Source organism: Thalia democratica, chromosome 2 (assembly GCF_965202585.1).
Source record: "Thalia democratica chromosome 2, ktThaDemo2.hap1.1, whole genome shotgun sequence".
NCBI classification, from domain to species: Eukaryota; Metazoa; Chordata; class Thaliacea; order Salpida; family Salpidae; genus Thalia; species Thalia democratica.
Window position 1 is genome coordinate 54577939 of NC_139166.1, and position 72089 is coordinate 54650027.

A 72089-nucleotide genomic window follows, 5' to 3' on the forward strand; every position below is an offset into this window, starting at 1 on the left:
GAAGAACTCAATGCCATTGTAGACAATGCAAGAAAGGCGCAAAAAGTGGTCGAAAAGGCAAAAAATGAGTTTGAAAATTATATAACATTTTTCGGAACTAAAAAAGAACGTAGAGATGATAGAAAGAAAGAGTTGGAGAGATTAAACCAAAAGGGTGATGTAAAGGACAACAATTATTTTTCATCAGGTGAATTAAAACAAGCAAGCGGCGCATTCCAAACGAAATTCAGAGCAAAAATGATGTTGAGTAAGTTTAGTGAAGCTTTTACGCAGGCATTTTCAAATCCAATCAATCCGGTAGTTGGACAAGAAGCTAATGAAGGACAATCGTAAAGGAGAGCGAAGCCTATCTCAAATCAGCGTGAAACAAAGCTGAAAATGTTTAAAATTTTGAAATTAATTAAACAAAAGCTGTAAATTTTTATAAAATAAATCACATGTGTATTTAAAAGCGTGTTTATTTTTAGATAGTAGAATGTTTCAGTAAGTAAGTGATTCAGTATTTTAGATTTGAACTGTTTAAATTCAAGTTTTAAACTGTAGCACAATGTTTCTGACTTTTCCTAAACTTTAAAAATTAGTAAAATATTTATTTAAGTACAAAAATAGTATTCAAGTTAACAACATTTCAGACAAAGAGTAAACATTTGAAATCATATTATAGATATAAAGCATAGCTATTTGATAATATAATAAGCATTGTTATAACTATAGTTGATAGATGAATTTTAATATGAAAAGTTTCAAACTAGCTTGACATATTCAGAAGCATCATTTTATTTACAGTGAAAAAAAAAACATATATTAGATTATTTTTCTGATAAAAAATAGTTCAAATAATAAATAAAAACTTTGTTGAAAACAATTAAATAACTTATACATGCACAAACATCGCAACTTAAAGCAACTTACAATAAACGAAAAAAAAACTCTAATAATAAAAAAATGTTTTAGTGATATGTCAGAGAAAAACTTAAAAAATAATTATTTCTTAGCGAAATGTATACTTTAATTAAAATTTTTATTCGATTAAACTTATATAAGCAAAAGTTATACTGAAACACTTAAAACCAAAGCTACCTTGAAGCATATACAAATTTAGTTTAAATTGAACATAAGCTTAGATCAGGGTTACCGAAAGTGGGCCATCTTGGCAATTCAGGGGATAGGATGCTAAAAAGATGTCAGGGGGAGAACCGTGACTAGTGAAGGGGCGATAAGACTTACTGAGATACGTTTTACGGGAGATTTGAAACTTACATTATTTTTGGAAATCATTAAAAAATTTTTTTTGGGTTAAAATAAAAGGGGTGGTCATTTTAAATTTTCTGAAAAAGGGACGTTTGTGAAAACAAGTTTGAAAAACCAAGGTTTAGATCAATGCATTATACCGTAAGATAATAAAGAAAATACAAGTAAGGAAACTTGAAAAAGTGGTAGATTTTAACTAAAAAACACGTTTATTTTAAATCTTTATAATGTTTTGGAAAAAATTGTTTTTTTATGGATATTTTTATTCATAGTCAAAAATATAACTATATCAAATTAAAACTGAAAAAGAGAGAAGCTATCTAAAATTGAAACAACTTACTTCATCTTGATACGCTATTAAATTACTTTTTTACTGATTATAAGCAATAGCTTTAATAACTAAAACCTACTATATAAACAACAGTACTTTTTTTCATTACATGATAATGAAATGTAGTTTTATTTCGAAAATGTTTGTGTAAAACAAAACTGATAACAAAAAGAAATAATTAATTCAAATTTATACATTTCATAATGCAACTGGTTTCTTCTGAGTTTTATGTTTTTTTTTTCACTAACTACCATTTGTTCACTTTTTGCCGGAGTTTCCATTCATGCCTTCTTTTTTACCAAAAAGATTTTCAAGATCCAAAACACTGTTAACTGCGAAAACCATACTGTTCTCATTTTCACTATGATAGTGGTTTCTACCACGTTTCCAAAAAAACACTTACTTGGTTACTTGTCTTTTTTTTTTGCATGATCGAGAAGTTCTCTACCAATGGTGTGAGACATATCAAAATATTTACCAATATCGCTGCATTATTTTACTGATTATTTTCTTTTCTTGCTTAGTTTCAACCTTTTGATTATTATAAAAATTTATCGAAATTTGGTTATAAACCTTTTTGGAAGTATTTCTATTTAGCTTCTTTCAACATAAGTCAACTAGTTTACCGCTTACATTACAATTTTTTTCAGTATCTTCAGCTTTCTAATTTTTTTAGGGGTATACTATGTTTTTTTTTTAGATTTGACAATATTTGAAAGTTCTCCATTCCGTTAACTTTCAAAAACTTTTCCCTTTCGTTCTTTTGCAGTTTAACTAGCATTGAATAACAATCAACTGTTTGCTTTCATCGCTGTTTTAAATTTTCTGCTGTCGTTTCTTCTGTTTTATTTTTGTCGCAGAAAGTCGATTTTATTTTATCAAGTTTCTTCGTTAAGTTTGGAGTTTCTTTCCATCGCTTACATTTCCTTAGTATTGATTTTTATATCTGAGTTCTGTTTAGAAATTATTTTATTCATTTGACTCTTAGTTTTTTCTTTAATTCTTTCAAGGGGTTTGACATCAGTTGCATTTTTAGTTTATTTATATAAAACATTCTTCAACATTAGTAAAAGTGTAGAATAGTAACAAATAATTGAAAACTGTATGCTAACCTTAAGTTCGAAAATTTATCGTTTAGTATCTTACATTGTTAGTGTTTTTATTATTAAGAAAAGTATTAAACTTTTGTGCATATAACATACTTCAATAACCGGTTAGAGTGAAATTACTACAAAATTCATTTTGACCAACATTTTCTTGTTTGTTTTCAGTAGCAAAACTATTTCTTAAAATACTATTCATGTTTATTTTTTTATGGTATAAAATACTAGCCTTAAAGTTTACTGCTGTCTTTATTTAGTTAAAAAACGCCTAATGACTTGAGTTGACTAAACATTACTTTTCGTGAATTGAAAATTCATTCGATTTGCTAGTTTCGAAAACTGTTTTGTATAAAATATTGATCTATAAACGTATATTGTATAACCTACAAGCATAAATAAACTACAAAGAAGATTTGCTTTTTAAAGTTTTCTTCATCCTTAGAAAAAACAAAAAAATTAAGGTGTCACATAAGTGGGTGGTTGTCAGAATGACACAGCGACAAAATGACACGGTGCGTCACTTTGGCACGGTGCGTCACTTTGACACGGAGGGTCACTTTGGCACGGCGACAAAATGACACGGTGCGTCACTTTGGCACAGCGACAAAATGACACGGTGGGTTACTCTGGCACGGTGCGTCACTTTGGCACGGAGGGTCACTTTGGCACGGCGACAAAATGACACGGTGCGTCACTTTGGCACAGCGACAAAACGACACGGTGCGTCACTTTGGCACAGAGGGTCATTTTGGCACAGCGACAAAACGACACGGTGCGTCACTTTGGCACGAAGGGTCACTTTGGCATAGCGACAAAATGACACGGTGCGTCACTAAAGCATGAATTAACAAACTTATAAGCAAAACTAAACTTCTTTAGTAATATACTATTGTAAAATTTTGATAGTAATTAGTTAAACAAAAGATATATTATATTTTTCCAAACTATAGTAGCTTGATACATTTCAAACTATATATAATACAATGCTTTAAAATTTAAGTCATAGTATAAAAACAAAAATGTTCCTAAGTTTTACTTTTTACGTTTCACGACTTTTATTTTTATGTAATGAATAAAATTTAGTACTTTTTGTCAAACGTTTAATTAATTATTATCAGAAATTGTTATAAAAAATAACTAAGATTTTATTTAATACAGAGTTATTTCGTTGTAAGAATAATTCATGCGTGTTTTAACTCTAGTTTTAAAAATACAGAGTTAAGCTGCTTTTGTAGTAACTAGCCAGTTATATTAAATATGTTTAGTTATTTAACCTAGTAGTTCGTTTAAAAATAAAGTTTTTTATTACTGTTTTTTTAAACGACAAAAGGTTATCGCTCGAAAAGTTATACCAAAGAACATTTCAGTTATTGAGTCGTAAATCACATGCTTTAACAATCTATAACGAGCAGTTAAAAATTTTTTTTTTTAATGTTAAGTCCTAAATTTCCGAAAGCATACAAAAAAACATTCAACAAAATTTAATAAGTTAAGATGTTTACTTAAAACTGTGTATTGAAAATGTATAATAAACTTGTCTAAAAGCAAATAATTAAAATAAACGGTCCTGGAGCTTAAATTTAAAAAAACTATAAATAGTATTATTAACAGTTGAGAGAAAATTTAAAGTCTGATGCAACCATTCATGCGCATTTATATATTTATCACTTTTAAGAAAATTAAGCCTTAGAGGTTATACAACTTGAGTCCTAATAAATCAAAATTAGTTGTTCTTAAAAATAGTGTATTAAATGTTAAGTTTATCGTCAATTTAATTAATTCTATTAAAGTTAATACTCTTAAGTCTTTTTTATTTTTATCAAACTTTGTAGCCTGAAATATAAAGAATTAAACTTAGAGTATGACAGATATTATAGTACTTTATTGCATATAAGGAAATAAATAGCATTTATACCATTAGTTTTAGTATTATAATAGTAAGAAAAATTGTATTTTGTTAAAGCAAGTCTACAATTGTATTACAAGTGTGTAGTTGTGGTTTATTGAGATTTATTTAAAGAGATGCTTGATGTAGGGAATGTTTTGCTAAAAAAACTAATTTATTTGCGGTTATTTGTACTTATACTTTTATCTATGCATTTTTAGTGCTTAGGTGCACAATTTTATTTGCGAAAGAGCATTATATTTCTACTTCTAAGTGCACGATATATGTTGCAACTAACATAAGTCGCATAGAGGCGCAAAATTTCGATCTTTTAAGTCAAGTGCATAATAATTTTTTGAAGATGTTGCTAGTAAATCGTCAGGGAACGCAGTATCTTAGTTCAAAATTGCAACCTATTAAGTCGCCAAAAGAGCGCAAGTATTACTTTTTTTATGCATAAAAACGTAAAATAATAACCGCATTAGAATTACAACAGCAGAAAAGTTGTGTTTGATAACGTCTGAGTTTTAGTTTATAAAACTAATTTTCCTCTGTGTTTACATCTACTAGTTTATTGTTTTGATGTGCTGAATGATTGATCTAAAATGTAGATTGTATTTTTTAAATCAGAATGTTGCTGAAGTTTAAAAAATATGTTCATATTAGTTTTTATTTTCTAGTCGTAAAATGGCAAGTCATTTTCTAGTTTTTATCACTCGTTTCAAGTTCTAGTACAAAATTGTGTTTAAGTTTTTCCATTCGAAAGAAATCAAAAATAAATTCCCTTTAATTTTGGCAATCGTATTTTGTTAAAAAAGTTGCTGCTTTTGCATTTTTTCTGAACGTTGTTTGATACAAATAATTATTTGTCGTTTATTAAGCACACCTTACACCTTGCTACAGCTTAAAAATGAGTATGCTGTTTATAAGTACGACGATGGACAATAGAAGGTATAAACCTTACGTGTTATTTATTTTATGAAGTCACAATCAAAAATTCCTGCGGTTTTTGTTTTTAAAGTTAGTCAATGTGATTGTTGCTGATTCTACAAAACCGGTTAGAAGACAGGAAACCGAAAAGTTTCCTAGAAAAATAAGATCGCTGTGCATACCAATGAAGATTGAAGTTTCACAACAAATTGTTCCCTCCCTTATTAACCACCGTGTCATTTTTTCGCTGTGCTAAAGTGACCCCCGTGTCATTTTGTCGCTGCTGCAAAGTGACCCTCCGTGCTAAAGTGACGCACCGTGTCGTTTTGTCGTTGTGCCAAAATGACCCTCCGTGCCAAAGTGACGCACCGTGTCGTTTTGTCGCTGTGCCAAAGTGACGCACCGTGTCGTTTTGTCACTGTGCCAAAGTGACGCACCGTGTCGTTGTGCCAAAGTGACCCTCCGTGCCAAAGTGACGCACTGTGTCGTTTTGTCGTTGTGCCAAAGTAACCCTCCGTGTCAAAGTGACGCACCGTGCCAAGGTGACGCACCGTGTCATTTTGTCGGCGTGCCAAAGTGACCCTCTGTGCCAAAGTGACGCACCGTGCCAAAGTGACCCACCGTGTCATTTTGTCGCTGTGCCAAAGTGATGCACCGTGTCATTTTGTCGCCGTGCCAAAGTGACCCTCCGTGTCAAAGTGACGCACCGTGCCAAAGTGACGGACCGTGTCATTTTGTCGCTGTGCCAAAGTGACGCACCGTGTCTACTTGACGACCGTGTCATTTTGTCGCTGTGTCATTCTGACGCGCTCCCCACATAAGTATATTAAACTTAATAAAACCACCTCAAAAATTCATGGTTCAAAACATGATATGTTTGTAGTGACAAAATTTCAGTACAAATAAAACAACCTCAACGTTTAAATAAATTAAAACACTGGTTCATGCTGATTTAACGCAAAGTTTCCAAAACTCATTTCATAAACACTCCCTTGGCAGAAACTTTTGTTTTGTATCGCCCCGTTACTAGTTAATTCCCTATCTGTTTTTCGCCGTCTTACTAACTAACGCACCATGAAGGCCAAAATTCTAAACTAAATAAGCGGTAGAGCCCTCTTTGGAAAACCCTAATGGTTGTCTGAATTGTATAGAAATTTTTCAATCAACATTTTCTTACAGTTTTTTTTCGATCTTTCAGGTGTAGAAATAAACCTAGTAAAACTGTATGCTTCTTCAATAAATACTTAAAAGTACTATTCGATCTTGCTTGATATGCTTAAAGCCATAACTGTTAATCAGTTTAGTTACTTGAACTTTAAAACCATGTTGTCATGCACTCGCAAAAGTTTTAAAACGTGTGGTTTGCACAGTTGAGTACCAAAAAAACGTTTAATGCACACTAGACATTTTGCTATATACACACTGGGGTTCAACTGTTGCCCCGACCTTAGAATTTCGCAAAGTTAATTTTTTGTTGGTGGAAAATCACATAAATAGACAGCACAAAATAAAACTTTCTAGTTATAATCCTGTTAGAGCTAAACCCTTTTGAAAATTTTGCTTTATATTGGTATATTTAAAAAGCAAAAAAAAAAAATCACTAAAAATCTATTTTCTTCTACGTTTTTTGAGATAATTACCTCAAACTTTTAGGAAATGATTTTTGTCATATTTAGGAAATTCTGTAATAACAAATTCTAAAAAAAAAACTTAAACAAATTATAAATAAAACTGATTTTTTTTCTTTTTTTTTTTGCATAAAACTTTAATTTTTTTGAATTTTATTGCCACAGAATTTTCTAAATATGGAACGAAACATTTCTTAAAAGTTTAAGGTAATTATCTCAAAATACTTAGCAGAAGATAGATTTTTAGTGAAATGGTCTTTTTTTGCCTTTTTAAATATACCAATATAAAGCAAAATTTTTAAAAGTGTTTAGCTCTAACAGGCTTATAGCTAGGAAGTAAATTTTTTTGTTCTGTATTTTTATGTGATTTACCACCAAAAAAAAAAGTTAACTTTGTGAAACTCCAAAATTTTCATTTTTCATGGGCAACATATGCACCCTAATACACAATTAATGCTAATACTAGGCTCATTATGGTTTAAACTAGGGTTCCCTAAAAAAGCTAGTTACAACATAAGTTAGCGGATTTTTGAAGATACTTTTAGTCTAGCGTGCACAGTACGTTGCTAGAAAACAAAATATGTGCACAAATTTTGAAAGGTTTGAAGTTCTAACTTTTAACAAAATTTATAGATAGTTAAAAATTAATTCAGAACGACAGACAAATTGCTAACAATAAAACACAGTAATCAAGCAAAGGATTGTTAAATGTTGTGAAACAACAAAAATTTTAAACTAAAAAATAAGGATTAAAAATGTGTGGTTGTGAAAATTTATCGTTCAAAAAATTAACACCATTTAAAAGTTTCAAACTTTAACAGCTTATGATAAAATTTATGATTTTTTAAGTTAAAAATACAATTAAAGTAAAAATTTTGATAACTTGCGTTTAACTTATTAGCTACTTGAAATATACGACCAAATAACTAATTTATAAAAATGTTGGCCGTTTTATTTTAAAAAGAGTGCTTAGATTATAACAAAACCTGGTAACATTTTTTAACAGCATATTTTTTAACATTTCTATTAAACAGAAATGACTAAAATTTGTATCGCTTTGAGAATATATATGAAACATCACAGTTTTCTTTGAAATCACAGTTAAATTTCTAAAAACAATCCGATTCTTAAAACAGTTATACTAAAACGTATTTGCTTGTGAAATATAAACCTTTTTTTTTAATTTTAATGCAAAATACTTAATAAAAACTTAAAAACGACTCATCTTCAAGGGGAAATCCTCAACCGGCAGTTGTTCTTTTTTACCCAATCAGGAATGCCGCTGACTTTCTTCGACCAATCAGAGCTTTTTCTCGCTTTTTTCGACCAACCGGAGCCCTTGCTTGGAGATTTTTTACGCGGGAAGTCGGGCGATAAGCTCAGCTTTTTGTCCCACGGTTTTTTCGTCCGCTTGGTGACGGCGGGGAGGCCGAACCTTTCGTTCTTTCCGATGTCGACGGCCGGCAGAAAGTTCCTGTCGAAACTGTGGCTGGTTTTTGTCTTGCCGAAGGTGGCGGGAACGATTTCGCCGTGTCCCGAGTAAAAGCCGCCGTCTGATTGGCTGCCTCCTTGGTTCAGTGGCGTGAACTTGGATCGCGTCGGAAAGCTGCGAATTATTCAAAAAATATTCTTTTGAGTTTTTAATTTGTTTTGGTAGCTTTAAATCATAGTTAGCTTTAAAATATCAAACTTTTTTCTAACAACATGTTTTTTGAAACTAAGAAATATTAAAAATGTTCATAAAATGCTTATCAAAAATACTTTAACGCTGCAAAAGGCAGTCTGAAAAATAAGACTCTTTAAAGATCAAAAAAACGTAACCATCTGGTTTTAGTTGCGACGCAAAAATCAACTGTTTACCTCAAAACGAACTAAAAACTTTACCTGATCACCTTTTTTGAATAATAAAAGCAATTAAAGCATTCGTTAAACTTTCATCGGGTAATTTTCCATTCTAAACTTCACAATTTGCAACTAACTTGTTCTGTTGATTGTTGAACACTGATATCGGGTTGAAGTTGGTTTTGGTCGGCTGCAGCAGAAACCCCTTCCTCGCATTTCTCCCTTGTGACGTGACTTTAGCCAGGTTCTTGTTCCGCCTGACAAAGTCCTGCTTGCCGGTCGTCGGAGTGAAAACTATCGCGGAGATTTTTTTGGAGCTGCTTTGGGGATTTTTTTTGCTCCGCGTCGAATTGGAGCTGCCCGCCGAGGAGTCGTTCGCAGCGTCGCCATTGGCTGATTTTCTCGTCACGGGGCTTCTGCTGGGCGTTTTCCTGCTCGGCGGGCTGCGATTGGTTATTTTTCTAGTTACGGTTGGATGATTTTTGCTTTCAGCGTGGCTGGAGTACGACCACCTTCAAAATTTTTATAGACAACTTTATTAAGTTAATTGGAACCCTTACAAAAGCTTTAACGTTTTTAGACATGTTTGAGCTGTTCAAAATAAGGGCACAACTGTTTTAAATCAAGTTACTTAAATGACATATTTATCTTTAATGTTAGGTTTATTAAATAAACATGGTAACTTTTCTACGTGTTTTTAACTATATGTAAAATCTGAAAGAAAAACAAAGTATTGTTAAAAAAATAAATCTGTAGAAAGGACTTTTTTAATGTAAGGATATTAAAAGTACGCCGAACTTCTTAGTGTATGCAAAATGTAATGAGAAAAATCAAGTAAAATTTAGATAAATCACTAACAGTTTAAAGTAGCTTATAACATTGTCCAAAGTAGTTAAACTTATAAACTAATACTAAAAATTTAAGTTTTACCTACAAAATCACGATAAAACACAACTAGCGTAACTTTAGCGGTGGCTGAAATATTGTTTAAACTAAAAAAAATGTTTTAAATAATTTTACATCCAAGAAAAAAAGCTTTCAAGAGTATAAGCTTAAATGTTTAAAACTAACAAAAATAAACTATATTTAGTGGCAAACCATTTGAAAAAATAAATAGTAAGATTTTAACATTGAAGCAAACAAACTTGGGTTTGTTATTTGCATCTACAGGTTCGCTTTTATCAATGCTTATTTTCGACCATTTCCTACTCGTTGACTTTTTACCAAAAGACGTATTGCTTCGCGAGTTTTGTATTTGCCTGCAAGTCACTTTTTTTTTAAACATCTTAAATACCTGGAAACTTCTTTAAAATTGCAGTTAAATTAACAAAATATACTATTGAAATAAAAAAATATATTTCAATAAAATAAACAAAAATAACTTCAGCACAGAAAGCCTCAAGGTGTCCATGGTGTTAAATTCCGAATGTTGTACATTCGAGTTAGGGTTTTCCCCGGCCATATCCAGCGCTGCAACCGCCAGCGCCTTACCGACGCCCTGCCACGTGACGGGGGAGTACCTGGGGGGAAACTGGACAGGTTCGTGGTTGCCGGGCAACGAGTTTATGGTGATTCCCGTGTTGTAGTTGCATTCCAATGTGTACGAATGCACTATACCGGTTGCCTGGGTGTTTATTTTGTTAACTTTAAGTTCACATAGATTTTAACAACTCATCAAACTAAAAATATTTTAGTACTTATTAATATTTTTTGTAAAAAAAAAATATAATGTGAAAATTGTTTTGTACATTAAATTGGAAATTATAATTAAAGGTCAGTCTGGTTTGCAAACTTGCTGAGTCTGCAACTTTTTTCAAACCAATTTTTGAATATATTCTTATTTATACCCTTATCCCTAATTTATACACATTAAAAATTAATAAAAAACAACAATTTAAAATAAAAGTATCATGAAATAAAACTATTTTTGCTGACTTAGCAAATGTGCAAATTCAAACAAAAAAAAACCTTGTAAATGGCGACCCTCCCACTGCCGTCTTTGCACATTCCGTCTCTCTTGTCGCGCATGTACATGTTCTTGGTGGTGAAGTTGCACGCGTTGTAGTCGAAATGAGCCGAGTTGAGCGACACCAGTTTCGCGTACAACTGGTTGTCTACCTACAAGTTATTAGTTGGTTGTCTACCTACAAGTTATTAGTTGGTTGTCTACCTACAAGTTATTAGTTGGTTGTCTACCTACAATTTATTAGTTGGTTGTCTACCTACAAGTTATTAGTTGGTTGTCTACTTACAAGTTATTAGTTGGTTGTCTACCTACAAGTTATTAGTTGGTTGTCTACCTACAAGTTATTAGTTGGTTGTCTACCTACAAGTTATTAGTTGGTTGTCTACCTACAAGTTATTAGTTGGTTGTCTACCTACAATTTATTAGTTGGTTGTCTACCTACAAGTTATTAGTTGGTTGTCTACCTACAAGTTATTAGTTGGTTGTCTACCTACAAGTTATTAGTTGGTTGTCTACTTACAAGTTATTAGTTGGTTGTCTACCTGCAAGTTATTAGTTGGTTGTCTACTTACAAGTTATTAGTTGGTTGTCTACCTACAAGTTATTAGTTGGTTGTCTACCTACAAGTTATTAGTTGGTTGTCTACCTACAAGTTATTAGTTGGTTGTCTACCTACAAGTTATTAGTTGGTTGTCTACCTACAAGTTATTAGTTGGTTGTCTACCTACAAGTTATTAGTTGGTTGTCTACCTACAAGTTATTAGTTGGTTGTCTACCTACAAGTTATTAGTTGGTTGTCTACCTGCAAGTTATTAGTTGGTTGTCTACCTACAAGTTATTAGTTGGTTGTCTACCTACAAGTTATTAGTTGGTTGTCTACCTACAAGTTATTAGTTGGTTGTCTACCTACAAGTTGTTAGTTGGTTGTCTACCTACAATTTATTAGTTGGTTGTCTACCTACAAGTTGTTAGTTGGTTGTCTACCTACAAGTTATTAGTTGGTTGTCTACCTACAAGTTATTAGTTGGTTGTCTACCTACAAGTTATTAGTTGGTTGTCTACCTACAAGTTATTAGTTGGTTGTTTACCTACAAGTTATTAGTTGGTTGTCTACCTACAAGTTATTAGTTGGTTGTCTACCTACAAGTTATTAGTTGGTTGTCTACCTACAAGTTATTAGTTGGTTGTCTACCTACAAGTTATTAGTTGGTTGTCTACCTACAAGTTGTTAGTTGGTTGTCTACCTACAAGTTATTAGTTAGTTGTCTACCTACAAGTTATTAGTTGGTTGTCTACCTACAAGTTATTAGTTGGTTGTTTACCTACAAGTTATTAGTTGGTTGTTTACCTACAAGTTATTAGTTGGTTGTCTACCTACAAGTTATTAGTTGGTTGTCTACCTACAAGTTATTAGTTGGTTGTCTACCTACAAGTTATTAGTTGGTTGTCTACCTACAAGTTATTAGTTGGTTGTCTACCTACAAGTTATTAGTTGGTTGTCTACCTACAAGTTATTAGTTGGTTGTCTACCTACAAGTTATTAGTTGGTTGTCTACTTACAAGTTATTAGTTGGTTGTCTACCTGCAAGTTATTAGTTGGTTGTCTACTTACAAGTTATTAGTTGGTTGTCTACCTACAAGTTGTTAGTTGGTTGTCTACCTACAAGTTATTAGTTGGTTGTCTACCTACAAGTTATTAGTTGGTTGTCTACCTACAAGTTATTAGTTGGTTGTCTACCTACAAGTTATTAGTTGGTTGTCTACCTACAAGTTATTAGTTGGTTGTCTACCTACAAGTTATTAGTTGGTTGTCTACCTACAAGTTATTAGTTGGTTGTCTACCTACAAGTTATTAGTTGGTTGTCTACCTACAAGTTATTAGTTGGTTGTCTACCTGCAAGTTATTAGTTGGTTGTCTACCTACAAGTTATTAGTTGGTTGTCTACCTACAAGTTATTAGTTGGTTGTCTACCTACAAGTTATTAGTTGGTTGTCTACCTACAAGTTGTTAGTTGGTTGTCTACCTACAATTTATTAGTTGGTTGTCTACCTACAAGTTGTTAGTTGGTTGTCTACCTACAAGTTATTAGTTGGTTGTTTACCTACAAGTTATTAGTTGGTTGTCTACCTACAAGTTATTAGTTGGTTGTCTACCTACAAGTTATTAGTTGGTTGTCTACCTACAAGTTATTAGTTGGTTGTCTACCTACAAGTTATTAGTTGGTTGTCTACCTACAAGTTGTTAGTTGGTTGTCTACCTACAAGTTATTAGTTGGTTGTCTACCTACAAGTTATTAGTTGGTTGTCTACCTACAAGTTATTAGTTGGTTGTTTACCTACAAGTTATTAGTTGGTTGTTTACCTACAAGTTATTAGTTGGTTGTCTACCTACAAGTTATTAGTTGGTTGTCTACCTACAAGTTATTAGTTGGTTGTCTACCTACAAGTTATTAGTTGGTTGTCTACCTACAAGTTATTAGTTGGTTGTCTACCTACAAGTTATTAGTTGGTTGTCTACCTACAAGTTATTAGTTGGTTGTCTACCTACAAGTTATTAAATGGTTGTCTACCTACAAGTTATTAGTTGGTTGTCTACCTACAAGTTATTAGTTGGTTGTCTACCTACAAGTTATTAGTTGGTTGTCTACCTACAAGTTGTTAGTTGGTTGTCTACCTACAAGTTATTAGTTGGTTGTCTACCTACAATTTATTAGTTGGTTGTCTACCTACAAGTTATTAGTTGGTTGTCTACCTACAATTTATTAGTTGGTTGTCTACCTACAAGTTATTAGTTGGTTGTCTACCTACAAGTTATTAGTTGGTTGTCTACCTACAAGTTATTAGTTGGTTGTCTACCTACAAGTTATTAGTTGGTTGTCTACCTACAAGTTATTAGTTGGTTGTCTACCTACAAGTTATTAGTTGGTTGTCTACCTACAAGTTATTAGTTGGTTGTCTACCTACAAGTTATTAGTTGGTTGTCTACCTACAAGTTATTAGTTGGTTGTCTACCTACAAGTTATTAGTTGGTTGTCTACCTACAAGTTATTAGTTGGTTGTCTACCTACAAGTTATTAGTTGGTTGTCTACCTACAAGTTATTAGTTGGTTGTCTGCCTACAAGTTATTAGTTGGTTGTCTACCTACAAGTTATTAGTTGGTTGTCTACCTACAAGTTATTAGTTGGTTGTCTACCTACAAGTTATTAGTTGGTTGTCTACCTACAAGTTATTAGTTGGTTGTCTACCTACAAGTTGTTAGTTGGTTGTCTACCTACAAGTTATTAGTTGGTTGTCTACCTACAATTTATTAGTTGGTTGTCTACCTACAAGTTATTAGTTGGTTGTTTACCTACAATTTATTAGTTGGTTGTCTACCTACAAGTTATTAGTTGGTTGTTTACCTACAAGTTATTAGTTGGTTGTCTACCTACAAGTTATTAGTTGGTTGTCTACCTACAAGTTATTAGTTGGTTGTCTACCTACAAGTTATTAGTTGGTTGTCTACCTACAAGTTGTTAGTTGGTTGTCTACCTACAAGTTATTAGTTGGTTGTCTACCTACAAGTTGTTAGTTGGTTGTCTACCTACAAGTTATTAGTTGGTTGTCTACCTACAAGTTATTAGTTGGTTGTCTACCTACAAGTTATTAGTTGGTTGTTTACCTACAAGTTATTAGTTGGTTGTTTACCTACAAGTTATTAGTTGGTTGTCTACCTACAAGTTATTAGTTGGTTGTCTACCTACAAGTTATTAGTTGGTTGTCTACCTACAAGTTATTAGTTGGTTGTCTACCTACAAGTTATTAGTTGGTTGTCTACCTACAAGTTATTAGTTGGTTGTCTACCTACAAGTTATTAGTTGGTTGTCTACCTACAAGTTATTAGTTGGTTGTCTACCTACAAGTTATTAGTTGGTTGTTTACCTACAAGTTATTAGTTGGTTGTCTACCTACAAGTTATTAGTTGGTTGTTTACCTACAAGTTATTAGTTGGTTGTCTACCTACAAGTTATTAGTTGGTTGTTTACCTACAAGTTATTAGTTGGTTGTCTACCTACAAGTTATTAGTTGGTTGTCTACCTACAAGTTATTAGTTGGTTGTCTACCTACAAGTTATTAGTTGGTTGTCTACCTACAAGTTATTAGTTGGTTGTCTACCTACAAGTTATTAGTTGGTTGTCTACCTACAAGTTATTAGTTGGTTGTCTACCTACAAGTTATTAGTTGGTTGTCTACCTACAAGTTATTAGTTGGTTGTCTACCTACAAGTTATTAGTTGGTTGTCTACCTACAAGTTATTAGTTGGTTGTCTACCTACAAGTTATTAGTTGGTTGTTTACCTACAAGTTATTAGTTGGTTGTCTACCTACAAGTTATTAGTTGGTTGTCTACCTACAAGTTATTAGTTGGTTGTCTACCTACAAGTTATTAGTTGGTTGTCTACCTACAAGTTATTAGTTGGTTGTCTACCTACAAGTTATTAGTTGGTTGTCTACCTACAAGTTATTAGTTGGTTGTCTACCTACAAGTTATTAGTTGGTTGTCTACCTACAAGTTATTAGTTGGTTGTCTACCTACAAGTTATTAGTTGGTTGTTTACCTACAAGTTATTAGTTGGTTGTCTACCTACAAGTTATTAGTTGGTTGTCTACCTACAAGTTATTAGTTGGTTGTCTACCTACAAGTTATTAGTTGGTTGTCTACATACAAGTTATTAGTTGGTTGTCTACCTACAAGTTATTAGTTGGTTGTCTACCTACAAGTTATTAGTTGGTTGTCTACCCCTGAGTTATGCTGGATTATAAATACTTATTGTTGAAGGTGAAATTAAACAAGAATTATGCTGTGGTTACCTCGTTTTATCAAAGCCAACTATAGGTAAAAATTAAAGTTCTGAAATAATGATTAAACTGTCTAGTATTACACAATAGTAAAATGGAGTAGGTAATATTCCTTTCAATACAAAAAATAACAAAATAAATCCGGGTCAAAACTCAACATCATCGAAAAAAACTAAAAATCACACAGTCGTACATTACTTTAAAAAAAACCAAGATTTTAAAACCTGGTCTTCAGTTTTATCGAGGTGGTTTCCGTATATGACCACGTAAATCTGCGGGTACCTTATTTTACCGAAGTTGATTATACGTAAACAAAATTAAGTTCGCTACAAAGATTAAATCATCCAGTACAACAGAGGAAAAATAATAGTAAAAGGAAAAGGTAAATGTGGTACTAATATAAAAGATTAACTCAAATCAAAACTCAACCTGATCGAAAACAAATTAAAAACCAAATGAATCTAGTTTACAAATGACCCCACAACATCAAACCTGATCGTCGATTTTATCCAAGTGGTTGCCGTATATGAAGCAGCCCCTCTTGCTCGCGTGACCGTGCAAGTCTATGTAGTAGCTGACACCGCTGTCCCTGGACGGCAGCAGAGAGTACTCCATGTTGTACCAGCTCGTCCGGCTCGCCTCTCTCGTTGAAGGGGGAGTTACCTAATGCAGGAAGATAAGTTGATTGGGTAGTTTATTTTTTTAATTTGAATGTTTTATCAAAAAAAAGTTATACTAAAGTCTTTTGAAAATAACTTTTAAATTGGCAACGCTTTTCAAAGTTTAAAACGTAATTTAAAGAAATAATTTTGTAAAGTACATGCATTTGGCAATATTTGTAACAACTAAAAGTAGCTCGTTTGGTGTTTACCGTTAGTTTTTTTTTGTAAATGACATTGAAACGGCGTTTTTAAAACAACAAAACAAACCTTGTCTTGTTTCTTCATGTAAATGATGACATCGGCCATCTGATTGGTCATGATTTCTTGTTCGGAAGACGTGATTGGAAGGTCGTCTTGTTTGGGATCGTGTTTGAACAACTTTATCCAATCTTTGCCACCGGTGATTTCGTGAACCTGTAGTTAGTAAGAACTTCAAAACTGTATTTTGTGTTAGCTTAAAATAAACTTGTGTTTTATTTCCGAGTCTTTGAATTGTTCGATTTTATGATAGCTGAAATAATATACTCTAACGCGTTAGTGGATTTACCTGCCAAACAGTTTGTTCATAACTATGAAAAAAATACATATTACAGCCTCCGCATTTCAGAGGCAGCGAAACAAAATTGAGCGAATAAAGCACTTTCGTACAAAAGCAGTCGTTACGCTTTAACAATCATCCACTACAAAACTTCAAACCACTCTTACATGCTAGTATAAACGACTGTCGAGTGCTTGAACTCAACGCATTTCCACTAAAGACCAACCTGATCAGCGTTGCTCGCGTAGTAGAGGTGGTAGAAGAGCATGAGGGCTTTCGAGGCGAATATGGTCGGGTGGTTTCGTTTGTGGGGGTTCTTGTACACCCTGTTCAGGTTGCAGCCCAGGTTGTCGGTCCTGTAGTGGCCCCGGGACACGCCGTCCGGATTAAGCATCGGGATCAGCTTGAACACGTATCTGGTTTGAATAAACAAGGGTTTATAAATAATAAAAAAATCTTTGAAAAAAAAATTGTCAATGAAACATAAAAAGAAAGTGGTAATTGCCGTTCATAAGTAAATAAGCTAACAACAAAACGTGTTTATTTATCATTGAGTTCCGCTTAAAAATACTAAAACCTATTTTTGAATCAAACTTTAGTTGCAAACAAATCTGAGTTATATCATTTATTTAAAATCTTTTGTGTTTTATCAATTAAAGTGTTGGTAACAAAACAAAAAACAAGTGATAATTGCTTTTAATAAGTAAATAAGCTGAATGTGTTAGATTTTTTTTACAGTGTACAAAAATTGGATTCAGTCCGTTGTGGAAGGGAAATGGAAATAATGACTTTTGGTGCAAAGTCAATGTTTCTAATGTTTACAAAAATTAAATTCTATTGTAGCCCAAAATTATACCTGTTGATTTTAAAAAATTAAATAGTAACTAATATATTTTAAATATATAAATAGTAGATTAGTTTAATAGAAAAAAAATCTAAATCAGGAATAATGACATGCAGATTGTGCTTAAAAGATGCTTTATAAATACTTGAATCTGGTACAAGTCGCATCAACAAAAGAACGGAATTAATGAACTCATGCAGACACAGAAACAAATGTTAATTAATAAACTGGAAAGCAGACAAAACTTTAACCAGATTATAATAATAGTACAAAATAGTTTTTTTTTGACTTTTTCATTCAGTTTTTGTTGATATTTGGTTTAAGTTAAAACTTTTTAGATAGTTCTTAATTCAACTAAGATAAGTTTTTAGAATTTTTCTTAGATAGCTCTTAAATCCTTTTAATTTTGACTGTTACAATTTAACACATATAAGACTTTGAAATTTTCAGCAAATTTGAGTTTTATTAATGTTTTGTTGACTCTTGGCTTAAAATCACAATTTTAGATAGTTTTTAATTCCATTTAGATAAATTTCAAGTTATAAATGTCTTTAAACTTTAAACTTAAAAAAAGCTCTTAATTCAGTTTTTTTTTTGTTTGATTCATTATATTATATTAATTAAATTCAATTCGTTTTAAAAACTAGTACCATTTTTATCTAATTATTCTCTGACATGCTTGAATTTTCGAATATGTAAAGGTCGTAATTTTTTGCCACCGAAACCGGTCGTGAATAAAGTATTTAATTTGCACACCTCTATTTAAAATTAAGTAGTAAAAAAATCAGAACAAGAGCTTACAGACTTAAAGTAGTAGCTTTAAAACATGTAATTACTTACACGTTTTTTATAAAAATAGTTTTATTTAAACTTAAAATAGGCAAGTAAAACTCACATTTTAATTATTTTTTGATGTAACAGCTCTGGCTGTTTAGTAAATTATGTTCATAAAGTAAATTATGTCAGTGTCTAAAAAAACATGATAACTAATTTTAAGATTAAATTAACTAAAAGGTTTAAATTCCGTCACATTGGATAAAACTGTATATAAAAAATAAAGTCTTGTTAAAAACAAAATAATGCTTAATAGGGATTACTTTATAGCAATAAAATAATAATGTACAAAATTAAGATAAGGTGATTTGATATATAAACACAAAAGTGTACTTTAAATGCTCAACATTGGTAAATTTTTCGAAAAATGCAACAACAGAAAAAGTTGTTTTAATTGTGAAAAAAAATATTCATTCAACTATTACTCGAACTCATTAAAGAATACTTTAAAATATATTTATGAAACTAAGAAAAGACAAACTAAATATATTTTAATTTAAATTAATATCTAAATAGATTTATCTTCAGCGTTGATTATTTAATTCTAAAAAACCACAATAAAACATTCAAAAAAAACTTATCAACGCGCCAAATTGGAGCAAACCGGCATATCTTTAGTTGTAGAAGGTTTTTGAATTATTTTTAGAGCTCTAAACGACTTAGAACCTTAGCTTTTGGCTGGTGATTAAAAAAATCAAAATAGTTCTTATTTCTATTTGCGGATCCACATGCCAAATAAACTCAAACAATTTTAAAGTGTTTAACTACACAAGACGTCATACAGAACAAATTCACAAGTGAACAAACTTGCTTCTTAGCAGTTTCGCCCTCTCATCTTCATCATCAAGTATGAACTGAATGAAGCCGTTAAACACGTGACTTGCAGGGGTTTCCCCGGGATGAACACGTGACGAGAGGAAAAACACTTTCTTGTTGTTGAACCTGTTGAAAAATTAACAACAGTTATAAAATCTATATTCTGTTAAAACTAATAAAGCATTTGTTTAAGAATGAACTATTTAACATTGCTGTATGATATTACAAAGATTAAGTAAAGTACCTTTTTACAGCTGAAAAATTATCCATTAAATCGCACATGTTATGGTTTTACAGAACTTTTACATATAATTTTTAACTTTTTCAAAAAAATTATCTATAAAAAACTGTTTAAAGTAAATACTTGTTTGTTTTTATTTATAGCCATATATTTTTTTACTTGTAAGTTAAATTAAAAAAAAACTAATTACCTATGAAGGTATTGCCATGTATTTTTTTCAAACATTTTTGAACTGCTTTATAAAATTCAAGTAAATCTGATTTGTTTGAATAATATGAGTTAAACTTATACAAAGTCATTTAAAGTAATCTGATTTTTTTTTCTAAAAAAAATTATTTAAACCATCTATTTAATAAAAATTTATAAAAAACAAAATTTAATTTAACAAAAAATTTAAGCTTTGTGAGAAAAACCATACATGAAAAGTAAGAACACCTAATACTAAGGCATAGTTTTGAATCTTACTTTTAAGCTATTTACGAAACCTTCTATAAACACTTAAAGACTACATCATAAACAATTTTTTTTTTGATAACTTTGAGCAAAAGAAATAACAATAGTTATAATAATAAAGCAAAATTAAACCTACCTTTAGCAAAAGTTTTTATTTAAAAAATCATGTTAAACAATACTTAATTTACTTATTAAAGGGTTACAACTGTATTTTAAAATATGTCTGAGTTAAAAAAAAAATACTAAGTATTTTTAAAGTAAAGTTGAGCAAAGAGGTTTAAGTAACTGCTAAACTTTTTTCCAGCTGATTAAATTTAAAAGTTGCAGTCACTTTGTTAGTAAAATCTGGTTTCCTAAACTACTGGATATTACTTATAACTCATTGAAACCTGAAAGATAGTTCCGAAGCTAAATTTTAAAATACTTCTAAATTCTGATCAGTTTTAAGTTCTATACCAGTCTAACGTGCTAACAGATTGTACAACGAAAATTATACGTTGCTAAACAACTTTTAGGTTTTAAAACCTAAAAACTTTTTTTTCAACCTGAATACTAATGTTAAACTATAATTTAAAATTTCAGATTTTTTTACACTTTTTAAAAGTATCAAAGTTAGCTTAGCAACAAATTTTCATATAAGAAGTTTAATGTAAGATTAGATGCTACAAAATACCAGAATGAAGACCCAGTACAATACTACCCTAGACAATACTTCACAAAACTCTATAAGATCCCAGTAAAGTTTCAGCCTGTCGTTCTAACATATTAGTTATTAGATTATTAGTGTTGGTAACTTCTTAAACGATAAAAACAGCTAAGTTATAACTAAACTTTTAAAATTATTTTTTTTTTTAATTGAAATTTTATTATTTTAAAAAACACAATTACACTGTTTCACCGCAAAACGGATTTTCGAATTGAAAGAGTTTATACAAAAGACGAAACTGTAAAAGTGTGAACAACTTATTTACAACAGTACTAGATAGCTTATTTTAAATATTTTCTCCTGTTGGACCAGAAATTAAACTAGCTTAACTCCAAAGAAAAAATTCTTATGTGTTGGAGAATAAAGTTCTTGAGTATATTTTAGAGTTAAGTTTTAAAAAATGGCTAACAAATATTCAAAGAAAACGATAAAAACTTTCTATAAGTTGAAAAAAGAAAAAAATTGCTTATTGTTTAAAACCACTTATATATTAACAGTGGGATTGATCAGTTTGTTCACTTAGTGCTGATTTCACAGTCACTTTGTCTTTAAAAAAGCTTGCATTTACTTAAATAGCTTACACTTTCATCTTTTAACAAAAGTTGTAAACATTAAACAAATACTTTGAAAATAAATCCTGCGTACATAAACATAAAAAAATCAAACCAAACGAACTTGAAACTTATTTTAAAATTAAAAAACTAACACCTTTAGTTTATATTTTAACCTTTAAAATACTTTCAATCCTCAATAGTTTTTTAGTATACGGTTAAACACACCATCTGAAAAGTCCACCAAAAACAAAGTTAATTTCTGTTTTTTTTTTCAAGTATTCCAAGGGTTTTTGTGGTGATGGAACAATGTTATTAGGAATGAAAAGAAATACAGTTTTATAACTGTACCAATTTGTTTTATTAATAATTTATGTTTTATTAAATTTGTAATAAAAACATTCAAAACAACATACTTATGGGGTCTTGGCCTGCTTTCATCGGGGAACAACCCGCAAATTCTGGGCTCCCTCTCACCAGTCAAGCCGTTGTGGTCGGTGATGGTTATGACGTCACAATTCCTACCGTCTATCGTAAAGCACGCCACCTCGCGGTAGTAATAAATGGAAGATTTGCGTGGCGTTTGCTGAACATTTGCTAAAAAATAACATTTTTAAGGAAAGTTTTTCTACAAAAATTAATAAAGAAAATATTGTATTTGATTTGCTAATTAACCAAAAGTTAAACAAAACTATTTTTTATTTGAAATAAAAAAAACTTGTTGGCGGATCAATTTCAGTAGATTCTTTCTGAATTTCAGTTGAGCTTTCATCTATATTGTTGGCATGCAAGTTATCAATACTAATACTTTGACTGTCACTAATTTGGTTTGACTCCGTTTCGTTTGTAATAGTTACATCAGGCTTTTTTATTTCCTCAATTACTTTTTTGAACCTCAAATCGAGGACCTAATAATTGAAAACAGCAAAATTAACCTAGTAGAAATTCAACATACAAAATTAATAAGAATCTAGACAAAACACTTATAAAAATAAACTTTAATCAGTTTTGTTTATTCAGTGACCGGCGTAAAACACTTGTCGATTGTTGCAAAAAGCTTTAAAAAAACTTTGCTTTGTGTGTGAAAGCTTTGCTAATTCAACTTTTTTTTATTGCGGTTTAACGACTTCATTAACAAAACTTTTTTTGTTTAAATCCTAAAATTTATTAATTGCTTCAAAATAAATCAAGTATGTGCATTTAAAGTGTGAGCTCATAAGCAGTTTATTTTTTTTTTAAACTACAGCCGTAACATTGATGAGGTTTTATTCTGCCAAATGCTAAAGTACTTCTTAAATTTGATTGGCTAAAATTTGATTTCCGTTTATTTTAAGCTTATTTAACTTTTTATTATTTAACTGAATGATCAAAAACATTTGTTATATGTATGTATAAGGTGGGCTACTGATATAGACTTACTTTTATGGGTAAAATAGGCTAGAAATAGAAGTTTAAATGTAGTATACTTTTGTATAAATTTAACAAACAAAAAGTTTGCAGCCTAAGCATATGCAGTTTTATTTTTGTAAAATTTAAAAAAAAATTCTGATAAAAACCAACAGCGAGAGCGTTCTGCTGCTCAGTGTAGGAGTAAGGGTAGCAGAAGGCGAAGTAGGTTGACCGTCCCTCCGTGAACCGGTGGCAGAAGGACAGCCTGAACTGGCCGTCCACCGTCTCGCACTTCGGCCTGTCCCGCACCCTGGCCCACTTGGACCTGTGCGGCGGCTGGCGCACCATCGGCGCCATACCCTGGCTGTACAGCTTGCCCTGTGAACATATTGTGTGTAATTAACATAACAAGTTGAAAAACAGGTTGAGTTTATTTAAGTCTTGCTAATTAAAATTATTCAGGTAAAAATTAAATTAAGGCCCATTCATCATTTGAACCTGGATATTAAAAATATAAATGTTTTTAAAACAGATAAGTTTATGATAAATAAAGTCTTGATCGCTACAATAACTAAGGTAAACTGTAAGCCGAAGTATTGATAAAAAATAGCAGAAGATTATTTAGTGAGTATAGCATTAAGTTTTTATCATAGTTAACAAAATATTAAAAACTTAAAAAAAATTAACAACAATTTAATTTGAAATTGAATAGTTCTGCGCAGCCAATAAAAAACAACAAATATACAAAACTATAGAAGCAATTAAGTATTAGAGTAAATTTTTATACAGAATTTGTGTCTATAAGCCTGAACATATAAAAGTACAGACACTGTAATACGTTTTAATTCTCTATTTTAAGATGAAGAAACACGTCATAAACAGAATCAAAACCAATAATTACAAATTAACAAGAAGGTTAAGTCTATCTTAAACTTTAAGTCAAGTTTATTGAGGTTATTAAGCAATGAGTAAGAGAAATAACAACACTTTTTTATACACACAAATTTTAAATTATTACTTTTTAAGTGTTTGTACGTAGCACACCTGTAAAGACTCAAAAAAGAGTACCGGGTTCGAATAGTTTCACACAGAACAGTTTTGAATTAAAAACAAACAAATCAGTAGGAACCTGTCTGTTCATGTTGGTGATGTTTATCCTGATGAGCTTCCCGCTCTGATAGCCCCGGATTCCAAAGTAGAACCAGCTCCTGTTGCCGTTCTCGTGCTCGGTTCCCGCGCAATCCGGCTTCGTCTGCACGTTGAACTCGTAATCTGGCGGCACCTGGAAGCCCGCTCCCTCGTTCTCCTCATCTTCCGACTTCTCCACCTGCCAAACGGAAGTTTTGCATGAAACGTTCGTGAGTATAAGAAACATATTAGCATGTTGAAAACAAAATTCCTGGCTCGTCTGTTTTTCTTTGATTTATGGGGAAACTAAGTAATTAAAGCTTAAAAGACTTATTTTGTAAAAATATTTTGCGGCTTGTTGAAAAAAAGTTGCACTTTAAAGCAGGGCTTCCCAAACTCCTGTTCAACAGAGGTTCGAGTTACATGAAATGATCGTGAACAAAATTCACATGCAACATGCGTGTTTTTTCGGTCATGGAGAATTGAAAAGCCTGGTTATTTTTACTTGTACCTCTTATGGTAAAAGTGTTTTTTGTTTTAAAAAAAACCACGCTGTTGTCGAATTATCTTTAATTGCTTGTTTTTATGCTAATAGCTCGGGTATTGAATTTTTTTTTAAACTTTAAGAGGTGTTGTTTAATGAAAGAGTTTCAACTTTATAACTTTTTTTCAAATGTAAACAGTTTCTATTATATTTTTGTCTCTAAATGCCATTTTGTTTTAAACACTTACTTACCAGTGGTGTATAATTCTGATTTTTGCTACTAAGTTTAAAAGTTCAAAGTTTTTTTTTAGCTTTACAAAGATTTTTAAAGTTATAGTAAAATTTGAAATCTAACATTCATTTATTAACATGTAATTATAGAGATGAAAACATTTCCTTCCTTATAAAAAGTCAGTTTTCAAGTGTACAGGGTTGCCACTTGTTTTTTCAAAAATTTTTGCAGGTTTTCCAAATTTCTTCCAGGTTTTTAAAAGTACACATTTTGGGTTTATTTTTAGTTAAAAATTAAGTTTAAGGTAAGAAACTGTGTTAAATAGTAAAAAAACATCAAAAAGATACTGTAAAGGTACTTTAAATACGTTTTTTAATAAAAATAATTTTTGATGATGACTAAAATTTTTAATTATATGATAGATTTTTAGAGTCAAATCAAAACTTTTTGATTTTACATGTTGAAAATTCCAGATTTTTTTTACCTAAATTGCCAAATTCCAGATTTTTCAAGGTTTTTCCAGGTTTCCAGGTAAAGTGGCAACCCTGAGTGTATTATAACTATTTTTTCAACATTTTATGTGGAATAAAGCATTAGATAAAAGTTTATTATTTGTCTAATAGCTAGCCAAAAATTTTTTTTTTACTTTAAAATCAGTGAATTTATCAAATTTATTGCTAGCTTATAATATTTAACAAATAATTGATTTTCAACATTTTTTCTAAATAAAATTTTTGATGAATTAAAATTTACTAAAACATTATAACATCTTAATCAATAATTTAACTTTTAATCATAAAGTTTCCGAGAAAATAATTAATAATAAAAATTCATCATAGTTAAATATGACTTTTCCGTTAAAAATTTATAAAAAATTTATGAAGAATATAATTATCTTAGACAAGTATCAATTTTATGGTAAATTATTTATAGTTTTTCACGTTTAATCAGGTGTTTTTAATCTACAGTACCATCAGCTAATTTAAGTTCATTTTTTACATACAAAAGGTAAATATGGTTTATAAAAAATTCATAAATTAAAACTTCCTATTAATTTCGGTGAACGTATTATAGTTGTATACAAAAGCAAAGCAATTTAAGGTTAGATGAATAGTTTTCAAAAAGTTCAAAACAAATTGCTTGCCAGTTTTTTATTTAGCAAAATGTTTAATAACAATTTTTTAAGTTTAACAAAAAAGAAAGCAAGGAAATGTTAATAAAAAAGCAAAACTGCAAAAAAACTGTAAACTTTTAAAGATAAACAATTTAATCATTCCACACAGACTAGAATAATTTTTGTATCTTTAAACATTGAACTATAAGTTATAGTAAAAACAGTTTTAATTACTTAAATTTACTTAAACAAATTCACTTTTAAATGCTTTTAATTTTACTTTAAAGATTAGTTGTTAAAAGCATAGGGAAGGGAGATAGGAAAAATTTTTACATTTTGACATGTTTTTAGTGTTTAACTTAGCTAAAAGTTATTTTTTTACTGTTTATAAGAAATTTAATAAGTTTATTAGATATAAGGGTACAAAGTAGGTTCAATAGATTCTTCATAGTGCCCAGTTTAAAAGAATATTTAATTAAAATTTTTATTTCATCTAAGTTTTTTAAGCAACCGGTCTCAAATTTTTTTACTCTACTCTTAACTTAATAACAAAAAGCTGTATGGTAGAAAACTTTTTTTTCGTTTTTAGTTATAAAATATTTATTTGTTTTTAAATAGAAATTTTATAGTGCAAGGAAGATTTCATGAAAAACTGAAATCAGTTGCTTAACAAATGATGAGGACAATACATTTTTATTAAATCTTAATTTAAATATTTTCTACATGAAACAAATTATAACTTTATTCATTACATTTTTGCTTATACTTACTAAAGTTTAACACAGACTTACCTTTTCAACCGAACCTAAGTTTCCAGAGTCAAAATTTGAAAAGAAAAGGAGACCACCACACTTGATTTCCATTATTACGTCACAATTCAATTACATTTTTGTATAATTCTGGAATAGTTTTTAAATCATTTACTAGATTAAAACATAAAATTCTGCATACCAAATAAAAGAATGAAACAAACTCTGAACAACATGAAAACTATGTAATGAGATATATAATCACAAAAAAACTATGTATAGTAAAAAACTTATTTATAGGTTTTTTTTTGATATTTCTGTTAAGTACACAGCAATTTCTTTTTGATTTTAATTCCATAACATTTATTTGTTTCTTAACCTGTTTAGTTTCTATTAACAAATTATAAAAACATTTAATTTTCGCGTGAACTAATAAAATCAAATGTTATAATAATTTTTAAATTATCCGAATAAATAAGAAGAAAAATGTAAAAAAAACAGCAAAAGCATACAAAGCAACAATATGTTTAGTCATGAAAAATTTAAATAAAAACAATTAAAATACTGCATGTATCAACTTTTCTTAAAGCATTGTTAAACAACAAAAATTTAAAAATATAACTTTCTTCATAGTTTACTACCGAAAATTAAGCGAATCATAGAAATAATTGTCAGGCAAAAAGTTTGTTATATTAATCAAAATATAATAATTTAATAAAAGTGAAAACTATAAAATGGTGTAGTGTAGGTAATACATAATAGGAATAAAACTAACTGTGTGGGTGTAAAAACTCATTATAACAAGAAACCGTTTGTTGTATAAAACATAAGAAACAGCTTTTATACTTTTAAAGTCATAACTTTAAAAGGTTTTAAAAGTGATGATTGAGTCTTAGCTAAAAAAATCAAAAGTTAACTTCTAAAAGCATCTTAAAACATTAACCAAAGTAAAAAAACAAAAGAAATTACTCAGTTTTTTTCTTACAACTTACGACATCGTCATCCAACAAAGACTTCGCCACAAAGTAGCAAAACAAGGTGAACAAGTACCAGTTGAGCCACTTTGCAACGAAACCCTTCATTTCACCGTTCAAAAAGCCATCCCTTTTCTCACCCTCCTCTTCAACCACTTCAGGTTCGTTTTCAGAAAGCCCATCCGAAGTTCCGTTGTGAGGCTCGACGTCGAAGTAAAAGTAGGAGTCGTCGGCGGAGAGGTCGATCCTCCGCACGCTGCCGAAGAAGTCGCTGATGGGGGTCTTGCTTGGATCCCGTTTGAACAAGCGGGTGGAGTGGCCGGGAGTGGAAATGCAGACTTCCTTGGGGCAGATCTTGAACATGTCGGACAGGTGGGAGCCCTTGTTGAGCGAAGTGGGTTTGGTGGGTTGCTTTTCCAAGAACTCAAGCAGGTGGAAGGTGAAACTGTTTGTTGAAAATCGAATTGAAAATATTTACAATATGATATGGCTAAAAATCATAAGTTAATTTTTTAATTGATACAATCTAGTATTAGTTTAGTATGTCAAACAAGTTGATTAGTAAGATTTGGTTTACTTGCCTCATCAAATAAATTTTTGTTTTACAAAAAAAGTGGATTTTTTAATGAATTTAAAGAACTATACACTATTGGTTTGCTTGTTTTAACAGTTTGACTGCAAAGTAAACTAGTAATTTTAACTTAATCCGTGTATATGATTTAGGCTTTTGATTTCATTTGTATACATATATGCATAAACTTTAACAGTTTTTAAATGTAGTCAGCTATCTATAGAAAAAATTACTATATAACCTATGAAAAAACTTTAAAAAAAGTAAATTTAAAAAAACATAAACCGGTCAATGATGAAAACGCCAACTTCCTCATCCACGTGATGAGACAGAGAGTCTTCGTCGGCTTGGCTGCTCGCCATTGAAACGATGTTGGGCGAGTAAAACTTGGTGTACATGGAAACGGCGTGGCAAGTGTCAATGACAAACATGAGCTCGTTGTACCGCTTCTTCTCGTGCATTTGGGCGAAAGTGTCGGCTAGTTCGATGCTTGATATCTCTTTTGAGTCCTGAAAAACATTTCAATTGTAATGATTAGCATAAAGATTGAAGACAATAAAAAATATAATTTGCTTATTATTTATCATTACTACTTTGCTTTTAGTGAATTTGTTACTTTGCTCTACTTAAGTAAAATTTAAAAGAACTTTAACTTTTTAGTTTTAATGAATTTAAGTTTCTAAGAACTTTTAGAGCTATCTTTTTTAAATAATAAGCAAGGTTAAATTGAAAATAACAGTTCTAAAACCTCTCAGAATCTTAAGTCTTATAAACTTGTTACACTGATTTTCTAATTAGTATTTTTACTATAAGTTACTGTAACATTATTTAACTTAATTAATTTCCGAGTTAAAATAATAAAAATATTACCGAACTTTTATACTTCGTAAAATTGAAAACATACAAAGAAAATAGACTTTTGTTAAATCATAAAAAGTTAATTAATTAAAAAAAAAGATAAGATTAAGATAAAGATTTATAGCATACTAGTATAAACAATTAAATAGCTGTTCTAACCAAAAATTTAAGAAAGTCTTCACCACCATGGCCAGTCATATAAACGAGAACATTCGACCTGTCATCAGTCATCAATCTCTTGGATCTGGGAGTGTCTTCACTCTGTCTTCCCGTCATCACTCTAATGAAGTTTTCGACTGTCACCTATGATTTTAAGCCATATTAATTTTTTTGATGATATTTGAAATAGTTAAACTACAGTTGCATAAACTTTATGAAATTAATAACTTTGACAATAAGACCAGCTATGTAAACATATAGCAAATATTTTAAGTTTATTTTAAAAGCTAGTATCAAGAACCATAAAAGTCAAAATATTTAATCCAAACAATACTGTCAAAGTTTATTTTAAATAAGCTGTTTTTTTTATTGATAAAGCAGTGACAGAACGACAACGGCTTTGAAAATAATGTTTGGATTATTTCAAATGACCATAGTATTCTTTGAAGCTATGATAAGCATTTGTTACAATAAATTTATTTTTTAAACTACTTTATTATCAAAATTTACAAAACTTATTAGATTTATTTTTTAATAAACGAGTTTTTCAGCTTTTCGGTTATAATTAAAAATATAAACAAAATACTTTAAGGCTATAAAAAAATTATAAAAGCAATATAAATTAAATTAGCCACTGTTTATTATTATTATTACAGTAATATTGAATTTAATAAAATATAGTTAAAAGCTAGATGTATGTAACTTTTTTAATTTCATAAGCAAAAGTATACAACAGATTCAAAAATAGAGCTTTTTGTTTTATAAAAACTAAAAAAAGTAACAACAATATTTTCTTTTGTACAATGAGTTCATATTTTATTTGTGCATAGAAAGTAAAATGTTTGAAAGTTAAATATACATGGTAAATATGAAGTCATTGGGACAAACTTTTATCTTTTGAAATAAAGTAGCATTAAGTATTGAAATTTATAAAAACTAGCAAAAGAGAGATAATAATTTAATTTAATTTAGATATTGTTAAGCTATAAAGATGACTAAATCCACAGTATACAATGTTGTAAACAGATTAATTGAGCTTTGTACACCTGAAGACTGTCTAAGAAGTTCAAGACCACGCACATACTGATTTTAGATGGTGATAAAGTTGTCTGATAAAATTAAGCAGGAGTCTACATATATCTACAAGACAAAAAGCTAAGGACATCAATTTAAGTGAAAATGTTAAAACATAAATGATAATTTTCTACAATGTCTTACACATAAAAATAGAGAGAGAGTACCTCACACCAAGATATTTGTAGAACAGCAAAGAAGCTGGAAAAATCAAGGCTGCCACAAAATTGTTTTATTACTGATAAAGAACTCTTCAAATTTGAGGTAAGAAATCAGAACAGCTTTCTGCAAACAAAAATCTTGTTGTCTCATATGTAGGCTACAGACTCAAAATAATTGAAAAATCACCTCTCATTTTTGTGGAGCAAGGGTTAAGATCAACACAGATTATTACATTAACAGTATTTTGGTTCCAGAATGTGAAGAGATGAATAACCACTTCAAAGATCAGCATTTTGCTTCCAAACAAGTAGAAAAACCATCACAAACCTCAAAAATAAAGACTTTTAAAAATATAATTCCAAAAATTATGTAAATTTGGCTTTATGCATGGCCTAGTTTGAACAAAATAATATTTTATTAAAAATAAGGTCTGTTATATAGCTCAGTGCTTCTGAAATGGGGTTCCGCGGAACCCTAGGGTTCCGCAAAGCCTTTAGAAATTTAAAAAAGAAATTTGAAAGAAAAAAAAAACATAAATCATAAACTTCAAAAAAAAAATGGAACACATAAAATGGAAAACATATATAATTATAGCATCCATTGATCTGCTTAGTGTGTATCTAGGGGTAGGACTTTTAATGGGTATTCAATGGGTATTTAATGGGTAATTAATGGATAAAACTTGGCAACAAAACATATTCCTTCTTGTTTACAAGAAATTCTCACAGCGTCGATTAAAACTTTTAAACTTATAAAGAAAAGTGACACAAAGGCCAGATGTTTTAAAGACCTATGTTAAAGTTTAGATTCTGACCACCTGCGACTTCTTTAAATGAAGTTTGCTGGCTGTCGAAGGGGCGGACACTAGTTCGTCTTGATGAATTAAAGAAGATAAAGGCTCAGAATTAGTGAAGTTCTTTGAAGATGATGTTTTTTTGGCCAGGCTAGCTTATCTCACCGATATTTTCGAAGAATTGAACGCTTTGAACTTAAGCATGCAAGGGAAGCAAAATTCCATTTTTGTCATGACAAACAAGATTGAGGCGTTTAAAAATAGAATTACATTTTGGAAGGAAAAGGTTAGCAATGGTAATTTTGCGATGTTTCACCGGTTTTATGAGGCCCATGAAAAAAGCATAGAATTCAAATTCTCTGACGAATTATACAACCACCTTGATCTTTTGTCTATAAAGTTTCAACATTATTTTCCTGAAGATGTTCGCATTGGAAGTTTATGGATTTTGAATCCTTTTATGTGTGATATTGCTTCAGAAGAAGTGAATCTTCCTACAGATACAGAAAACAAATTGCTGCAACTATCTGAAAATAGCAATTTAAAATTGATTTTCAAAGGGAAGGAGATTTTAGATTTTTGAATATGTGCAATTTCACAGTACCCCGTCTTAGCAAAGCGTGCAGTAAAGTTTCTTTCACCATTCACCACCACTTATCTTTGCGAGTCCGGCTTTTCGCATGTAACAAACATTAAAACGAAGTAAAGGAACTGTATGCTGACTCCAACCTTTTCTGCCTGTCTCCGTCTCAGTCTATCAAAAATCAAACCGCGCATTGACATGCATGTTGCTAAAAGACAAGTTCAAGTTTTGTACTACATGTTTTTTATTTATTTTTCGTTAGGCATTTTACCCGTTTATTACAGTAATCTGTGAATTCGATTAGGTTCATGCTCATTTCGTTATTGTTTGTAGCTCTCATTTTGTTTTTATTATGCAAGGAAAGATTTTTTTGACATTACAATCAATCATGTTTGTTTTCGTTTATTTATATATATAAAATACCTATTGCCTCTGGCGCACTTTGAGTTTGACTTGACTTAATACTATTACAATTGGTATGATTTCTAACAATGATATAGTTTTGCTAAAAAATTTGTTTTTTACTGAAATTATTTTGTTTTTTGCAGGAAATATTATATTTAACATTTTATGTAAAATTAAATTAGGGGTTCCGCAGAAAAGTTGAACTTTTGAAAAGGGTTCTGCCATTAGAAAAAGGTTCAGAAGCACTGATATAGCTCATTTAAGTAATGATATTTTAAAAACAACCATTCTAAGTTAATGGGCTAAGAATCTCAGTAAAAGAATTAAAACTTCAATTTAAAGATGGGAAATTACATTAAAAAACATAATTTAGATTTATTCTTGGCCTCTTAAATTATAATTTTTCTTCATATTCGTTAATTTTTTTTTGTTTTTTAATAATAAGCCACTTTTTAATTGGTAGAAAGACTTTTATTTCACCCAAAATATTTTCTTTTTTTTTTTTGACTTAATCTCTATAATACTATTAGTCTCCGAAGTTCATATAATTTTTCACCAGAAATATAGTTAGTTTTTCTAAAATAGTTTTTGCTTAATTAAAAGCTTTTTAATCCAGTGTTTTAATAACCAACAGTGAACAGTTTTTATCTACAAGAGTTACTATTTTATAAAAGTCATTTTATAATATGAAAAAGTTTAGTTTTTAAGTATAAAAGGTATAAAACCAACTTTTAATTTTATTAATTATAGTTTTGAGAAATTATATATTACATTTTTACTAACAAACATAATTAAACTACACAAGTTATAGTTTTATTAAAACAAATACTCAATAGTTTAGTTTGTAAAAACATAGATCAGCAATCTGCAATGCATATTTTTAAAATCAAATAGCATTTTTTGTACAATAAAAATTCAACTATGAAAAACTACAAAAACAAACCTCATTACCCCTGTAGTCAACTTCAACATCCGATCCGTACACGTCAATGTCATGGTTCTTGTTGTTAAAAACCTGACCCGGCTTGGAGTTCCTTGGGTTGCAGGCCATGTCATCGCTCATCATCAGAATTATCTGGCTGTCAGGGATTCCCAGTCGCTTCACACTTCTGTACACTGACAGGACGTTTGACACATGGCGGTAATTGAACCAGAACCTTTTATGTGGGTACAGGTCATAAGTACAAGCAAAAATATTCTAATCTCATGTTTGTTACAGCTAAAAAAGTCTAACTAAAAATAACTTAAAAGAAAGAGTACGGTTTAAGCAATAGTTGGTTATTTTTGCCTTATTTTTATATTGTAAAAACATTTGAAAATATTTTTACACCAAACTTTATCAAGCAACTATTTAGAGCTTTTAGTTTTTATTTGAAGTTTTTAATTGCATACTTACTTTATGTTATCATTGTTTGTGATAACTTCTTCAAAGCAATTCATAACTTAAAAACATGTGTACTTAACCACAAGTTATGTAAAAAAGTCAACAAATTATGTTTATTATTATATTAATATATCAACCTGTAAACTTAGAATACATGCATATGTAGAATTTACTTTTTTTATGAGACTAAGAAATTTTGAATACATTTCATTTTCTAAGTACAAAAATTTAAATTTTATAGAGTAAAAACTAAACAACAAAATATGAAATAAGTATCTTTTGTATAAAAAAAATTAACATATAAATATATGAAGGGTTGTATAACAGCTTTTTCTCAAGTATAACTATTTTATATTGTTACTTTTTATTATCTTTGTTATACTAACTATATATAGTCTTAGTAAATATGGTTATGGCTTTAAAAACAAATTTAAGTTTCTAATCTATTAAAAAAATTAATAGTGACTTTTTTATGATTAGTTTTAAAATAATTTAATTTTCTTCCAAGAAATATTATTTTGTTAAGTGTGCTATAAGGAATAATAAAAAACTATAGACAACATATCATTGGGCAAAAAGCTGTTAATTGGAGCTATAATATTAATTAATATTTTTTGTTATAAAAAATGGTTAAATACTCATTTTAAATGTGCCATAATCAGCAAATTGGTCTTAATTTGCTGAGCCCTGCACTTGAGAAAAACATTGAGTGTATTTAGTTTTTCTTGCAACAAAATAGAAAAACACAAAAATCTTGCCCAAGCATGTCTTAAGCTAATAAAAATATTAATGGAGGTAAACTTTATGTAACAGATTATTTAAACAAAAAGAAAAGTTATTTTTTGTAACTATAAGAAAAGCTTGGTAAAAAATTAAGTAGCCAACTACAATTTGCTGCTACTTAATGTTTTATTCAGGGTGGCCACTTGTTTTTGATAAACTATTCTCCAGGTTTTCCAAATTTCTTTCAGGTTTTTTAAATACACCCTTTTATAGTTTTAAATTTAAGTTTAAGGTAAAAATATTATAACATCATTAAAAAGATACTGTAAAGCTACTTTTAATGTGTTTTTTAACAAGAAAAAATTTTGATGAGGACAAAAAAAAATTTCTACATGATAGATTTATTGTTTCAAATCAAAATCTTACTACTTAACATGTAAAAATTGTTTAAAATTCTAGGATTTTTCAAAATTTCCCAAGTTCCAGGTTCTTTTAGCTTAAATTGTCTAATTCCAGGTTTTCCTGAATTCAAGGTTTAGTGGCTACCCTGTTTAATATAAATTATAAAACTGAAAAAATATGTTTCTACTTACTTTGAAGTGCAAACAAGAACTGCCCAGTTGTTTGAATGGGAGCTGCCCTGAAACGTTCTATCAATTTTTTCTCGTGTGGCAACATCTAAACTGGTACATTTTCCCACCAAAAACAAAAGAAAAAAACTTAAAATTATCTTTGATTGCTTTAAATACATTTCTGCAAAACAGAAAAAAATAGCACAGAACTATAAATAACAAGAAGACAAAATATGTTAATTTTACATTTTATCTTATATACCATTTCATATCAATGAATAAAAACTGTTGTACAATTTATGTTTTTGTTTTTTAATGACGTATAACTATAAAAAATTATTTTGCTATAAAATATACAAAGACTTATATTCCAATTTTAAACAAATTAAAGTTAATAAAATAATAGTTAACCAGTGTGTTTCAAGAAAATTTATGTAAAAATTTTATATCAATTAATTAAATATCCTTTATAATGAATCATAGTACTTATGTTAAATACAAATTATAATACAGATATATAATTTGTTAAGAAAATTTGATTTTAAAAATACCTGAACATATGTTTTATAAAAACAATAAAATTGTTATTAATCATCAGCTGTAGGTTTGAAATAAATTGCACTTTGCTAAACAATAACAAAAAAGTTATAAAAAATAACAAAAAACACTAGGACGTAATTATTGAATATTGTAGAGTACAAAAATCCAAGCAAAAATTAATCTTCCATCTGAACAAACAACTAAAGTTTACAAAACTACAAATAAGTGACTTTTTTATTAAATACTCTGCATTTGTTGGGATTTTAAGAGGAGCTTTTCATATGTTGACAGGACTATATGAATTTACTCGTCTTATTTAGACAACACTCTTTTTTAAACGTATACACAACGGCTGTTGATTCTTTTAAGCACAGCCTACAAACAGGGTTGTTATCATCTGCTATAGGCTGTGCTCTTTTTATCATCTCCCAATTTTTTTGCGCTTTAGGTTGCAAACATGCTTTAAAAGCTCAGTCTCATTTTCATATACACCACCTTTAAAAGATTTTTTATGGTTAGCATTTCGGAATCTGAACTGAGTTAAGCATAATCTGTGTAGAACTTCCACTTCTCATTATGAAAATAATACTGAGCTTTCAAAGTACGTTTAAAGCTCAAAAACATTGATTTTGTAATAACTTAAAAAGGTGATAAAAAGGTATTTTAGATACTTTACCTGCAAACTTGTTTTATCTTAGCCAGAAGAAACTTTAAAATTGTAATACTTTCTTCAAAAAAAATAATTTTTAAAATTTTATTATTATAAACGTTTAAATATCAGTAATGTACAAACTGTAAAAAACTACATAAGCTTTGTTTAAAAAGTAAAGAGAAGATATATTTCTAATGAAATTGTTTTATTTTGACTTTCTGTTTTTTCCTTTTATTTAAACTTTGGAACCTAACAAACTTACAAACTTTTGATCCCTTATGTGATGTGTCAAAAGTTAAATAAACAATCAATATTTAAGCATAAAATATGAAAATAAAAAAAATACAATAAATCAATTTTATAAAAACATAATCAAAAAGAAAAAAACCATAATGCAGTGCTATTCGAATTTTCTCCTTTTTGAGAGTGCTAGGTTGTATATAAACTTAAACTACGCTTGAAACAGGCTTTCAGTTTTGGCTGCTTTGCAGTTAGCTTTTAGCCACTGGCTTTTAAGTTTTACTGTTTCAAGCTATTGCAGCTTTTTACTGCATTTAGTTGTGAATGGTTTCAATCTTGTTTAAGCAAATTTATTTCGCTTTTATATTGCTTTATGAGTTTAGTTTAAAAAAACACTCAGTTTTCAGCTTCTTTGATTCATGTATTTTAGCCTTCTAAAAGAATTGGTAATTTGATCTATTGGTTTTATGCTGTACAGTATTTTATCATCTTTTTGTTTTGCAATTTTATTATAAATACCTTTGATCACCACAGACTCTAATTATGTTAAACAGTAGTACAAGTAATTTATTTATTAAACCTTTAGTAAATAGTAAGAAAGTCATATTAGTTTATTTATCAACTATAGTTTAATTGTTAGCTTGGGGACATCTATTATATAAGTTAAAGCGCAGGTTGCATTTTAAACCAGGCCTCTAACTTTGTATATGTAGAACACCCTGTTAGCGACAATAAAAAATATAGACTTCTTATTAGAAGGTAGGTTTTTATAAATATAAATTGAATTGAATTTTTGATGCTGTAAATAAAAGGTTATCAATATATATATACATATATATAAGAATTTTTATAGCTGTAAGTGCAGTATTTTTAATTAAAGAAGTGTCTTTTGATCAGAACTCTACTTCAAATATGAAATAAACTTAAAAATAAGTATGAGATGTACAAAAACTATAAAAGACTACCCTAAAATTTTCAAAAATGATTGAATTAGCCTAAGGTGGCCTGAGTTTAAAAAAAACTATCTTGAGTTGATTTGAATTATGCTGAGTAGCCTGAGTGGCAATTTATATGTGTTGATCACTGGTTTTTGTTCTTGCAGCCTTTAACTCAGAGTTTTCAATGCTGACATTAGGAAATATCAGTTATTTAAAGATAAAAATAGTTGGTGAATAGTAATCAAAAAACAATAACAATAAAATCACAAAATTACAATAACTTTTAAATAATTTTGTAAAATAACTGTAATTTAGATAGTTTTTTTATCTTATTTATATTAAAGTGTGGCAGGGGTCCAAAATTCTCTGAGCTTAGGTTGCAATAACTAAATCAAGTACTACAATAGCAATGTATTTAAAAATAAAATCTTTTACTTATAATATACACTGGTTAATTTTTTTAAATAAAAAATAAAGTATATAAAGGTTTTTCTTTTTGTTAATGCGTCTACCATTGGGTTTGATTATTTAACTCAAAAGTTTTCAAAGCTTTCTTTAGGACATCTACTTACAAAACTAGGCCACACTAAAACTTAACATATACTTTAAAATATCTAAAATACTTAATTATAAATACTTTTTAGTGAAAAACATCAGTACTTACTGTCCCCTCTTTAACAATAAATGAAAACTAGAAATTGAAAATGAATTGAAACTAGAATAAATTAATTAAAATGTAACAGAATTAATAGCAAAATTTGTTTAATTATTTTGATAACTAACAGAACTTTTCTTACTTGAGTCACTTTGTTTGAAATGAAAAAATATCAGAAAGAAAAATGTGAACGCTCACAACTATATTCAATGGATTGGTGTGGAGAAAGACCTTTTGGTTGTTGAGCCTTACACCAGAACTTAAACTCTTTCACTTTAATAATATATAGTATTTTTTAAATTTAAATTAAAAAGGAATATGACTACCACAACCATTACATAACTGTAAACTCAATTTGAAAAACCAAAGTAAAACAGAGTAACAAATTATTTTTTGCTTAATTTAAAATTAACTTTTTGCAACATCTGACAAAATAATTTCATTGTGCATTAGTATTGATATTCTGTTACCAAGTTTCAAAAGGAGTTTGTTTATAATTTTAAGAATTCCCCTTATACGGAAACAACTTAACCAGAGTAAAGTTATACATCTGAAATATATTTATAAATATTTACTCAATGAATACCTATCTCTTAAAAATTAAACAAAAAACTAATATTAAGATAATTAAAGTTATTCTACTATATTTTCCTTTATTTTAACGGCACTTAAATAAACTGTTTAGAAATTTTACATATTTATAAAAAAGAACATAACTGTCTATATTTACCATTTTTAACTAAGTTTTTATGTTTAGATAACTCTTTTTTTTCACAAACGTTTTAAAAATTACACAAGAGTTTTTTTGTTATGGAAGATTTTATTTGAATCTGAAGTTTGTTTAGTACGTAGATAGTTTAAAAAATAAGTTTAACCGAAATGTTTTTTGTGCACCAGATCATGGACTAAATGTTTTGAGCATCTTTTTTTTATCGTTCAATAAACTGTAATGTATTTTGACGAATTAATAACGATTAAGAAAAATATAAATCTCAACATGAAGCAAAACTTAAGTAAGTATATGTTTATTAATAAACTGTAAATAGTTTTGCTTGTCCACCTTTTTTTTATGCGTCTTTAACTTAAGCCTTTCTTTTTTAAGTGATATTTATTCCAAGCTGTAAGTTCGCTTAACTTAAATCGTTTCTAAACTTTAAAGTTTTGTACGATGTCACAGTTTTAACAGTGTTTGAAAGTAAATATTTGATCGAATATTGCGCTGTTTTTGTTTGTTTCACAGTAGTCTGCAATCCGTTGAAAAGCTTGCCTTTTTAATAAAGGATTTTACAGTTCAGAAATTTAACATCCTTTCTGTAAACTTCCAAAAAAAAATTATAAAATTTAATTTGTTGTATAATAAGAGTTATACTTATTTCTAGGTGTCTTTCAAATTTATTGTCAAGTTTGCCATATTTAAGTAAGACCTAAAGCCATCAAAATTTAATAAATATATACTACATTATACCCTAAATAGCTATTTCATAAAATACAAAGAAATTTTTTCTCAGTTAAAACTACTTTTCCGCTTTTACTCGCCTCTTCATTGTGTATTTAAAAGTCATCGAGATAGCTATTGCTAAAAAGAAATTATATGCATTATTTGACAACTCGCATGGTTTGGATTTGGAGTTTTTAACAATATTTTTGCAAAACTAACAAAGCTTGTTGTTTTCCAGCATTCCAGCACTCTTGAGTTGGGCTCTTTAATTTTTTTTTAAATTTGACTCGACTGAGTTTAAATAGTGGTGCACCCACATTGTGGGTTGGGTTCCACAATATTCAGTACAGCGTTCTTGTTTTCGAGCAAATACCGGTTTTATTTTGTAGAACTACTTGATTATCTATGTCAAACAGATTTTACCTGATTTTTTAACTTTTCAAATTACAAAAAATATTTAAAAACTAGTAAATATTATAGTAATAGAAAAATTTAATAAACTTTGTAAAGAACAAAAAACAACGTAAATGTTAATTTGTAGTAACAAAACAAAATAAGAGTTTCTGCTTAAGTACAAAAAAAAAATTAAATTTTCTATAAAAAAATTGCAAGTATTTTAAAGTCACATAAAGAGAATATGACAATGTTTTAAAAGCTTGTGTTATTTTAAAGATCTTTAGCTAGCTATTGTCTTATACAATTTTTTAAAATTGAATTAGTTTTTAAGATGTAATGCTAAACGGCTAGAGATTTCAGTATGCTGCTTATGAAAGAATAAAATTTAAATGGGAAATAATGTTTTATAAAAATTCAATATTCATTTTATTTTTACTGAGTCTACAGGTAGTCATTCTCAGAAATTCTTAGTCTAATCTAAACTTCTTAATAAACATGCAAAAATCATTTAAAAAAGGGGAAACTTGAGTCATATTTCTTGACTTAAAAACTTCAAAACACAACTATTTCTTTGTTCTTAAAGAATATTTCTCTACATAATTAAACAATTAAATGGAAAAATTAACTGTTTATTATTTTTTAAGTTTAGGTTTATTGGATTGTTGCGAGAGCCTACAAAAAAGTGGAATATTTTGGAATTTTTCAATCCTCGCAGCATATCTAAAAAAATATGTTTTTTTTTTAATAGTTTTTTCTAACATTCTTTAGTGAATTAACCTTATTAAAAAGAGTAAATATGTTTTTTGTATAAACATAATACTTTTTCACATGTAGGAGATTTTTAGTTTTCCAGCTTTAGTCTTTAGTTACGGTCTTCTTGCTTATTCTATAAAAAAAGTTGAAAAATCTAAACTTACTTCGAAAATAAGATATTCTTTTAATTAGAAAAAAAATAAGTGCACTTTTTTTTTTTAATGGTACAATAACTAATAAAAGTTTGTAAATCCGTTTGTGGTTTTTAATTTGTCGCTCCCTATTTTTGCTCTAACTTTTTATACTAAAATAAGCATTTAAAAATCTTTAAATGTTTAACAAAAGTATCTTATATATAGAACAAACTTAGAACTTTTTAAAAAACTTTTTTTTGACTTGGCAAGAAGACTAATATTAAATGTTAAAAATATTTTAATAAACTCTGTGATGCAAGTTATTATGATAAAGCTGTCAACTGTTTCTGTTCTATGCGAAAAAAAACTTACAATAATAAAAAAAAACTAGATGTTTATTAAATGTTAATTTAAATTTTTGTTTTAGAAGTTTTATCTTTTTTTAGAAATTAAAAGTATTCAGCACTAATAGTAACACACATTGCTATTCTGATAATTTTCCTATATATTTGGAACTAAAGAAACTAAAGGTAAACTTTGTATCTTATTTTAATTAATTTCTTTAAACATAACAATTTAAAGAAATTATATCTATAAACTGAAAAAGAAGTTTATAAAAATATACTTTTCATAAAAGCAATTTAGGTTTTTGGCATTATAAAACTAACTTAAGATAAATTAACAAACTAAACAAGTCTAAACTGAATAAAATTTTGTTAACATTAATTATTAATTTAATTAAACTATAATTTTTTTCATCTTTTATAAATAATATGTGATTACTACTCATTTAAAATCCGTTTGCTACTATTTATGCTATTTTATGTCTACATTTAGATACTTCTGTGTTATGTATTTCAATCAGTTAAGTTTACTTAGAATTTTATTTTAAAAAATTATTTTAAGTAAAAATAATCAGAGCAAGCTAACTGCTGAAACAAAATTATTAGTTTTACTCTTTTTTTTTAATTAAGCATCAACAATTATAAATCAATATATACCATCATTAATAAAACAAAGGTGTAAAATTTTTATACTTCTTTATTTGTAAAAAAAACACCATTACAATAAAACATAACTAATTTAAACTACAAAGCTCAAAAAAAAACTTTGTGTTTAGTTAATTTTATTTAAAGGATACACATCCTCAGATTAAAGACTCTAAAACACCGATAATTACACGGACAAATCTCATATGAAAAGTGTTTTTGCCAATGTTTTTGTTGATTGTAATAAATATAGGCTTTTTTTTAACTTATTTTGTTACAAAATGGTACTTAGTTTATTTTCTTCTAGTTAGTAATGTAATAAGATAAAAAGATATATTTGTAATAAAATAAATCTGATTAACAAAAACTGTTAACTTCACTGTTTTTTCTTATGAAAACAGAACTTTTGAAAAATTTTCTTCTTCAATAAATCTTTTCATATTAATAAAAAAAATACACCTGTTTTAGTAACAATATCCTTATTGATCTTATTTACGCTCAATTAATCAATGATAAATTTATAAAAAAAATTTGTTGTTGATATTTTAATACTTCTTGTTTAAATGTTTTATTATCAATGTTAAATGCATTCTTTTGTACTTTTATAAAGTCATTAAACTTTAAGCGAAAACTTTTACAAGTTTAAACCTTTTATTAGGAATATTTAATGTATACTTTTTTATGTAGTGTAAAAATTATCATTTTTGGCTTCATATTTATTTCAATTTAAAAATAAGCTTCTTTCAAAAAATACTAATTATTTTCAAGAAAAACTGTTTTAATATATTAACTAAATAAAACTTTATTATATGTACAATGTACCTGTTCAGAGTTAACATTAAAACAATTAAATTGAAAAAGTTTGTTACTGGATAATAACTTTAGCTTTAGATTAAATTTATTGACTTTAAAAAACAATTTTTGATTCACAAATTTATTCATCAAATAATGTTTTACTCAATTAGTAAGATTAATGAGATCCTCGAAAAAAATAAATGTCTGAAGGTCAAAAAAATATTCATGGAGACAATAAGGCTAGCTTAAGTTTACAAACTTTGTTAATACCATAACAAAAAACTTTAAAAAAAAATATATTATTAAATTTGTAACTTTCTCCTTGGATACAAATTGAGAATTATGATTGTTACTCTTGAGATAAACTAAAAGTATACATCTTTCAAAAACTATAAATAAGTTGGAAATAGCATTTACTAACGCACATTATAAGTTTATGTTGTAAAAACTACATACTTAAAGCAAAGTAGAGTAAATTGAAACTTTATGTAAAAGCTACCTATCATTTAAAATTTGAACCTCTAACTTATTACTGTAAAAGTATTTACCTAGTTTTAGTATGATTTGTATTACAGACTTTATCATTCTTGTAATTAGTTTGTGAATAAACTCAACAAAGAAAGATATATTTATTTATGATAAAGTCAAGCTGATTTGAATCAACAATGCCTGTGATTAAATGCCCTCTTGAGAGTTGGACATACGAAACACCAGACGTCGATGTTTCTGTAGTTGCCTCTTTGCTTATCATTCACAACAATGTACATTAATGCAAATTCTTCAAAACCAAAGCTTCCAAAGATGGACCGTACTCGAATAGGGACAGACTGCAATGAGGAGGGTTGGAACATATTTGTCCAAAAGTGGACTATTTTTAAAAATAGCATGGAGATGACAGATGTAGAAAAACGCCGTCAACTGTACCAGTACTGTGAGGAAGATTTAGGCGATGCTATTCTGAAGGGACATGAGATGTAGTAAATTTTAGTGAGCAAGAGCTTTTAAGTATGATCAAGCAGCTTGCAGTTATTCCTGTTTCAGTTCTTGTACGACGATCAGACTTTCTTAGTGCAAGACAGGATTTGACTAAAAACACTAGACTATTTGCTGCCCGTTTAAAGGGAAAAGCCAGTACATGCTCGTACACATGTAAATGCTCAAAGCATGGCTGTAATCAAATGATAGATTTTACAGACATAATCCTAAAAGATGTCATGGTAACAGGTTTAGCCGAGGAGGATATCCGTAAAGAGGTGCTAGGATGGGAAAATCTAGATGAGAAAAATATCAATGAGACAATCGGTTTTTTTGAAGGAAAAGAGATGGCACGTGATGCAATGTCAAAACCCGCTGTTACAGCATCAGTTTTCTCATACAAATCATCAAAGAAAACCACTCAAAAACCAAGTAGTAAAATAACTTGTGGCATATGTAATAAATTAACTGATAAATTTGTTTGGAGCAGTGAAGATATGAGTTATATTGAGTGTTCTGCCTGTAAAAAATGCTGGATAAAGTCCTGTAAAAAAGTTTATCAAAATCACCAAAACTATGCTGATGAGTCAAATGCACCTCTAGTTGGTGGATTGTATACACCAAATGTATACAAATCCTTAAAGAAAACCACACAAAAACCAAGTGGTAAAACAACTTGTAGCATATGTAATAAATCAACTGATAAATTTGTTTGGAGCAGTAAAAATATGAGGTATATTGAGTGTTTTGCGTGTAAACATTGCTGGATAAAGTCCCGTAGAAAAATTTATTAAAGTCATCAAAATTATGCTGATGAGTGAAATACACTTCTAGTTGGTGGATTGTATACACAAAAGTTTGTTGGCTTTTGCAGCCGAGGTCGTATAAAAAATATGTTCGAGCGGAAAAAAGCGAAGAAGAAAAAGGAGGTACAGGGACAGAAAAACGTACTTTTACACACTGGTTCGCGACGAAATTTAAAGAAGTCATTACCTTACGTCAGAAAGAGTGTTATGACTTACAATAACCCGCAGATCTCAAATATGTGAAGTGACGTTTGGAATAAAAAGGAAGAATCTCTCAATATTAGTTTTGTTAAGTCTCTGGAAAGTATAAGTGAGAACACAAAATCGTTGCCACCACTGAATTGCGGTGATCATGTCGTGATACTAAATCAAACAGGTAACTTTCCTAGCAAGTGGGGGAATAGTGGAGTGGTGGTGGAAGTGAAGGACTGCCATCAATGTGTTGTCAAGGTTGATGGATCAGGTCGCTTAACTGTTCAAAATCGTAAGTTTCTAAGAAGATTTACCCCTCCTGTTTGCAAATCTCTAAGTAGTATCCCTTATCTGAGAAAAGTAGACATACCACTGTAAAAGTCTGTCTTTTCTGTTAGGTTGGGAAAAGGTGTCAAGAAAAGTTTTAATGTTCTGTGTTTTTATAGAAGGAAGATTCTTTTTGAATAAGCATTGTGTAATTTCCCTCTGTACTAATGTTTTTCTTCAAAATTGATATTGAACTGGAATGGCTCGGATTTGCTTTGATCTATATTTTCTTGACTTATATTTTCTTCAGAAAAGCAAACAGACCGCCAAAGTTTACTGCGAGCAACAATGTGTCCAGGATGAGTGTTTGAAATTATCGGATTATTTGCAGCGTTTCCGTGTAAGACTTTACGATGCTTTTCAAAAGCTTTGTGACACCGATGTTGCTTATATTCATTTATTGTCAAGTTGGAATGTTCACTAAATTAGTGTTTTATGGTCTAATGAATGAGTTTCAGTCCAATGGTGACGTCCTAAAGTTTGTAGTTGACTTTACAGCATACTAGTCTAACAGCCATCTGTTCAAAGTGATCTTGGATGAGGACGCAGAGATTGACTTTCAAAAACTCGAACTGTTGGTTGGTATCGAGTATTTGGAAAATAAGTGTAGCAGTATTTCGTCAGTGTTTAATGCTATCAGTAATGCACCTTCTACTTTGTTTAAAGTCAAAAATATGATAAAGATGTTTATCAGAAAATTAAGTGAAGTTTCAAGGTGGTTAGATGAATGACGTGTGGTTTCGTTCTTCAAAGCTGAAAAGTTCAAATCGGTGAAGCAATTAAGTTTTTAAATGCTTGTATTCAGCAACTGAGTGAAGAAAAGTAAAGATTAAGTCTCAAATTTTTTGTTACAGTTTGTTTGTTTAAGTTGTAGTTTGTTTTAACAATTCATTTATAAGTGAACTAAGTTAATCGTAATTTTTGAAATGTTTTTGTCTTTTTGAGTTTAATTTCGTTGAATTTTAGACCTGAAAATGTGTTAAAGTTGTAACAAATTGTTTTTAAAATTTTTTTGTTTTGTTAGGTAAATTTATCGTTTTATCTCCTTAGTAGATAAAATCTGGGGGGAGATGTAGAAGTATTTACCTAGTTATAGTTATGTTTTGTATTACAGACTTTATCATTCTTGTAATCAGTTTGTGAATAAACTCAACAAAGAAAGATATATTTATTTAATTACCTTTAAAAATATTTGACAAAGTAAAAATAAATTGTTTATAAACTTAACTTGAACAATCTTAAAGAAAAAATTGAAATGTTTACGTTTAGCTTTTTTACAACTAGTTACTTACATTATGGGTACTAATACTTATTAATCTTTAGAAAAACTAAGATTTTAACAAGCAGAACCTCTAACAACAATTTTTAAGTTTAAAAAATTGGTAAGAACGTCCTTAATGAACTTATGTCCTGGACAAGGCTTAAAAGGTATTCAAGTGGTGTGCGACTAGATAACCGAAAAGTTTTTTTTGTGCACCAGGTCTTAGAACCAAATATCTTGAGCTCTTTTTTTTGCCGTTCAATAAATTGTATATATGTTTAGAAACTGTTACACAACTCTACAAAATATACAATACAAAATTTTTATTAACAAAAACGACATAAAATTTCAGCAAATATATCAAATAGTATTATTCTTTTTTTGAAAACTAGCTAAAAAAATGTTGTACTCTAAACAGCTTTCATAAGCAAATATTATTTTTGTAAAAATTTATAGCTACAAAAGGACAAAAATAATCAAACTTAATTAAGTAAGATAAATATTTTACCGCAATCTAAGTTAATAAGTTTAATGTGCAATATGTAGCTGTCAAATCTAAAAGCTTTTTTTAATAAAAACTTTATTTGTACTATGGCGTTTAAATAGAAACAAAACAGTATCTCAAGCAAATTAAATGCTTTTTGTCTTTTTTATGACAAATAAGTTAAAAAGAGTTTAAATATTTTTTATCAAAAAAAAAAAACAAAAATTTCTAATGATAAAATCATAAATAATTAAACAGTGAAAATTTAAAAGTCTGTATTAGTTTAATCTAATTTTTTTACAGACAATAAACTGGGCATACTACAAAAAAAACTAAAAATGTAATTTAAACTATTACAGTTAAATCTTATAAGTAGTAAATTTTCTTCTACAATTTTTTAAAGTTAATTTAAATATTCATGTGCTTATAAAATCTTTATTTTGAATGGTATCAAGAAATATCAGATATCTTTCTTGAGATGCTTCTAATTCAATTTGCCGTTCGTTTTCTAAAAACCCTTTCAAAGATAATTTCAGATATACTGTGAATTCGTTTACGTTCGAAAGTTTACTTGTGTCTTTTTAGGGAACGTTTTGTTATAAATTTAGGTTGTTTCTTTATACAGAGTACTTTTTTTAACAAAAAGGTGCTACTGCACGTTACCAATAACTGGATCCAGGTCTATTTTCGGATGACACCTTCCAAAACTGATTACCTAACGGATCCAAAAATTATGATCCGGTACTAGTTTTTAAATTAAGATCCGGATTATATTTTTTAATTAGTTACTGGCCGGAGCCGGTAGATAACTAGTTAGAACTAATCGTTATAAAACTCAAATCAGAGTTTATTAAAAGTTCGTCAAAATTATTTTACTTGTTTTATATTAGATTACAAAAAACTTTCAAAAACATATACTATAGTTTCTTTACTTTTAAAATCATCTTTAAATTTTATTAATAAATATTACATAGTTAAAGTAAGTGTAACATTTTACAAGTGTTTTGCAAACTGCCCTGTTTATGTTTTACACTTTGGACAGCTTTTAAAGCTACTGAAACAATTCACGTACGAGTTAGTAACCAGATCATTCAGTTTACATCATTTAGCAAAAGCTTCGTATAAAACTGTAAAAAAAAGTATATTTTCTTGTATAATTTTTTCTTTGTAAAACGCAACATACATCTTCTTTATGAGTAAAGATGTTACATCAACTATAAATAAAAGCTGTAAAAAATAAAAATAAAACATTAGCTTGAGTTATAAATAAATGCTTTTAAGAAATATGTTTGTTTAACTATTGCTTACTTTGCAACTTCCAACTCAATATTACCATAAATTAAAAAAAAAATAATATATTTTAGTATTTTTATATCCTCTAGTAGTTGAGATCTCTTTATTTGTTTTCTAAAAGTCAAAAAATTTATAAAATATATTATCAATAAGTTTTTTCAATTTTTTTTACACATAAGTACAACTATTGGGTACTTTCAAAAATAAGTATAAACATGTATAATAAACTCTAAAGCAATAAAATTATTTTGTATCATTTAAAAGTATATTTACAAAAGCTTTAAAACTATAAAACAATTATTGCTGCAAATGTTTTTTTTTACAATGCATAATGTTTTAAATTTACTACAAAGTTATTTTTACATTAAAAATTATCAAAACAAGTTTTAATTTACAATAAAATGTAAAATTTAAAAAAATCTACTAGGATAAAAAGAATTTGAATTTATCGAACATTCTTTTAAAAATACTTAAAGTAAAACAAAGTAAGAATGAAGCAAGGCAGGTACTAAGTAAAACAATTAAAATTGTTATCTATATTCATAAAACAGATAAAATTAGCTGTTTAATAAAAAGTTAAAACAAAATAAATGTTTCGTTTTTGATAGACTTTGAGAGAGATGTACCTTTTAAAAAGAATCAAAACTAACATTTAAAATAAAATAAAAAAGCATTAATGTATATTTTACTCGATCAGAAGCACAGAAAAAAAACTAAATAAAATTACCTATTTAGATTTTATGAAAATACAAGCTAAAATACATCTCTATCAGCAAGTTTTTTTTAGAAAAAAAAAGTCAGTGAGCTTTCCATGTAATGTTTCTTATTAGTAGCTTAATTGCTAATAAAGGCAGAAGTAAAACTAATTCAGTAGCTAATGGAATTTGCAGCTTAACAAAAGCAATATACAAAAAACTAAAAAAATCAAGTGAGACTACAAAATTATAACGGCAAAATAAAAAGCTAAATTATTCTCTATTTTTTATCAAACATTAAAAGTTCAAATTGTTGTGATTAATTATTTTCTGAAAACTAAATTTATATTTTTTAGCAACATATGCAGTAACTTAGTTGTTCTAAAAAACAGAATCTTACAAAAGTTGTTATTTTCAGTCAATAATGAGTAATAACCCGTACATACGTTTTTTGCGTAAAAATGTTAAACTGTCATATACTCTAGATATAAAAAACTTATCAATTTATAATCCAGGAAAGAAGTACAGAAGCTTACTGAAAGTGTGTCTCGACTCTGACATTGCTTTGCATCTGTGAAATTTTTAAGCAACTTTTTTGTTATTAAGTTTTTATAAAGTATATCTGTTATTGAAATTTTTCTAAATCGAAATTATTTTATTTGAAAAACAAAAACATTAAGAACTAAAAGTATAATTAATAGTAACTAAATGTAAAATGAGTTTGTTAACGTTTTCTTAACGCGTTTGTTAACGTTTACAGAAAAGTTACTCTAGAAAATGGTCTCAATCCGTAGTCATTAGGGTTTAAAATAAGATAACTAGTATTTTTCGTAAACTTTTTTAAAACAGTGTTACTTTAAAAGAATCACTGTTAAATTATGTGAATATTTTTACAGTATTATATTTAAAATAATATTTTTTACTCTATTAAAACTCCTAATAAATTTCAACTACAAGCTTTTACTTGAAACTTTATATAAAACTAGGTATCTTCGAAAATAACACTCCGACAAAAAAACTAAAATCAACAACCTGTGGTAATTACCAAACGGGTTGTTTCCTTCCCTCTTCATCACAATCCGATTGACATCCGTCATCAGTTCAAGAAAGTGTTTGTCGTGTGCGTGTCGCGATAATACCTTGAATTGTTTGCTATTTTAATATTACTCAAGTTACACACTTATTCAACTCGATCGATATTCTTTGGAGCAACAACACAGTTAGAATTTAAGGCAAAAAATATAAGTTTTCTACCCCTTTTAGATGAGATAATTAAATGATTTTCAAAAGATTAAAACTAAAAAGAATTAAGAATTAAAAATACTTGATAGGCCTAAAAGTATAGTTTACTTAATAAAGTATAATTAAAGTTTCTAGCTAGCCATTATTTAATTAGTTTGAGTAGCTGCTGAACTCCTAAATAGGTGGGCAACCTTGTTATACGACTCTACCATTTTTTTAGTACATTTCAAAACTACTTTAAACTAATTTATTTTATAATAAAAAAAATCTAAAAAACTAAATACTTGATTTAACTTCGACAATTTTAAAAAACGGAAAACAACTGAAGATTTAATTTTACAGATTTAGATAAAAGTGTCCAGAACAAACTTAATCAAGACCTTAATTAATAACATTATTTGAAAGAAAATACGAAAAACAATCAAGCCACCCTCACGAACGCTTGTATGAACCAGCTGCCGTTGGAAGTGTTTCGCATGGCGGCAAACCCCTCGACGGTACCGTAACCAACGAAATAATCACTATTGATCGGCATCTTGTTGCGAAGGTGCACCCGGCCAACCGTTTCCATGGAAACCACGTCGTCGCGATGACACCTGACCCCGTTGGAAACCTGAAAAGTATTGTTTTTGAAAACATATTATTTTTTGAAGATTCTTTTTTGAGTGGTAACTATTATAAAAACCTTCCATTTATTGAAGTTTAACGTCTTAACTTAAAAAAAATTTCTGTATTATTATACGTGAAAAAACAAACCTTAATTGGGTTGGGGGCGTCGACTTCGTCCGTTCCCATGTCTGGGGAAGTCCCTCGACAGGCCTGAATAAGGAAGATCTGCAAATAAAATTATTTGAAAAAGTGTTATACAAATGAAACAAAACTTAAAAATTAAATAACTTCCAAAAACATAGTAATTTCAAATACGAATGTAGTATGGATAAACTAAAATTTAAATAACGTCAGACCCAAGTATTTTTTTTAAACTTCAAAGAGTTTGCTTTTAAACAAAGGCTTTTCATTTCATGAAACCTACTGAAAACTTAACTTAACTTAAAATTACTGAAAAGTGTAGTTTTTTTCTATTCAATTGAGTCAAAGCATATGTTTTTAGATCTTGTAGAGCTTTTTGCGTAATTATTTCTCGTGTGTTGAAAACAAAAAAAGAAGTGAAACTGAAGTAAAAGATCTAAATATTTTTTTAAGTTCTATATAACTAAAATAGTCTACACTATTACGAAACAGTGACTACAAGAAAAACAGCACAAACTTTAGGCTTGTTCTGCAATTGGGGGCAGTTTACGTTGTTGAAGCACGCGATCAAATGCTCGATTTTGATTGGCTTGCCGCACCTGGCGTGGAATTCCCCTTCGTTACCGTGGCTCATGACGCATATGAGCAAGCTGTCCATCTGCTTCAGCAGTTCCCACCTTCTCAGTTCCTGTGAAAAAACATCAATGAAAACTGGCTAGAAACTTTTGTAAGAATTTTGTTCTGTAAGGCATTAAACATAACTTAAATTCATTTGGTATTCAAAATATAGTCAAAGGAAAAGTACTTTATCTCAGATTCTTACTTAAACTAGCAACTTGCAGAGTTATAGTTTGGTAGTACAAGTTTCAATTTTTTTTTACAGTAGTTTCAAAACTAAGGGGCGATATTGACACACTTTAAGAAATTGGTTACCAAGCAATGGTTTTTGCCAAAAGTTAGCAATATAACCCTCTCTAAAATATCTTTCTATAATGACACGTTGAACAAAAACTAATCTAACTCTATCTGGAATGAATAAAACGCATACATCTACTAGGTTTAATAACAAAAATATCAAACTTAAAAAGTAATTGATAGAAGTTATCTAAGTGTTTTAGTTCTAATAGTTTACTAAGTATTGCATCAACGCATAACTTTGACAATTTTTAAGCAAAAGTTTTCTATATTATTTTTTTAGTTTTACTTAGTTAACAGTAGTTAATTACATAAAACCTTTTTATTTTTAAAAAAACTACTCAAATTAAAACTAATCATTTGAATTTTTTAATATTTTTTTACTTGCTTGAATATTAATTAAAACTTAACTATCATAAAACAACATTAGTAAAAAAAAAAGGGTTGAAGTATTTCTTAAACATATTTTGATAAAAATAAGAATTCCAATGAAAAATATAGAAAATTATTCAAATTACAGAGCAATTTAAGATTAAACTTTAATTTAGTTTAAATTTAAAGCTTTTGCTAAAAAATATATTTGGTTAAACACTATTTTTTTACAATAGAAAATTTTTTTTTAAGTATCCAATAATTTTGCTGAAGATATAATTTTAAAACTAAGTGTACTATATATAGGGAACAAATTTATAACAAATACTTTTTTAAAGTCCGAAATTTTTTTCTATGTAATAAAACTATTTTATTTTTTGTTTAGTGGATATCTTTCAACTATAATATCTCAACTCGATAGTCAACTAACACGTTTTTTTTCTTATAGTTACTACTGTGCCCTATAGTTAACATTATCACCTAATAATCGAGTTACCGAATATTAACATATACAAAACACATAAGTTTTACCTTTCACAGCTGATTTTTGAAATACAATACTATTTTGCACAACTTACATTTAATGCAAAAGACATTAAAATAAAAAATGACATTCTCATTCTGTATTCATAATGCATAAGTATACTCTAAAATAGGGGTGGGCAACGTTTTTCAATCAACGGGCCGGATCCGGAAAAATTTAGTCTTTTACGGGCCGGAGCATTTCAAATTAGTGATTTACCGGATCCAGTATCTGTATCCAGCCGAATAATAAATTTTTAGATCCGAATGGAAACTCATTTTAAGTCGAGATACAGATCCGGTCGGATTCTAATGAAAATAAAAGTTTTGGATCCGGCCGAAATATAATTTTAAGGATACAGTTGATCACTTTTTTAAATCCTTCAAATTCAAAAACTTTCTGAAGTCTGAAAACTTCAGATGTAGATTGAGACATTTCAGACGTTTGCATAATGTCTATAAATAGAATTGACATTGTAATTGACAAAGGTACGTATGTAAAAAAAAAACTTTGCTTGGGATAACTTTACAAAAAGATATTCCAACTAAGTTAGAACAAAACAAAATATTAGGACAAAATGGTGTATGTATTAGTACACATTAATTTATAAGTAATTTTTAGCATGTTTTTGAAGTCAAATTCTTACAGTTTTGTTTCGTAAAAATATGAAACAAATTTTTATAGAAATTTGTAATATTGACCCTTTGCGGGCCTGTAAATTCGCTAGCGGGCCAGATCCCATTAAAGTTTAAAAAACGGTCAGGGCCGGATCCGGCCCGCGGGCCGTGCGTTGCCCGCCCTCACTCTGAAAGAAAGTATTCGGCTGGAAAAGCATCCCCGTGTTGATACACACTAGCTAGTGTTTTCATTCAAATAAATTAGAACACAGGTTGACAGAAGAAATTTATGTCATCTAGCATTTAGCCAGTTATTGCTGAATGAAGTCGAGATAAAAAAGGCAAGCACAACTATTTTTCTTTGCTAAAACGTTGTACTTCTTATACTAAATAATGTAAACTAACAAACAGGTTAGTTATATACATTTTAGAATTAAAAATATGTTTTCAAATTATGTAAAAAAAAATTTCAATAGTTATAATTTACTGTGTCTTATAAGCAGCTATTAAATATTTTGGCAACTACATAGTTATACATAGTTGGGTAGAACTAGTACTATTGGTTTTAAAATTTTTTACGCTTATAGTACTTTAGAAATAAGGTCAGTGATGGGCAGCCAATTTTTCTTATTTTCAAGTTGAAAACTACCACTTAATACTTCATAGTTTTAGCTAAAAATTAAGACCAACAAATTAAACTACACAAAGTATATAAAATACTTACATTTATAATTATTTTTGTACTTCTTTTCTTGGACATGGTATAGAGCAGGGTTTCCCAAACTGGACCAAAAATTCCCGGTTAGGGAGCCATAACCGGCAAAGGGGCCACAGGAAGGACTTGAGGTCATAATTTGAAATTTACACTAGTAATTCTGGAGTCAATACTGAAAGCAAAAAAAGGTCTTAAGTGTTATTAATGGTAGTTTAGAAAGTTATACTAGATATTATGGAAAAAATTAGGAAATTTAGGGGGCCACAAGCAGTAAAAGGGGTAGCCACAAGTATACAATTTGAAACTTACACTAGTTATTCTGGGATTGATGATGAAGAACGAGTCTCAGGCGGTTTTAATGGTAGTTTTTTGAGAAATATTGTTTGAAGGGGCCAAAGCCTTTTTAATTTCTTTAAAATAGACCTTTTGAAAAAAAAAAGTTTGGGAAACTCTGGTATAGAGTTTGTAAAAAACAAAATGAGCAGTTTGAAACTTGAATCTATATTTACCTTGTTTAATATTTTTAAAGCAACTTAAGATTATATTTTCGATGGTTGAAACCTGGGAAAAACCTCACCTGATTTTTTCTCATCCACATATAACATAAAGACTGACTAAATATGACTTAAAAACAGTTTTACAGAAAATTCTGTTCATAAGAACACAACTTTTTTAAGACTTTTTTCAACCAATATTTTGAAGCGTTTTTTCGTTCTTTTTTTTCGAAAAATTTTTAATATTTAAATAAAATCAAAAGTTTCAATATTGTGAGTTTTTAAACAACTTATCTTTATTTTGATATACATTATACCAAATTTAAAAAATAGTAAAAATAATATCTATAAATGTTTTAAAATATTTAATGTAGTTTTTTTAATCTACATTTTGAGAAAAATTATAAAGAACTTTAAGAAAATATTTAGCTAAAAGAGAAAAGAATTCTAAGAACTAGATCAGGGTTTACCAAACTTTTTTGCAAATGGCCCCCTTCAACATTACTCAAAAACTACCATAAAAACACCTAAAACCTTTTTTTTTGCTCTTCATCTGCAACTCAAAAGTATCTAGTGTAAGTTTCAAATTATGACCTCATGGCCTTCATGTGGCTCCTTAACTGCTCATGGCCCCCTGAATATCTGTCACTTGGCCCACTTTAGGAAAACCTGAACTAGATTAATCTAAAGTTACAGATTTTCTGAATTTGTTGAAAAAGAAGATAAACGAAACCAGTATTGAAAACAAGCAATTCAGTTCTACCCAACTAACCCTACTAACTTTTAGTTAGATTTTCTAGTCACCAAAAAATTCAATGGAAACTTGACCCTTTTTCAGGCCAATTCATAATTACATAAAATTTTATTACCTTACACAGATACTTCCTTGAAAATGTACACTTGTAAACCATCAAGATAAGCACTACAAAACAAACACAAAATACCAGTAAAACTTGCCAAATTTCTTTTTGATTTCCGTTTATCAGTCTTTTAGTGTGGTAACCAACACTCGTCAGAACTTTCTCCAATCTATAAACATCCACCATGCCTCCCTATTAAAAAAAACTTTACTTAACAACAATTAATGACAAATCGTTTATTTTTCAATATTTTAGCTTTAATCTAAGATTTGAAAAATGTTGTAGAAAATAAAACACAATAGGTAGTCTTAAATAATTTTTTTAATCGTTAATTATTTAACTTTTAAAGTAGAAGATGTATCTTTTTTTACATAACAGGGTTGCCACTCTTTGGGTCAAAAAATCTTCCCTGAGTGACGAAAACTTCCCAGAGTAACCTTAAACTTCCCTGAGTTTTTTAATCCTTAATTAGTATTTTTTAATTAATTAAATAAATTAATTTAAATCCTAATAATATTGAATAACTAGCCACAAGAATAAAAAAATTCTAAATAAGCACTTACAAAATAGTGAAACTGGATTAACTTTATCTCATTCTAGATCTAGAAAAAATTTTCCCTTGGATTTTTAAAAAATCTTAGGACTTCTCTGAAATCTTTAGAAAAAATCAAAACTTCCCTGAGTTTCCCTAAGTTCCTTAAGTGTGTGGCAACCCTAATATAAAATATAATTTTAATAAATAATTAGCAGTGTTTTATTTTATACCTAAAAATATAATTCAGTTTCTACTTCTTCACTTCAAACATATCAGTTTTTTTTTTGTATTGTTTTCTTTAGTTCACTAACTAAATTACAAAATATTATAGATAAAAAGAATTTTCTAAACACAGTCATTTGTTGTGTACCTACGCGAATATAATTACATTTAATCGGCTAAAACATAATTTTTCTAAAATTGCTAAAACAAAAAGTTTTTGAGTTCTAAAATGCTTAATTTTACAGAAAGTTTAATGTTTCTTGTTTATTTTAGGGTTGCCACTTGTTTTTTCAAAATTTTTTTTAGGTTTTCAAAATTTCCTCTAGGTTTTCAAAGTACACATTTTTTGGTCTATTTTAAGTTTAAAGTTAATTTAAAGGTAAAAAACTGTGTTAAATAGAATAAAAACATTGAAAAGATATGGTAAAGCGATTTTAAATGTGCTTCTGTATAAAAAATTTGTTAATGACCAAAAAAAATTATCTATATGATAAATTTTTTGTGTCATATTGAAAATTTTCTACTTTACATGTAAAAATTGTTTAAAATTGCAGGTTTTTTTCAAAATTTATCAAATCCCAGGTTTTTCAAGTTTTTTTTTTTTTTGCTCAAAATGTCAAGTTCCAGGTTTTTCCAGGTTTCAAGGTAAAGTGGCAACCCTTTTATTTATTTTATCAATTATTCTTTTAATTATTAGAAAACATTGGAGAAATTTGTTTTTTATAAGTATACTTTAAACTAAACAAATGTATGAATGTAAAGTCATAATTTAGTCATTCTTTTTTTTAACTAGATGTCTACAGAAAACCTAAATTGTGAAAAAGAATTGCTTTAATTACTAGAGCATGAAATTTAACTTAAAACAAACAAAGCTTTTTACACTTCAGTGCTCAATTAGCATAGCAACAACTAGCATTTTGGCAATTCTGCATAAAACAATTAATAATAATACTTAAAACTATTCAAAACTAAAGAATAAACGCATAAAGTTTCATTGGAAAATACAAATAAAGTGGTTATTTTTAAAATTTGAAATTTATATTTCTTATTAACTATTATAAATATTAAAGTACAATTTTTTAATATGCACAAAACTTTGATTTGAAAAAAAAATCTAAACTCTAAAAAGACAAACAAGATAATTTCACCTTTCTGTTTTCCAAACCAGAATAGCTTTCAAATTCATTGATTGCAATGAGTAGTGCAACACCTCTGGGTTGTGTGGTCATCTTGTAACTGTCTGACTTTTTTGATTGGTAAAACTGCAAGCATAAAATTTTTAACTACCCTTATTGATAGTAAAAAGTATTACTATATTTAGTATAAGTCAACAAAGATACAAAATTTAGACATTAATTAAAGTTATGAACTAATCTTAATAAAAACATTTTTTTTCATAAGTCAAGATGATTTGTAGAGTTTAAACTTCTAGAATTTCAAAGATCATTTTATGTATTTATAAAGCAAAAAACTGTTACAGAACTAAACATATTTTTTTAAATTCACCTACACATGTTTAACTGAGTTTTTTTTCAGTCTACAAGCATTTATTAAGCTATTACTACAGACTATAAGACACTATATATTTAAACTTTATAACTGCACAATCTAGAAAAGAGTTTCCCATTTTTTTTAGATGGCCCCTTTTAAAGAAATTTAAAAAAACATAGCCCCTTTTAACAAAATTACTCAAAAACTACCATTAAAAACACCTAAAACTTCTTATTTTTGCTCTTCATCAACAACTCCAGAAAATATAGTGTAAGTGTAAGTTTCAAACTATGACTTCATGGCCCCCTGTGACTAATTAACTGCACATGCCCCCCCCCCCCTTTGGGTATCGTCATGGTCCCTAAAGGGGCCACTTTGCCCACTTTGCAAAACCTTGATCTAAAGATTATTTAAATTTTTGATTTTTTTTATTGTACTTCGTGTTTTTTAAATTTTACAGTTTGAGAATAGCGCTGATACAAAGGCAAGAATACCGCAATAAACTAATAAGATCAATTTAGTAATTCATCAATTTAGTAATATTACCAGAATAACGTTTAAATTTTCTTAACCTATAAAAAAAATTATACAAGTTCATATAAAAAGAATATTTTAAGAATATATTAGTTCAAATAAACTAATTAAGCAGTGCAAATTTAAAAACAACCACTTTTACAAACAACATTAATATCTTGAGAACTTACTTTAGTATTTACATTGTGGACTTTACTATTGATATTTTTATAAAAAAAAATTAAGCAGAAACTACACATTAAAAACCATTGAATAATGATCATCAGAATGTTGCAAACTCTGACAACAATTGCTTAATAGATCTGAGTCTCTCAAACTCATTTTTTAAATTGCTACTTGGAAGTTTTTGTTGTTGTTAGATATTGCCTCTTTACTAGTTAATTTTATTTGATTGCTAACCCTCTTACTGGGTATTTTTCCTTGATAGCCAAAATTGCCCTCTTTGAATAACATTTTGGTTTTTATTCTTGTGAAAATAAATTTTTGTATGCATTTATACACATAAAACTTGAGTATTTAAAAAACTTATTAGTGAAACAAATTTGTTAAATCTTATAAAAAAAGTTTTGTATGTTTATTATATTTTTCAATTATTAAATACCAAAGGATTTTTTTTTTCAAAACTTAAGTATTTGAGTTTAATAGATTAAAAATTAGATTAAATTCTTAGATTAAAAATTTAAGAATATTAAATAATCTTTCTGACAAACCTGGTTAATATTCTTAAATTTTTAATTTATTAAACTCAAATGCTTTACTAGTCTGTTATATGTATAATGTGAACTTAAGTTTTTACAATGAAAAATATTATCAATATCAATTAACTATCAGTTTTTAAATAATTTAAAATATCTATTTACAGTTTTGAAACAAACATTGTTTACAGGTCCCTAATGATAATGTTTTGTAATCTACCTAATAGATTTTCTTTAACAACAAAAATATTTATAAAAAAAAGATAAAGTTTTTCCAGTAAGAAATTATTATATATTGAGAGTAATAAAAAAAATTAAGCATTAAAGCTTATCAAATCAAAATTAATACAAATTTTTAGTTCTATTTTATCTACATTTTTAATTTTTTGTATAATCTTGGTGACCACTGGTTTTTAAAAAGTTTTTCCAGGTTTATTGAATTTTTTTAATGTGATAAAATGTTTTATTTTTGTTGTTCTTTTTTAGTAAAAAAATTAATTTAGGGTAGAAAATGTTTCTTTAAGTATAAAATTAGTGAAAATTTAAAGCAATTTTACTCTTGTTGTATGTTTTTCAAAACAATAAAAAACTGTTAATAATATAAACATATTTTTTTTACATATAACATATATAAGTTGCAACATTTTACATATAAAAACTGTTCAAAATTCCTGGCTTTTAATGATTTATGTTAAAAATTTAATTTTTTTAATTTTTTTTTCAGAAAATATCAAACTTTAGGTTTTTTCTAAATGTTAAAATACCAGGTTCTTTCAGATAAAATGGCTACCCTGTATAATATTCTAAATTTCATGTGCTCAAAAAAAATATTGCACTCAAACCTCAACAGAACATTGCTTAGCAACTAGTTGTTCTTCATTTGGACCATCTATAATATCACACTCATTCAATTTGTATTCCATTGAATCATCTTCATTGTTATTTTCCTCTAAACCCTTTTTGTCCATTTGATCTAAACCTACTTGGTCTTCATCTAAATTTGACTGTTTAAGGTCCAAGTTTGGACATTGAGATGTTGTCAGAGATTCAAATAGGTTATTTTGAGTTACTTCAATTCCAATATTTGAGCATAGGGAATCAAAATCTAACTCAAACTTACTTCTTTTAGGACTATGATTGTTCACAGTTTGTTTCCTTTTATCTCCAATTTTTATAGATCCACTTGAACCAATTAATTGAGTATTTAGTTCAGTACTTGTGGCATTTAATAATTGATGATATAAGCTTAAATGGTCAGTGCTCTGAAGTGCTGAGAGAAACTTTTCAAAAGCTTTAGGCCCTCTTTTTTGAAGTCTTTCAAGAAAATTTTTCTGAAAAATTAATAAGTTAAATATCATCTATAACTTAATAAACTTACATCAAGAGTTATTAGCTTGCTATGAAAGGAGTTAATCAGATAAATTTTAAACTTGATTGTATATAACTACCATTGACATTTATTTATTCAAAAATCTGTTTTATAAAATAGCCTATCAGTATAAATATATTTTAAAAAATTTACACTGATTTCATTTGCAAGTTCTATCATGCAATAAAACAAAGTTTTGTTAAAATATAATGTCAATATTTCAACTAAATTCCTAAAGCTAGGAACTTCAACTTTTTGACTTTCACTAGAATCATAATTTATTTCTAACATAACTATAAATATCTTCAGCAACAAAAATCATTAAAACATCTAAATATTACAAGAAAATCTTGAGCATTAAACATAAAAAAAATTAAGACATATGAGCTTCTTTAACAATTAAAGTGTCTAAGTAAAACAATTTTTTAAATAGATTTAACTTTTACAGAGCTTAATCAAGAAAAAATATATATTGAATTTATGCAATTGTAATAACTGCATATTTCTAAATTTAAAGGTACCTATCAGTCTGACAGTTTTACGAATTTTGTTTGAACATTTAGTTTTTCAAATAACTTTTTCAAAAAACATTTAATTACATGTTATCTTCTTAAGTTTTTGATAATATTTAAAAATTGTATGTTTATTTAAGTTTTTCAGTGTACAATTCATAGATATATAAAATCTAAGTGTAGCATAATTTTAATTTGTTTATGAAGTTAAGTAGTTAAAGCTATTATTAAGTTGCTTTTACATATCTTTAAAAAACATTTTATCTAATGTCAATATCAACCAAATTTTATAATTATATTAAGCTACAATTGTATCTTTTAGTTTTATATTTACAAATTTCAAACTAATTTACTTAACATTCATAAACTTACACAAATAAGAAAGATTAAGAAAGAATAATTAAGTAATTTTTATGTAGATGCAACAGTTATTTTCTTATCTTTAACATTGCTGTCAAATTATGGCAAGATGATTAATTTCAAAGCTCACTAACTGTTAGCAAACAGTTAAACTAACTGCTTTAGGTTCTTTGTTTTAAATTTGTAATAATATTTTTTAATTTTTTAAATTGTCTGTATGCAAGAACAATAGGTATCAGCTAAGTAGTAAAAACTATTATAATTTTTTTTTAAGTTACAGCAAAAACACTTTATAAAGTTTTAGGTTTACATAGTCATATTTTTAAAATTAACTTTTTAATTTAATTTTCAAAATTGCTCTTGAGCTTTAAAACAAACTGTTTAAACTAAATATACCAAACAATGTTATTCACAGTCATTCAACAAAATTTTCAGAGACAAACTACTATTTTCCTAAAGTAAATATCCTTTAAATTTTAAATCAGAAGTCAACAAAATCAGGAGTCCCGCAGGAAGCATTCAAAATTTTGTTTCAACTAATTCAATATAGTTTTGTTTTCAAAAAACATATCAAAAACTCAATGTCACTTTCATAGACAATCTATCGCTTTTTATTTTTGTTAAAAAAAAAGTAATTTTTTTTTTATAAGCACATGAAAATTGTTCCCTTTGACCTGCAGACCCCTGTTCTAAATCATTATCCTATCCTGGATGTTAAGTATGGCAGGAAATTACAAAAACTTAAGGCAACAAAACTCTCTTATGGCATTTCAATATGAACTAAAAAATGTTGTACTTTAAAATCTACCAGATAAGAGTTTTTTTTATATAATAACAACTTAAATGTTTTCTTTTTTTGTTAGTAATGTATTTACTCTTTCTCTCTCTCTCTCTTTAGACTCATAATAAATGGTTTTGTTTAATGTGTGTGTGTAGAAATAGTTTAGTCTTAGTTATAGTTTCTGTCATAGTTTCTGAAATTTAGCGCATAGCAGTGTTGTTTCATCTTCATTGACAACATGGATAAAAATAACATGTTAAGTTTTTTAGGTTTATTTAAATTAACTTAAGTTAATAACATTATCTGAACTTGTACAGTTTATTTTTAAACACATTCTTTTATGAGAGTTTTATTAAATTACTTGGTTATTTATTTCTTAAATAGTTTTTAGTTTACTATGAAATTAATAGAAGTTTTTCAACATGTACAATTTTATTTCTTCACTAACTTTTTTTATGTAAGGTTAATAACTCAATATGATTAATTTTTATTTAATAAGTTGTTAGGTTTACTTAATGTGTAATAAAGGTTTTTTAAGTTGTAGTGCTAAAAAGAGTTATTTTCTTTCTAGTGAAATTTGTTAGAAATTAATTAGATATTTTTTTAATAGTTAATATGTTCTCTTTTTTCTTAATTTAGTTCTAAGTTTATTAGATTTATTACTTATTTTTTTGAATTTTTTTTTTTACCTGTTTTTAATAATTACTAGTAAGGGGATTTGTGATTATAACTAAGTAGTCTATATACTTTAAAAGGATAAGAAAGTACTATTAAGTTTTAATTTTATATACTTCATACAACACAATATGTTATGCTCTTCAGTTATGTTTAGTATTATATATTTAAAAGTTGTGAAATGTATATTCTGTAGTAATTTTACTGTCTCATTCTTTTTTATTTTAGTAAATAACCTGATTCTTGCATTTTCATGGTTGCTCTTTTAGAAAGGACAACAAGAAAAATGTGAATGTAAATGAGTTTAAAAAAAAATCTAAAGGAGGAGTTAGTGTGATGCCCATGGTAGACATTGATTTTTATGGTACTGGCAGAAATGGTTTAAAAAAGAGTGCATACCATTTAGTAATTTTGATATTTAACTTAACAAAACTAAAAACTAGAATTAATTTATTATTGATCTTGAAGTTTTATTTTTATTACTATTGTAATTAAAACTGCTCAAAAACTATTTAGAAATATATGATGTGAGGCTCAATGGTTTTATTTAAATCTATTGACCGTAAATGTAAGCTCTCACATTTTACTTATTTTCTTACTAAAAGCTTTTGTCTTATTTGAGACATTTTCAATAAAAAAAGGCTTATTCACATAAATATTATATGATATAAGTTATATTTGAATAAGCCGTTTTTTATTTAAAATGTTTTAATAAAAGATGCAAGCTTAAATAACTTATTTTGTAGATTCAGTTTAAACAGTTTGTTTTAAAGCTAACTTGGAAAATTAAAACATCAGGTACGAATGTCTTAAACATTAGAAACTAAATTTTGTTTTATGACCTTTTATTATGCAACTTGCTTGAATATAATTTTTGTTAATAATTTTTTTTATGGAAAGTAATTTTGTAAATACTTACTACTCTCTCATTTAAAGTGCTTTTGGAGTTAATGTCTTCAGTCATTTGAGTTGTCAGCACCTTTAGTTTTGCAAGCTCTTTTAGTACCACATCTAGCTGTATATGTTTTATAATGTGATCCTTATAGTTCTTCAATATATTTCTGTGAATTGCATTCATGATCAAAATATTGCAGGTTACTAAAACAATAGTTGTAGTAGAATTTATATAAATGGCTTTCTTGTTGCAAATTATGCTTGGTGGGAAACTAGTTTGACTATTGGGAATTTTTATCTCTAGCATCATGCTCAGGGTGACTAAATAGCGTAAAAAAAACTTGTAAACGGTAATTTAACTATTTAATCAAATTTAAGATTTTTTCATAGTTTTTTTTTGGGGTAAATTTATTTTTTAATTGATCTATTGTGAAAAAATATGTTTTAAAATGTAGCATATTACTACAATGTATACTAAATTATCGTAAGTTTAAACTTTTTTAGCTTTTTTTTGTACTAATTGCAGTTAAATAGAAAATAATTTCGTTTTTTTTTTAAGAAATTAAATGTTTGTTTTCGAAAAATTTCTAAATTAAAGTTAATTAAAACATATTTTATACGTGTAATGATTAATATTTATTGCGAATCATTTTAAAATTAATTGCTTTACAAGCTTTACTTCGAAAATATTTAGCCTTTTTTTTTTCTTTGGCAAAGTTTTAAAATCAATAGTTTATAAAATTAGAACTTAATTAATACTTTTTAAGGTTGTCAGCAATACTAATGTCAACAAAATTAATGATGCTCAATTCTATTTGTTTAAAGCCTTTTTTTATTCTTGTTTAAATAACAGTACTTTCTAAAGTAGCTTTATCAGGTTTTAAGTTATAAATTTACTGTGTGAAGTATAAAGTGTATTTAAAGTTTATGGAAATTTATATGATATAATAAAACTTTTAGTAGTACGCATAATATTTTTAATTGAAAAAGCTGTCGTATATTGTCAGATTAGTTTCACTCCACGGTAAATTAATAAAGGTGCTGTATATTTATAAAACAAAACTATAGTTTATCATTTAAATGATTAAGTGTTTTGAACTACACTTATTTGCTTTTAAAAATACACTTATGTGCAGCAAACTTTTATCAATTTAGAATTTAAAAATCCGTTTGTATTAAAGCAAGTTCCCGCAAACTTTAATATTTAAAACTATTTTATTTGGCACTTAATTAAGCAGTTTAACAAAATTAAACAACTAAACTGTTGCTTCGAGAATACTCATACTTTTACGTTAGGGTTATTATCTCAATCATAAATTAAGTGCTTTTGCTTTTATAATTTTTCTTATTAGTTAATAAGCAGCAATCTGTTGTAATCTAAAATAATAGTTAAACAGGTAAATTGAGAGTTAATATACAATATTTACAATACTATATATTTAGCGTAAACAGTTAAGAAAGTATCATTTGTTTTTTTTCTGCAGTGACTCTACTATTTATATTCATCTAAAATTCTTTAGTTAATCAAACTTGTTATAAATTAAAATTTGTTGTAACAGATAAAATATTAACATAAAAGAAACAAACTAATTATGGACAATAATAATATGTATAGCTGTCAATATAAAGAACTTATGGACAAGTATATAAAAGCTCAAGTTAGTTTTGAACTAATCCTTTGTTTTAATGTATTTTTGTGTTTAATAATTAAACAAGTAGAAGTTTCTTCTTAGATTGCGTAGTAATATTACAGATTGAAATAAAGTCTTAAACTAGAACAAACTTGAAAATTTAAACTAATATAGAAGTTTTTTTTTCTATCTCGTTGATTAAGTAACGTTTTGGTTAGTTTCATTTAATTTTAAAGCTTTTAAACAACATTTAGTTACTTAAACACAATGAAGTTTATAAGTAGTTTTGCTATCACATAAGCTTTATTTAGATAAACTTAGGAAGTTTCAAACTGATATAAAGCTAGCTTTAAATAACGTTTTAAGCTCATTAATTCAATAGTCAATTAACAGATATACATAATTGAAATTAATAATGCTGGTTGTTAACAGTGTTTGCTAATAAAAGATCCAACAAATCAAGCTTGTTAGAGTACAATAATCTAAATTTTTAAAGTTACTTCTTCTTATTAAAACTAACGTCATTTCTTTATGTTATAAGTAACATAAACATAAAGTTTATTCATCTTTAATATAAATTAATGCTTATAGAAAAAACCTGTCTGGTTTCTGTTCTTTATCTTCTATTTAAAAGTGTTTACATTTTTTAAAACTCTGTGGATTTGTGCTGTGTTAGTCATAACACACAGAAAAATGCTGTTTTTATTAATACATTTTCAAGTAGTTAAACACACAACAGGTACTAATTTAGAAAAAAAGTTTGTTTGTATTAAGTAAGACAAAATCATCTAAAGACTTAAATTAAGCATTTGTAAAACGGTCGTGTTATAAGTTGTTTTCAACTAAAAAAATATCAAGAAATAAAACTTTTAATTTTGTTACTTTGATATTTTAGAAAGTACTGTTTGAGTACATAAATATGCACAAGGTAACCCAATGATTATGTTACAAAATATGTATAACGTAGGTAAATAAAAACACCTACGAATATTAAACCATACCCTTAAGTAACTAACCAAACATATCACGCCTTTTTATAAAATAAAAAGCAGTTGTCTTAAAAACTACTAACAAATATTTCATTTTAGCTTTCAAATTTATTTGTTATTTTAAGATGTTCTACTCTTTTAATTTGAATCAATTTTGTTTTTGTTTATAACAACTTAAAAATGTTTAAAAAAAATCGAAACTTCATTACTCCCTACCTAAAGGTATCTAAATCATGAAGTAAGTTTCACACTTAAGAATATTTACAGTTGTATAAACTATATTAACTATGCTTATTTAAAAATGTTACACAAGAAAATTTGTACGAAATAAAATATTTTTTAAATACTGATGAAAAGCCTGCTTTTTAAGATAACAAAGTTAATGTTATTTGTTGAATTTAGTATGCTGAACTTTTTTCTTTTGAATTTAGTTTCAATCAGTTTGTTGAAAATATATTTAAGTTATACGACTGTAGATTATAAATTTATGTTAGTGTTTAATTAAAGCTTAGTTGTTCATTCCATCAATACCTTATTTTTTTAAATAAACATTTTAAAAGAAAGATGTTAGGTTCTTTCAAAAATTGAGATTTAACTTAAGAACAGGCTAGATTAAACTTTCTAAAGTTATTAAAAAAACTTAATTATTTTAAACTACGGTTTATCTTTTATTAATTTTCAGATTATTTCCAGTTTGCAGTTTCCTGTTTCAAATTTTCAGTTTCAAGAGCAACAAGTTATTTGTTGAATTTATTATGTTAAATTTTTTTTTTAATATATTCATTAGTTATACGACTGTAGATTATAAATTTATGTTAGTATTTTATTAAGCTTAGTTGTTTATTCCATCAATTCCTTATTCTAAAAAATAAATAATTAAAAAGAAAAAAGTTTAGGTTCTTTAAAAAATAAAGAACAAGCTAGCTTAAATTTTTTAAAGTTATTAAAAACCATTAAATTTTTTTTTATAATTTCCGCCGAAAAATCAACTTGCGGTTTACATTTTTTTTAATTTCCAGAATGTTTCCAGTTTCCAGTTTCAAGAGCAAGAAGAACGTCAACACCTAGTCAGTGGCGAAAATCAAGGCATGGAGGTTGGAACGAATGAAGACATGCAGCACTATCAACAGAAGGTGACAGAAATCAGTCAAGACGAGCAGGCCGATACGACTCGAAAAATGAAGCCGGCTCCAAAGGGGAATATCGAAGTTTACCAAGACATGGACTTTCCCCCGGGATGGAAGATCGAGGTGAGGCGCGTGAAGGGGAAAAGAAGAGCGAGGTACATCGACCCGTATGGACTGCAGCTCACCAACGACCGGCAGCTCATCGTCAAGTTCCCCAAGCAGAACTTCAGCAGCTTCAACCGCTTCACGGGGAAGTTCGAGAGGGGCCACCGCAACTCGGCGTGGAAGAACAAGAGAAAGTGGATGCCGCGGTTCCGAGACGAGCAAACAGTAGAAACGCCAGTTAAGATGTACGCCCGGCCGAAGATAGTAGCCGAGAGGAAGCTGAAAAGAATCTCGAGCAAGCTGCAGCAGCAGTATTATACCGCCGAGCCCGTTTACTTGAACTCCATCCTGTGCAACTATCTCGGCTTCGAGCACTCGGAGGAGCTGTTCAAGGAGAACGAGGAGTTTCTGCAGAAGTTGTGCGACCTGACGCCGTCGACCGACCCGGAGTGGAGATGGGTGTGGAAGAAGGATCAGAATTGTCAGAACTTTAGCGAAGACGAGAACTATCAGAGGGTCGAATTTTTCGTGGGAATTTGGGAGAACGAGTGCTTCAAAAGACCGCACGGTCCGCTGTACCCGCACGAGGAAGACGAAGAGGAGCTGCTGAAGGAGGCAGAAGAAATGAGGAAGAAAATGGAAGAGGCAGATGAAAATGGGGAAAATGGAAATGAGACGGATGATGAATAGAAAACTTTTCTCGTGTTTAGTCGATTTTTAGGCCATTGTATTTTATTTTAGCAGTAATAAAGTTTTTTAGGCTTATTAAATTTATTTTCTCTGGAAACCTTGTTTTAGGCTTGTTTGGCTTAAATTAAGAAGAAATATTTTTTTTAGGCTTTTTAATTTTTTTTTTTGCTATAATAAGCTTTTAGGATAATAATCTTCATTACCTCAAACCTTTAGTTGATCATCATTGAGTTAGAATTTTTTGTGTAGATTTAAATATGTTGTTTCTTTCTCTTCCTTAAAAGATTTATGAGCAAACATAGTGTTCTAATTTGCGTATTTGTAAATGACCAATAAAGTACTTATCAGTTTTAAAAAGTATACAATTTGTGTAATTTAAATATTTAATTATTATAATTGCTCAAAAGCACAAAAATTTTAGTTTTTTTAAATAGATTTATAAAATTAAACGGTTTAAATTAAGCATTTTTACATATCGGCAGACTAGGTTTGTCAGAAAATGTCTTTTGTTGGTTTAATTCAATAATAAACGTAATTTTTAGAGAGTTATACTTCTAAAAATACTAAAACAAAATATTTTTTGGTAATAATTTGATATACAGTACTATGTTGTACGACCAAATTAGTAAGATACAAATATTACAAATATACATATAACACAAAAACAACTTATATTAAGAAAAAAAAGATCAATTTTGTGCCAAATTGTTTTCAAGCTAACACATCGCGGGCCAAGTATTTCTGCTTGTCGCCCTAACGTCTCCCACCTAGATGCTACAAAAAGAGAAGATCTAATCTAAAAAGTAAATGTAGTTAACTTTATGTCAAAACTACGTGCTATTGTTTGTAGTTAGTTTCGCAAAGTCAGATCAAACATTAAAATTTCAACAACTTTAGCAGAACAAACGCGAAAAATTAAAAAGACTGTTGCTTGATATCAAAAAAACACATAAATGCGTAAATTATAAAAGTTCTTAAATAAAGATTGTTTTTGTATTCGGTCTTAAAAATAACTGGCTGATAAACTAGCTGTATTCTAAAACATTTTTTTAAATGACACTTCTTGATTTTTTGTTTTAAAAAAATAATATTAAAATTTATTCTCAATTGAAAATAAGAGTAAGTTAAACTAATAATTTTGGTTTAAAGTTATAGGCGATGTATGATAGATATATTTAAATTTTATTTAGTTGCAGTCGTATAATTAATTAACATAATTTTATAGCACACATTCAATACTTAAGATGTCAATATTTTATACTTGTTACAGTTTAATTGATATCTTTAGTCACAAACTTAAAAGTTTTCGTTAAAAGACGTTTGTAAAAGCATGTGTAAGTAGTATCTTACAGTATTTTTGACTAAAAATGTTTTATAACTGGAAACGTATAATTTACCTACAACATACTCGATCCATTTAAAATAAGTTTATATGCAGATAATGTAAAGACTATAACAAATCTGAAACAAAACATGTTTTGAAATTAATTACACTAAGTATTTATGTCAGGTAGTTGTAAACAAATAGCACACAAATATTTTTATTGTTATGTTGCTAAAAATAATGTATCATATTTATAAACAATAAAGTGGAGCTAGTATGATATAGTTTTCATTAAATATCACTAAATTTGAAGATTAATTACTCAATACTTTTGGAAAGCACATTTTTGGCAAAGAAAACTAAATATCACTAATTAAAAAACAAATTTCAAAGGCTCAAATAATTGCTTTGATCTTTCAACAAGTTTTGCTTATCTCAATCGACGAACTGCTAATACTATTGAAGCCGTTAGAGCTTGTTCGCTTCTAGATAAAAATAAATACAAAGATAACAATGACAGTTTTTTTATCATAAAGTTTATAAAGTAAATAAAGAGTGTCGATACCTTTCTGTAAATTTAAAAAACGTTTTTGTAATAAACATTTATACTTACCATTTTTTAAAATGAGTAATAATTTTTGTAATATTTACTTTTTATTTTACAAATAAATGTTTTCGTAAAATCAATAACCATTTTGTGCATAAGATTCTATTACAAAGTTAGCAAATTGTATTACTGTTTTCAATATAAATTTACTGTTTTATAGCAAATTTTCACACCTTAAGAACTAAAGTAAGTTATAGGCAAAGTTTGTAAAAGTAATAACGTAATCTTAATTTTGTTTTTATTTTTAGTACGAACTTTATCTAAAAAAAACAAATAATTACTTGATTGTACAGACTTTTTTAAAGCTGATTGAGAATAAAAAAGTGTGATTAAAAGTTTAAATATTCTTGACAAACTTAATTTTCATCATAATTTTTTTCTGTCTTCAGCTAATATTTAACAGCTTACTTAAAACTAGTGGTCTACCGAATGCGGCCGGATCATAATGTTATGGATCCGGTAGATAATTAAATTTACTTAAGTCTTATCAGTCCAATTCCTCACATATTATATATTAACGATATTATTTTATTTCTTAGAAAATTTCTAGGGTTTAAGAGTGTTTACAGCTCTTTATCATCTTACTATTTTATTTAAATGGATTTCAGATTAGTTTAAATTACAACTTAAAAAAATTGAACTTTCAATAAAAATATCTTTCCGCCACCTTGTGTGTATTCTGAACGAATATTTTTGAGGCTGGCAACTTTTACGAGCAAAAGCGTAATCGACTGCTTCCAAAATTCAGTAAAAATCTTTTATTTCTCTACAACAACTTCAAAACACTAGAAAATAAATTTCAAACAATTGCTTAAGCTACTATTCTATTTCTTTTTTATGTTTTGTAACGGAAAAAGCTTAATACTAAGTTGGTTGTAAAATTTTTCGAATGCAACTTTATTATCTTTTTTATTTAAGACCTTTGCTAAACTAGATATAGATATATCTTTATCATGAGTCCATGTTATTTTCAGTTTTAATTCGTTTAAAGTTTTGACAGTTACGAAAGTTAATGTTCTCGTTTGTTTTTTGTAACAATAAAAATCTGTTCTAAAATTCCAACTAGAAAAAAAGTTAACACTGTTGGTGTTTTGTTTACTATTTTTAGCAGTAACTAACGTATACTTCAACTAGTTCTCTTTACAGCATACAATTAACGAAAACACAAATTAATCGTAAATGTTGCTTATAAACACACCAAAAAATTAAACTGAGATATAATGTATGTAGCTTGATTTTTATTTTCTTCTTAGTGAGAGATTTTTTTTATCAGTTTATTAAATCAAGTATTTCACAACACCTATAGATTTATTTATTAACATTTAGAATTTTTTTTCAAACATTTTTACCAAATTAGTATTAATATAGTACTAATGTTTATGTCAAACCATGTATTGTCTAGTTACATTACAAATAACTTAAATCCTTTATAATCCAGATCCGGCCAGATCCTAATTTGAAAACAAGATCAGGTTCTGACCGGATCCTAGTTTGCAAATAATACTAGGACCCTTATTTAATGGATTCGGTAGATCATTACTTTTAACTTAATTCTTGAAACTGTTAAGCTTGGGTTTTTTTAAATATTTTACGCCCATTTTATATTCGAAGAAACAACTAGTAATTAAAACAATTTAAAACAATTTAAAAACTTTCATACTTAAACGAGTAGAATACTAAAACATTTTTGTTTAGTAACTACTTGTGCACAGTTTTTTAAATCATTGGAACAAGCATGAAACTAAAAAAAACGTAAGACGATAAAATATATTTATTTTATCATATTTAATTCTAATTTAATCATTTTCAAAGTAAAACTTAATAACCCTATAGGACTTTATCTCGATTTTTGTATGAAAACAGACTAACTTTTGAAAATATTGCACAGATAATTTTATAAAACAAATCTCAAAAATTTTACAATAGTTTATCTGTTGATATTGGTTTATTGGTTATAGCTATTTAAACGCAACGTTTCAAATCACAAAAAAGTTATTCTTCTTCTTCATCTCCTTTCCTGCGTCCCCCGCGTCTCCACCAGCAGTACCTGTTGCAGTGACGATATTTGCGGAGCCAGTAGTAATAGACGCGCTTGCTCTTTGCAACGCGCACCCTCAAGTGGTTGTAAATGCGGGTAAGATGACGGATCCTGTTGTTGCATTTTTTGATGATGCGCGGCAGTCTGTGTCTGCAGATGCGGTATTGGTGACGGATACGAATGGCGTGAAGGACGAGGGGATTCACCCAACGACCGCCTTTGATCTGACGGAAGTCATCTTCAGCTAAGTCAGTTCTGTTTAGAAGAAATTTTATTGGTTTTTAAAATATCTGATATCTAAATTGATGAGGTTAGCAATTATAATTATTAATTACTGAAATGTTCTTTACAAGCTTTAAAAAGTTTAGAGTATTCATCAGAAAAAGATTTAAATTTAAGTCAAAAAGACACCTTTAGACAAAAAAATCATTATTATTTTTATTGTTGTTTGGACAAAGTTTTCTAATATTTGTTTTTAAGAGCTTTATTTTTAGCATAAAAATAAATAATAGTGTTTTTAATGATAACCAAGAAATTAATTTTGTATAAAGAAACTCAACTAATCACGAAGTTGATTTTTAAATATAACTTGAACCAAAAATTAAGAAAAAAAAACATTTCTAAGCTTTTTCATAGATTAAAGATTTATACACATGCTTTAGTAAAACTATTAAAAAAAACTATG

General features: G+C 28.2%; 4 protein-coding genes across 5 annotated transcripts in view; all 4 read right to left on the reverse strand.

Moving 5' to 3' along the window:
• Positions 1–7898: 7898 nt before the first annotated feature.
• Positions 7899–26668, reverse strand: LOC145849933 (cytosolic carboxypeptidase-like protein 5). Of its 2 annotated transcripts, none has more exons than XM_082955055.1 (14): positions 26559–26668; positions 23939–24136; positions 22981–23187; positions 22139–22328; positions 21837–22017; positions 19461–19595; positions 17202–17391; positions 16705–16851; positions 16268–16438; positions 10939–11088; positions 10353–10594; positions 10116–10229; positions 9108–9413; positions 7899–8734 (listed from the first exon to the last, which is right to left on the reverse strand). In XM_082955055.1, exons 1-14 carry the CDS (start codon positions 26628–26630, stop codon positions 8356–8358), a joined length of 2682 nt encoding a protein of 893 aa, XP_082811181.1. In that variant the 5' UTR covers positions 26631–26668; the 3' UTR covers positions 7899–8355. The 2 variants fall into 2 exon arrangements, with proteins under 2 accessions (XP_082811181.1, XP_082811180.1); XM_082955054.1 differs by having other exon boundaries at positions 9108–9482.
• A 282-nt stretch (positions 26669–26950) lies between these two features.
• Positions 26951–35007, reverse strand: LOC145849934 (putative GPI-anchor transamidase). Its single transcript, XM_082955056.1, has 5 exons — positions 34796–35007; positions 33039–33252; positions 29079–29222; positions 28347–28570; positions 26951–27935 (listed from the first exon to the last, which is right to left on the reverse strand). The coding sequence occupies exons 1-5, from the start codon at positions 34951–34953 to the stop codon at positions 27482–27484; spliced, it is 1194 nt and encodes a 397-aa protein (XP_082811182.1). The 5' UTR covers positions 34954–35007; the 3' UTR covers positions 26951–27481.
• Positions 35008–48667: 13660 nt separating this feature from the next.
• On the reverse strand, positions 48668–59304 carry LOC145829939 (caspase-2-like). Its single transcript, XM_082937826.1, has 8 exons — positions 59145–59304; positions 56731–56844; positions 54910–55017; positions 50847–51017; positions 50336–50413; positions 50010–50192; positions 49370–49476; positions 48668–48908 (listed from the first exon to the last, which is right to left on the reverse strand). Exons 1-8 carry the CDS (start codon positions 59268–59270, stop codon positions 48842–48844), a joined length of 954 nt encoding a protein of 317 aa, XP_082793952.1. The 5' UTR covers positions 59271–59304; the 3' UTR covers positions 48668–48841.
• A 12003-nt stretch (positions 59305–71307) lies between these two features.
• The window catches only part of LOC145829983 (uncharacterized), a 1163-nt gene continuing 381 nt past the window's right edge, over positions 71308–72089 (reverse strand). Inside the window, exon 2 of the mRNA XM_082937872.1 lies at positions 71308–71659. Coding sequence (XP_082793998.1) covers positions 71359–71659 — 301 coding nt within the window. The 3' untranslated portion in view covers positions 71308–71358. The remainder of the gene's footprint in view (positions 71660–72089) is intronic.

Bases quoted from the DNA above. Each gene is read 5' to 3' on its own strand.
- LOC145849934 (XM_082955056.1), bottom strand. From the start codon at position 34,953: ATGTATTTAAAGCAATCAAAGATAATTTTAAGTTTTTTTCTTTTGTTT. The intron at 28,571-29,078 runs GTTAGAACAGCT...AATGTTTTTCAG, and splicing joins AAGACTTTCTTAAATTTTTG to GACTCAAAAGAGATATCAAG. The intron at 27,936-28,346 runs GTTTATGTTTTT...TTCAACAAACAG, and splicing joins GGCGTTTTCATCATTGACCG to TTTCACCTTCCACCTGCTTG.
- LOC145849933 (XM_082955054.1), bottom strand. From the start codon at position 26,630: ATGGAAATCAAGTGTGGTGGTCTCCTTTTCTTTTCAAATTTTGACTCT. The intron at 22,329-22,980 runs GTTGGTTTTTAT...TTCAATTATTAG, and splicing joins AGCAGCAGAACGCTCTCGCT to GTCCTCGATTTGAGGTTCAA. The intron at 22,018-22,138 runs GTTTTTTTTATT...GTTATTTTTTAG, and splicing joins TGAAATTGATCCGCCAACAA to CAAATGTTCAGCAAACGCCA.
- LOC145829939 (XM_082937826.1), bottom strand. From the start codon at position 59,270: ATGGACAAAAAGGGTTTAGAGGAAAATAACAATGAAGATGATTCAATG. The intron at 55,018-56,730 runs GTGAAATTATCT...TTTTTTTAATAG, and splicing joins CTGGTTTGGAAAACAGAAAG to GGAGGCATGGTGGATGTTTA. The intron at 50,414-50,846 runs GTTTGTGCTGTT...TTTTATTTGCAG, and splicing joins AATTGCAGAACAAGCCTAAA to ATCTTCCTTATTCAGGCCTG.